Raw genomic sequence first — 63283 nt, forward strand, 5'->3', positions numbered from 1 at the left:
GGGCTCTGCTGAATCCCCGAGCTGGAATTGCTCTGGCAAGTGTTGGGCTGTGTCCGCTCTTGACCATAACCACAATGGACTGAACCCCAGAGCCCTTCTCCAGTCGGAGACACTGGGGCGTTTCCCTGGCTAAGGGCTGTGTGAAATCTGCAGGCCCAACCCTACAGCCTCATGTTACGAGGTGCCCCGTATGGAGACTCTTCTCCTGCGGGGAGGCAGCATTTGCTCCACGGCAGAAAAACGAGGGGTTCCTCCCCCTCAGCCCACCTGGATCCCCGGATCCCGCGTGGATCAGGCCATTGGAAGACTGCAGCTGACTTGATGCAGCGTATAAGTTCTGCCAAGGAGGGAACAGCCCAGGTACCGACGGGCTCTCTATCCTGGAGGGGAAAAGCAGCACATGACACACTCGAGTTAGAAACAAGTCACGGATGTTTGCCAGGCTGGGTGAGTAACCCTGGCACAGCCTGCCAAGGGAAGGGGGCCTTCAAACCCAGCCGGGAGGCCTTGAGGGAAGACGCTTCAGCCAGACAATCGTTACTGGGCACAGGGCAGGGGGAAATGGGTGAACTTTAAGGGCCTGTGATATACAGGAGTTCAGACTCAATGATCTGATGATTCCTTCAGGCCTTAAACTCCACGAGCCTCCGCAAGGCACTGCACACTCGGGCTCGGCCGGGCAGGTCTGTGCTGGATCTTGGGCTCCTATGGCTCCGCTCCAGGCCCCTGACAGGCAGCAGAGGGACACCTCAACCGGCACCTGCCCCCCAGATGCCCTGCTGCAGGGTTGGGGCAAGTCAGGAAAGTCAATGCGGTCTCTGGAGCAGTCTCCAGGGAACAGGTGGGGAGTGATTTTTGCCCAGAGTGGCACCTCCTGCTGCCTATCTTGGGGATTAGCACAGCAAGTCGGTAGCCCCTTTCCTGACGTGCCTTGCCTGCCATCACGTCTGCTCTCGGGTCCACGTCACGCCAAGGACTGGGGTATCCTGTGAGTCACTATCTGTGCTCCCCTGGGGGCCCGGCAGTCAGCTGTCCAGTCACTTCCCCAGGGGTGAGTGGGGGGACTCAGACCCTGAACGTAAGGGTACTGGGGGACCCAGTGGGGCAAGTGAAAGATAAACTAGACATTGCAAAGAGCAGAGGACACCTCGCATACCAGAGGGAAACGTTTAGCGATGATACGCAGGCCCAGGCAGACGTGTGTCTCCTGTTGAGGGAGGCAGAAAGAGAAAGGGATGAGCTACAGATGCAGCTTAGGCAGCTGCAGGGTAGGAGACGCCCAACCCCCCGAGGAATGCAGCCTTGAGCGGGAGGGTGTGTGATGGGGTGTCTACCCCACACAGATGTAAAAGGGGTTAATCCTGCATGTGAGCAGTGGAGTTGGGTCCTCCGATCAGCCTAGAGAGGCTGCGTTGGGCGCAGGCAATCAGGGAAGGGCTGCAGGGAGTGGCCAATCAGAGCCCAGCAGGCTCACATAAAAGAAGCCCCTGGGCCAGAGCTGGTCAGTGGCTGCTGGGAGCTTGAGGAGTCAGGACTGTGTCTCTAGCGGGCGGAGAGCCCTGCGGCACCATGGACAGAGCAGTGCTGGCAGGGACCAGGGGAGCGAGAGGGAACTCCCAGCTGGCTGCTAGGACTGTGGCCCTGAGGTAAGAGTGAAGAAGGTGCTGGGGTCGCAGGGAAATAGCCCAGGAAAATGTGCTGAGCAGTTGGAGGGGGCGAAGCATGTGGCTGTACAGGGTCGCTGGGCTGGGACCAGGAGTAGTGGGTGGGCCTGGGTCTCTCCCTGCCCCACAGGGGAAGCAGCTGGACTGTTAGACTGGGATACTAACCCCCAGAAGGGAGAACACGGACGGTGACACGGCTGAAGGGCTGAGTCACAAAGAGGGTGTTGTGGTTCCTGAGGTGGCGAGGGGGGCTGCAGGCAGATGCAGTGACGCTGTGCAAGCTGCAGATGGGGGGTGGCCTCAAGCTCCACCCCAGCGTGACCAGGAGGAGTTGCCAGTTTGGCGGCGAGCAATGCACCCCCGTGACACGCCCTTCCCAGAGACAGCATCCCTCCAAGGGCTTGTCGCTTTGCACCCTGACACCCTGGTGTGTCGGTAGCTGCGCTGGGCACCCGTAGCCTTGTGCTTCAGTGTCCTGTTCTGGGCGCCTCGCTCCTGCTGAGGTGTTTGCCTCTGACAGGTTGCCAGCCAGCCTCACCCGGGACTGGGACCCTTCCTGGCCCTGCAGGATGGGGTCACTGCAACGTGGAAGCTGGCCCAGTGTTTGCAGGGCTGGCTCGGTGCTGGGAAGCGAATGACGGTGCTTCCCCCAGGGCTGTGGTACTCACCACAAAGTGTCAGCCCAGAGCAACAGGCCGGGGGCACAAAGCCCCACTAAAGGCTGTGGCCACAAACTTCTTTGGAGGAAGAAACTGCACCACAGGATGTTCATTTTACCAGGGTTGGCCCTTTGGCCCGAGCCATTACCTGATGTTTGGGGCCTTCTTTCTATTACTATGAGCAGTTCATGAGACGAATCAAGTCTATCCTTTGTTGCATCTTGCGTATCTCCAAAGAATGCACACACAGTCCTGACAGCAGCAGGCAGCTTCGTTGCCAGAAATCCCCACGCCTGCCTCTCCAGCGGGCTCTCTGCCCAAGAAGCCCAGCAGGTCCTTCCTCTCAGGGCCACGCTCACGACTGCTGCTTCTGGCTTTCTCTGTCTCCAGCATACACACGCTTCAAAACCAATTACCCAGCCCCTGTGTTTGCAACCAGGGAAACCCCTTGTTACAGGAACTGATCAGCTGCCTCCTGACTGGGTTTAAGAGAGGGCACCTGGGCCCTAGGCCAGTCCACTGGAAGCTGCCTGAAGAGGAAAGGAGAGACCCAGGAGAAGCAGGGGAGAGCTGCTAGAGAGAGGAGCAAGAACCCTGAGAGCTTTGGGCATTGAACATGTAGCATTTTCCAGGCAAACCTGATTTCAGTTTCTGCGCTTCCTCCAGCTGTCAGGCCACTCAGAATCCTTCCCACCAATTGCCTCCAGCTGACTACTGTTGTGCACAGTGACGGAGCACAAGTAAGTGTGAAAAAATGTAAGCATTTGTAAGAAGGCAAAGGGAAAAAAGAGGCTGTTCTATTATGTGGATGGTGCTGTGGACTGGTATTCAGGAGAGGTGGCTGCTATTCTTGGCTCTTCTGCGACATCTTGGGCAGGTCACATCCCCTCTCTGAGCCTCAGTTTCCCCATTTGTGAAAGGGGGATGCTCATTACTTTGTGAAGTGCTTTGAAATCGCCTGATGGAAAGTGCACCGTAAACACTAGGGATGACTAATCTTAACTGCAGCACTCAGTCCCAGCTCTCAGGTTGTGAGGAGATGTACTAGACTAGATGACCTGTAATTACAGGCTGCAATGCAATGCTGCAAATACCCAAGGGAATCAGGGTTAAGGTTGTGCAGAGCCCCGTAGCTTTGGCATCCGCTGCCTTGTCAGCGCTCAATCTTAATGCAGTATTATTTTTTTAATGGAATGAATAAAATACATTCCCCATTAGGCCAGTCCTGTGGAATGCTCCCTAGGGATTAGGGCTTGGGTAAAACAAATGGTGCTTGTATCCCGAAAGCTTTGGATTTCATCAGATACGTTGTTCTGTTTCTGGTCTGTCGTTGTCATCAGGGTCAGACAAGGCTCCCATTGTATATCGCATCACTCGTCACGCTTCGCAGCCTTCATTCCCAACACGGGTTGAGCTGCGACAGCCACAATCAGAAAAATGAAGCGACTTCTCAGTGCCTCTGTCTACACACCCTGCCCTTGGCCTGTTTCTAACATCGTTCAATTGGGACAGTTGTTTATTACTCCACAATTATATGACATCATAAATTGGGCCCTACCAAATTCACAGCCATGAACAACATGTCACAGACTGTGAAATCTGGTCTCCCCCGTGAAATCTGGCTATTGTAGGGTGGTCATGATATAACCACCCTTACTTCTGTGCTGCCTTCAGAGCTGGATGGTCAGAGAGCAACAGCTGCTGGCCAGGCACCCAGCTCTGAAGGCAGCGCTGCTGCCAGCAGCAGTGCAGAAGGGTGACATGCTATTGGGGTTAGGGTGACCAGATGTCCCAATTCTTATCGGGACAGTCCTGATATTTGGGGCTTTTTCTTATATAGGCTCCTATTACCCCCCACCCCCCCCCAATCCTCTGTCCCGATTTTTCACACTTGCTGTCTGGTCACCCTAATTGGGGTTCTAACTTGAACTCTGAATTTTAGCAGACACCTTATCCAGGGCAACTTACAAACGTTACAGTTGTACAGTCCAATACTTGTGTATATACTGTATGACCACATCCATAAAACTGGCTATTTATGCTGTGACCAACCCGCAAAAAATGTGTGGTTTCTCTGTGATTTTAAGTAGACCCTAATCATAAGTGAAGCTGTATTGTTACCAGTGTAATGATATGTACCTACAGCATAGGTATGTACCTACAGATATCTCTATGCACTTTATAGAGTTCCAAACAGGATGTGGGTCCTGGTAAACAAAGGTAACAAAGCCGGAATTCACACCAGGTGGAAGCCAATTTGTTTGGCACTAGTTGTGGCTGTTTCTTTCTGTGTATGAATGGTTAGAAGTCTATGGATCACCACCCCCACTAGAAGGAGCTATTGTACTAATTTAGCATAATCCTGCTTTGTGCTACCAATGACACATCCCTGCCCTGGTCTTCCACTTCTGGAGACCCAAGAAAGAAGCTGCAGCTGGGCTGGGTGGGGCGAGCTTAGTCCGTTCCCTCCTTTCTGGACCGTTATTAAAACCCAAGGCGTGGTTCCTGCTGCCTCATTGTCTTGCCAGCCCGTTTCCTCTCTCGCTCTCTTCCAGTCTCTCCACAATACAGCTGCAGCTTGCCACGGCCAGTCACGGAGACGGATCTCTGCACTTTACCTGCTAGAGCAGGCTGGGAAATGCCTCCAAGGACTGCAAGGCACCTACAGGTTCTAGCAGCTGAAGAGCTGTGGAGCAAGTTTCTTAGGCCCACGTCTTCACAGATACGTCAGTGCCCAACTCCCATTGTTTTAATGCGAGTTAGGTGCCTAAATACCTTTGAAGATCTAGGCCTTAGAATATCCTCCATCCATAGGCCTAGGAGCTGCTGGGACCTTTGCTAAGGAGCTCAATGGGGTTTTCTTGGGGCATTTGACTCTCTAGTGTAGTCCCGCTTGCAGCTGATTTTACGTGCAGAAGGGCCTGGGTTCAAGCCCCAGTGGAAGCAGCTGAGCCCTGGCGCCAGAGCGTAGAAGCCAATGCTGCAACCTTCAGGGCTGCTTGTATGTCACTGGGGGAGATGGTTAGTGCCCACCCCTCTTCTCGGCCATCTTGATTCCCAGAGGCTCTTTACCCCCTTGCATTTCACTGGCAATGTTGCCTAGGGGATAGGGCACTTGACTGGGGCTGGAGAGACCTGGGTCTGTGCTATTGGCTTCCTGGCCTGGGGTACGTCACTTCACCTCTTTGTGCCTCAGCTTCCTCGTGGGTATAACAGGGAGAATGATGCTGACCTGCTCTGGAAAGCGTTTTCAGATCTGCTGATGGTCAATACTCTATCAGGACCCCTGGCCTATGCTGCCACCATGTGGCCACTGCCTGTAGCGCTCAGGCCACTGGCACAACAGGGATTCTCATGAATGCAGTGGGGCTACGCATCAGCACGGCCTCCGAGATGGGGCACAGCTACTCCGTGTCCTTCGGGAGGCTCTTCAGCTGCGTGACAGGGAACCCCCTGGCGGGGGCCCACCCTGGAACCATGGATGACCCCTACCTGAAGCGCTGCCTGGCGGGGTTCAGCCAGCACCTGGCTCTAATCAGCAACGGCTGCCAAGTGGAGTACTGCGTCCAGTCTGCGATCTTCACTGGAGGGGCCCTGCCCCCGGTGCGGCTCCCTCCCTACACCCGCCATGACCCTGGTGGGCACTGACACCGTCCTGGTGACCAACGCCGACAGAGAGCGCTCCTGGGTCAAAGACACCCAGACTCAGCTGTGGCGGCTCTACGGTGACCAGACAGCAAATGTGAAAAATGGGGATGGGTGGGGGGGGGGGGGGGAGGCGGCGGGGCGACGACAGCCGGCTCTAACTTTTTTGCTGTCCCAAGCAGCAAAAAAAAGCACCGCCCTGCCGAGCCCCTCCCCGCCGAGTGCTGCGCCCCCCCCGCCAAGCGCCGCGCCGCTGGAACCCCCCCCCCCACCGAGCGCCGCGCCACCAGAGCGCCCCCCCCCGTGGAATGCTGCGCTGCCCCTCGCCACCCCAAGATTGACCGCCCCTTACCAGGTGCCGCCCCAAGCATGTGCTTGGTTGCTGCTGAGCTGGGGGAGAGAGGCCAGTAAGACCCAGACTGGTTGATAGAATATCAGGGTTGGAAGGGACCTCAGGAGGTCATCTGCTGGGCAGAGACGAGATCCCTTCCTCCTTCCCCCCCCCCCCCCCCCCCAGCCTGTAGCTTTGTCCCCACGCCCCCACCGGCCAGCCCCCTGGAGCTAGAGATGTGCGTACACAGGAGTCAGGTCGGGGTAACCCTTGATCCCATCTCAGAGAGACGCTGGAGTGGAGCCAGGTGCTGTCTGTGCTTTGAACCACCCAGCGATTAGAGGCAGAAACAGGGAGGGCAACTCCCTGGCCTTCCCCCAGGGCCGACGCGTGGGGGTGGAATTAACCCGCAGGGTGGTGGGGAACAAGCAGCTCGTGGTTGGGGGTTGGTTGAGATCAGGCTGGGGGTGGCTGTGACCCCGGCACTACCCAATTCAGCGATCACTCTAGATGCTCCCCCTCCCCCAGGCCAGCCCAGAGCTTCCCTGCCCCTTTCCTCTCCACACACACCCCTCTCCCGAATCCCCCTCTGCCAATTCTCCCCAATGAGATATGGGCCTCAATTTCTGACTCAGATTGGCCTGGCATCTACCCCTTTTGAGGTGTCCCTTTAGGCCCGCCAAGCCATGAGCCCCTTCCCAACGCCCAGGAGCAGAGGGAAAAGCATAACCAACCAGGAGAGGAGCCTCGCAACGCTGAGGCATCTGAATAGGGGAGGTCATGGATCTACTGGGAGGCGGCAGAGGGAGGTCAGAGCCCTCTGAGCCCCTAGCCACAGAGACACCCACCCTCCTATGCAGCGATGCCAGGGGGCTGACACCAAGGGACGGGGAAATACGTGCACTCTGTATTTCAGAGCCCCCATCCCCCCCAGGAATCCTGGCTGCAGCCTGCCTCTCTCCCTAATCCCTGGCACCCACTGCCCAGCCACACCGGCTTAACGCCCCTCGTTTCACCTATGCCCACATGACCCCACTGGGGGCGCTGTGTAGTTTGGGGTGTCTCTGGGGTCATCCTTCAACAAGGGGAATCTCCCCCCCACACACACAGCTCTCCTCCCCCTTCTCTCATGCTACAGGCGTCAGACCTCCCTTAGCCCTCCTCTGCACGGAGATCGGTGCCACAGGGCTACTGGATTATAGCAGCAGATTGGCAGAGCGCAGAGCTCCGTTCACAGCTCCGCGGCCCCGCCACTGCCCCACCTCACGTTCCCCAGCTGGAAAGCCAGGCTGATGTTCACCCTGCGGGAGAGGGGGATAGTAATGGATGGACAGACCTCCTCAGCACCCAGGGAGGCAGCGCAAACCCCCATGAAAGCCAACGACCCTGCTCTTGGACAACCATCGTGAGACACGAGGAGAGGAGCGGCCTTTGTCCATCCATAGGACGTTTTTCCAGCGTGCTTCCAGGGGGCACCCATAAAAGCAAGAACAAAAATGGTTCTAGGTTGTGTTCTATTGAAAATGCCCCCAATCCTCCCCCCTTAGCCTTGTCTGAGCGCGCACGGTCGGCTCACGTGCCATTCAGGACAGATGGCCTCCTAGGAACGGGATATAGAAAAGGAATCCAGTATCCGGAGTCAGCCATTACCGTCTCTCCGTAACCTCCGGCAGGTTACTACAAGAGATTAGAAAGATGCAGCTTTTCTCTTTTATTTCAGCCAGCAGTTAATGGCACAGGGGACAATGCATTAAAAAAAGATTGTTTAAAAAAAAATGTACATAGTGTGTTGTAGTCTATGAAATCCAGCATGTGTCTGGGGGGAGGGGGTGGACAGATTCCTAGATCAAGAGAGTTTTTTCAATAGATTGGCCCTGCTCTTCCCTAGGGAAACAGCCCTGGGATTTTTGGGGTCACTCCTAGTATAACCCACCCTGTTCTACCACTTGCGGAGCTCAGTCCTGCATTTAAACAGCTGCCAGGGGGCATTAAAGGGGCTTTGAGGCAGATGGAGGAGGGGAGAAAACCCGAGCATCTTTGGGGTAGAGGGAATTAAACACTCCCGGCTCAGAGGGGACATAGTCTCTGGCAAGTGAGGGGGGCAGGGCCTGCTCGGACAGACCAATGCAAAGAACCGTTTCTACTCAACTCACTGATACGTAAAGATCGTTGGCAGCGTTGTGGCAGCCATGCTGGTCCCAGATTATTAGCGAGAGCAGGTGGGCGAGGGAATCTCTCTTATGTGACCGACTCCTGCTGGTGAATGAGAATCAGACGCCGTAACTCCCTCTTGGCCCTGGGTCGACCGTCCCCCTGGAAAGAAGGGGCTCTCGCATGACCACTTGCCACAAATGGATAACAAAAGACACCCGGACAGGCCCCGGTGACTCAGACAGCAAATGCCCTCCCGCCTGGTGGGAGAGTTCTCCGTTTATTAAATTGGCACATCCAGCCTACACGGGCGGGCAACACACCAGAGAGACGGGCACAGTGCACCGTTCACAAACAGAACACAATATACAGCAGGACACTGCCCCACCCCAGCCGCACACCCCGCATCCAACGCCACGAGGACACACAAAGACAGGGGAGGGATGACCCTTCCCATGGCCCCGCCTCCCTGCCCCACCCAGATCCTTCTGGAGAAAGTATAAAACCACAGTTAGAAATTAAACAAAAGCACAACTGGGGGGGAGGGGAGGGAGATCAATCCCCGCCCCTCCCTGGGAAGAACAATCCCAGGGGCCTGTAGGAGACCCCTTCCAAACCTCTTCCCCTATCCTAGAAACCAAGTCAGACTGGAGGCCGCACCTTGCTAGCAAGGCGGGGTAGAAGGGCACAAGTAGGGGGTGGGTAATGTGTGACGATCTTACTGGCTAGGAGGGGGAATATAGGATTGGGGGGGTAGGCTGAGCACCCAGATATATTGGGAGGGGACAGAATATGGGACTGGGGAGGGAGCTGAGATAGACGGGGGGGGGGGATAGAGGAGGGTGGGGAGGCTAGAGCAGGGAATCTCAAGGCTAGGGGGAGATCTGTGCGATTAACAGGATTTTCAGTTTGCTGGTGGTTCCCCCTCCCAAAAATAATAATTTAGAAACCAAAAAATTTTGGCAACTCAAAGAAAAAAAGGTTATTTCAAGTTTAGAGCATTTTAAACATTTGTAAAAAAAAAAAAAAAAAAAAGAAAGCGATTTTGAAGCAAAAAAGCATTGTTTGCCTTGTAAAAAAAATCAAAATGTTTCATTTGTTAGTGTTTTTTTTCCCCCCCTTTTGCCTAAAACAACCCAGCAAAGTGGACACAAAACATTTTGATTTCTGGATTTTTCACTGAAAAATGTTTTGGATGAAAAATTTCCCCCAGTTCTAGTTTGGGGGTAGGATTACCCCACCCCCCATCATTAGTGAGTGCTTGGGAAATACAGAAAAGGGGGGGGTCTTGGGGCACTGGCACCCTGGGGACAAAAGGGGCTCAGGACAGGATGATCTCAGCCCCTCACGAAGGGAGGGGTTGCTGTGGCAATGAAGGGGGTTTCCAGGCAGTCTGGGACAGGATCAGCTCCTCAGGCATCCCAGCGAGGGGGCTGCTCTGAACTCTACAGGGCAGTGTGAACAGGCCTTGTGAAGCCTCTGGGTTTCCCCTCCTCCTCTGCCTGCTCCAGTGAACCCCATCTGCAGCCAATCGCAACTCCTATCCCTCCCCATTCCTGCCTCACCTGCCCCCACCCAGCCACATCACCTGCCCCCATCTCCTCTGCATCTGCCCCACAGGGACTTCACAAGGGCTGCAAGGGGAAAATCCTCAAGCCAGGAAAGCCCAAGGAGCCAAAGACCTAAGCAACTAGACAGGAGAGGGTCAGATCCCAGTTGGGAGCCACCTCCCCCAGCTCACAACAGGGATGGGACCTGGGGCATAGCCCATGGGACCCACCTCACTCACTAGCTGGAAAGAGGCCACTAGGTGGCAGCACCACAGGGGCCAATCAGGGTTATGGATGCTTTATAGATTTTACTGGGCTCCTGTTTCCCCAACATGGGGGCTAACCCCAGGACAGGCGTGTTTCCAAGGCCTCTCATTGCTGCCAGCCAGAGGAGACTATGGATCTCAGCATGGGACGACTCAGAACTCTTCCCCCCCCCCCCCGAACAGCGCAGAGTCACACTAATGGGAGTGTGTGTATTTGTGCCCTTTCCCCACCTTCCTGAGGGGCGTGCAGTGGCCATTTTGAAATGTGGCCAAGCCTGACTGGGCGCCTCTGTTTCAAGATGGCCACCCAGCTTCCCTCGCCCCCATGCCGTGGTGAATGGCCAGTGGCAGCGGACTTGGCCTCCAGGTCTAACTTAAGTACCATTTCCTTTAAGCGTCCTAGCGCCAACGTCATCTTCAAGCGTGACATGAGAGATATATGTACATATATACGACAAACCCCCAAAACATGAGGTATATAAATTCAGATCAGTATCCGGGGGACTCCCCCATACAAACAGTTCAAAGAACCCATCTTATGGGGGGAGAGGGGGGAGAATTGGACCTCCCCTCATAACTCAACTCACCCCCACCAGGTCTGACCAGACAGAGCCATCCCTGGGGCACGGTTCCTTCACAGGTACAAGGAGATCAGCTCACACAGTTCTGGACGGGGCTGCAGTAAACGACACTCACTGAGACAGGAAGAACCAGACGTGGTTCCGAGCCAGTACTGGAGGATTTCTCTCTCCCACACGCCACTGGACAAGGCTGAGCCAGCTGGACTAGTTCTGACCCAGGTGAGAATGGATTAGGGAGAGTGGGAGGGGACGAGGGACCCGGAGAAGACCGGGCCTGGTTCTGATCCGTCCAGCACGGATTCCCGTCCCCTGCTCTAGTACGTTCACATGGCGGCCGAACTGGTTCTGCTCCAGCCCACCAACCGGTGCCAGGAGACTCGTACCCAGCTAGTTCTGGTCCTGACCCAGTTTGGAACATATCAAGGAGACGGGATTTCCACCTCATTTCCCCCAAGGCTCACATCCGAGCAGGCAGCAGGCCTGGCTCTGACCTGATGTGGGGTGGGATCGGGGAGGCAGGCCTGGGAGGGTGAGGTGGGTTGGGACGGGGGGTACCAGACCTGCAAACAGCACATTTCCAACTCACACTGAGCCCACAACATGAAAGCAGCAGTGACATGACAACACACAACCAACCAGTCTCCTAACCGGGCAAGACTACGACTGGTTTGAATCCTTGGCATTCCCACAGGCCTTTGCAGCGGCGCCCATGCGGTGCCGGAGCTGCCTTATGGGACGGGAGCACTTCCCGCTGGGTAGTGCCCTAAGAGGCAGTTCATTTTCACAGGGTTTAGCGGTTCAATCCCCCCTCCCTTCCCAGTCCAGTGCAACAAGATTAACGTAACCTTGGGTGAGGGGCGGCGCCCATGTTGGGAGACCAGCCCCACAGATATGCCCATTGACGAGGCCTCCTCCTCTGCTCCAACCCCAAGCCACACGTCTCAATGGTGCGACTGGTGCCCTCTGAGCGTCACAGCAGCGGGAGGAGGAGGGTGCAGGCACCGGGGCAGGGAGGAGGAGGTGAGTGTGGGGTGCTGCTCCCACCACAAAGGAATGCCATCTCCTCCCCTCCCCCTGTTCTCAGTCCTTCTCCTGGGCCGTGCTCTCCTCCGTGATGCCCTGCACCGCCAGCTCGGCCAGCACATTGTCCAGGTAGTTGGCGTCGGGGTAGCCGTGGCCCGTGAGGTTAGAGCCAAACTCTGTCTTGTGGTGGATCTCGTTCCAGATCACCGTGTCCGACTCGCCTGTGGTGCTGGAGGTACCGATGGCGAAGATCAGGCGGCGGTCCCAGGCCACCAGCAGCAGCTTCAGCACCTGGGGGAGCGCAGGAGGGAAAGGGTTAATACAGAAGCAGCTGAGAGCCCACCCCAAGACAGGCTGGAGTCTGCACACAGCCTCTCCCAAGAGCGAGTGGCGTGGTTCATCCCATTGTGTTGTTAACTCTGAAACATAATGATGACTGATAACATGATAACGCGGTTAACTGTTTCACAGCTGATCATCCAGCTGATGCGCTTATCCCCAACACCACCAACCTGGCCCCCCAACCAAAACCTCCAGATACCTCACATGACAGATTTTGCAAGGCACTGAGTTTGCCAGACAAAATGCGGCAACATGTTATCAGCAAATTTTGAAGCAGCACAAAACAAATCTGAGTTTATTTCCATATCAAAATTCAATAAAAAAAAAAAACCCTCCATGGTTCGATTTTGGGGGTTGTTTTTAAATGGTCTGCAACTGACTTTCTATCTGGTCTCTTGTGCACAGAGCGCTGCTGGATTTAGCTCGCTGTGGAGTATATGGGGGCTTTGTCTGGCATGAACCCACAGCCTCTGAAAAGGCCTCGATCGTCCATTAGAGAGGTCGCTGAAATGGTGGGCTCCTGGCATCTTAGGTCTTTTGCAGGAGACCAAGTGAAAGGAGGTGGTACATCCCAGGGCTGAAAGCTCATCTCCTAAGAGGAGCTTGTGTCAGGGACGCACATGCCAGGCTATGATCCCCATCATCATCCAAAGACCCCCGGGCTAGTCCAGAAACCCTGCATCTCCTGCAGATTTCCCTCCCTCTTCGGCTCTCCAGCAAGGAGGGGGCAGCCTGTCCTATGGCAGCCCCTTCTCTCAGCCCCACAGGACGATAGCCCCACTCTGCAGGGGTGCTCTGTCCCTGCTCCGGGTCTGGAGAACAGTTTCTATCTGGGATGTTGGGGGGGGGGGGGGTGGCTCTCCCTTCAGCTATTGTCCCTCCCCAAACCAGCTGCTCCCTCGGATAAAACTCACCCCACCCCACGCTGCTCTAATGAACCATCGACTGAAGGCAGAGCCCCCCTCGCCCCCCAGCCCGAATGTCCGGGGTTTGGGGGAGACAGGCCAGGGCCTAAGTTCCCTCTAAGCTGCATGGCCGCACAGCAGCCTATTAAGCACCGTGTGGCACTCAGGGCTGCGGCGGGGAGAGATGCCTCTCCCCCAGCCCTGGACCTGCTGCAGCCCGGGGGGCAGAGGTGCCCCTCCCCTGGCCCCAACCCAGCCCAGCCCTGGGGCTTCCGTGGTGGAGAGAGGCACCTCTCCCCCGCCACCCTCCCAGCCCAGGTGCTGCTGTGGGGAGAAAGAGAAAGAGCTGGGGGAAGTCTTCTCTCCCCGCTGTAGCCCTGGGGCAGCCTGCACCCCAAACCCTTCATCCCTGGCCCCACCCCAGAGCACTCACCCCCACCCCAACCCTCTGCCCCAGCCCTAAGCCCCTTATCCCCAGCCCCACTCCAGAGCCTGCACCCCCAGCCGTCTGCCCCAGCCCGGAGTCCCCTCCCACACTCCGAACCCCTTGGCCCCACACCCACGAATTTTGTTATGTGCATCAATATGAAGGTGATGGGTCACACATCGGCTCCCTATTGACACACGTAACAAAATTCATTCCGCACATGGGTGGGAAAAATTAGAGGGAACACTGGCAGGACACCCCTCACCTTTCGGCCCTTCTCGCTGTCCGGGAGGTAACAGTGTCGAGGGAATCCGCGGGCTGTGAAGCTTTTCCCGGGGTTCGGGTGCTCTGGTCCCTGTGCAGAGGGAGAGAGAGAAATGGCATCCTTTGGGATCTTGAGAGGGTGCATAAGAGCTGTTTAATCTTGAGTCATCACAGCACCCCCAGCTGCAGGGCTACACCACTGCAGGACCCTCCAGTGCCCCCGTCACCCACTGCTGGGTCGGCTACAAGCCCCCTGCGGGGAGAGGAGGGTGCCCAGCAAGGGGGCCGGGGCCCTGCAGAGACATTCCCCCAAGCTCCCCACTCAGCCTTCCCGGCTGGCGGCGCTTCCAAACACGGCTGGTTCTAGCGCACGCGCCATCACCAAGCACAAGACAGCTGCTGCGCCAGCGCAGTCGTCCCCTCCAGGAACCGGGTCACAACCAGAGACATCCCTTGGGGTATGGAGTCATCGCAGAGATCTCGCCATGGCTGCACCAAGGCAGCCGCACGCGTCAATACAGCAACTGCTCTCACGAGAGGCGCCCCCCACACCCATCCGCTGTGATCCAGGGATCTCCTGAGGCCAGTGGGCACAGGGGGTGCATAGGGTTTTATAGGGATCCCCGAGTTGGATAGCTGCATAATAATTCACCAAAGGGTGGCATATGAGGTCTCTACAGAGCGCCAGCAGCCCACTGGTCATCACGATCGCCGTGACACATACGTACAGATACTATTTAAGGGGTTATGTATCTATACTGAAAATGATGTAATCAAGATATGAGAGTTAAGGCGGGTGTGACATTGCACCCCATATTCCTCACAGTGATATGCTGATATAAGAAGGACATAATTATGATGCATTTTGTACAAGGTGCAGCAAGGCGGCCCGGAGCCGTGGCCAGAGGAGCAAGGGGGGGCGCAGCATGGCGGCCGGCAGCCAATGGGGGAGAGAGGGGGGCGCGGCACAGCCGGAGGAGCCAGCCAAGGGGAGACGTGGAGCGGCTGGAGGAGGAGCCAAGGGGGGCGTGGCCAGAGGAGGAGCCGAGGGGGGGTCATTTTTATGTTTGCTCCCCCTGCTCTTAGATCCTGGCTACGCCACTGCTGCCACTTATAACAACTTACAATCTATCTTTTGTCATTAATAAACTTATTTTATGTTTTAATCTAAACTAGTAAGCTTGGAGTGAGTGTTTGGGAATCTTAGCTCAGGGGCTGTTGCATTTCCTCTCCACATTGAGGGAGGGGGGACGCTATGAGCTTACAGTGGAAGATGGTATAATTTCGGGTTTATACTCCTCTGGGGTTGTTCCTAGGCTGGGAAGCTGGTGGTTATTTTGGCTGTAGCCTCTCTATTGTTGGTTCATGCGGTGGCTGGTCAGATAGCCTGCATGTAACTGCAGCTGGGTGTGTCCCTACTTGTGTGAATGCTGGAGGAAGTGTAGGACCGGGAGCGGGTCTGCCGCTTGTCACAGCGGCAGTGTGAGAGGGAGCCCCGGCTGGGGGGTCAGAGGGCTCAGTGGTACCTAAGTTCCAGGTGGCGCCCCGGGGGGAACCCGTCACAGTGGGTAAACAGGTGACGTGCCTCAGACCATTCCAGGCTGGGCTTACCTCCCTGTCTGAGCACTGTCTGTTGTCTGCTTCACAATACAGATCTATTTGCATACATAGCCAAGATGCTAATCAAGTAAGGAAATATTCAAGGGATCCTGTTTACAAGTACCGATGACAGATTGTCAGGGTATATCTGCCGGGGGGGGGGGGGGGGGTGTCAGAGGTACCCCCAGCGTTCTTTACTGAGGACACAAGCGTGACTTGCCTCATGGGAAAAGGATCACAGCCAGGCCTGGCTGAAAAACACTGGCAGGGCTTTGGGGGGGAGCGTTAGCTGACTCAGTCGAGGTTATCGAACACATGTTATGATTTTACTTTAGATGTAACCTTTTGTTTCCAAAATTTCTACTTGCTTTCATTTGAATCTCCGTGCCTATATTGGAATTGGAAAAGGTACAGAAAAGGGCAACAAAAATGATTAGGGGCATGGAACAGTTTCCATATGAGGTGAGATTAACAAGACAGACTTTTCAGCTTGGAAAAGAGACAACTAAGGGGTGATATGATGGAGGTCTATAAAATCATTTCTGGTGTGGAGAAAGGAAGTAAGTGTTATTTACTCCTTCTCATAACACAAGAACTGGGGATCACCCAATGAAATTAATAGGCAGCAGGTTTAAAAACAAACAAAAAGGAAGTATTTCTTCACACAACGCAAAGTCAACCTGTGGAACTCTTTGCTAGAGGATGTTCTGAAGGCCAAGACTATAACAGGGTTCAAAAAAGAACTAGATAAATTCATGGAGGATAGATCTATCAATGGCAATTAGCCAGGATTGGTAGGGATAGTGTCTGTAGCCTCTGTTTGCCAGAAGCTGGGAATGGACGACAGGGGACGGATCACTTGATGATTACCTGTTCTGTTCATTCCCTCTGGGGCACCTGGCATTGGCCACTGTTGGAAGACAGGATACTGGGCTAGATGGACCATTGGTCAGACCCAGGATGACCGTTCTTATGCCTTGTTAAATAAACTTTGGCTTGTTTTCACGACACACTTGTCTCAGTGCTGTGTGTTTCACGGAGCCATGACCGGAGATGTCTGGGGGTTGGTCCTGCTTTGAGCAGGGCGTTGGACTAGATGACCTCCTGAGGTCCCTTCCAACCCTGATATTCTATGATTCTATGATCTGGTAAACTGGGAGCAGCGAATCTGTGAATTTTGTGAGTGTCTAGCGGAGCAGGGGCTGGATGCTTCAGGGAGATGCTCAGAGGGTTCAAGGCTGGAGTGTGCCTATCGCTACGCCATTGAGTGCCGGGGGGGCGGTGAGGCCTAGCAAGGATTGTGTGTGTTGCCTGTGGAGGCAGGGAGCTGACCCCTGGTTGGCACAGACAAGGTTTTCTCACACTAAGGGCAGGTGGTAGCAAAGTGCCTCCCGACCCCAGGTAACTCTGGGAAGCGTCACACACACCCCCTCCCTCCTGTAGGGCTGGGGTCTCACCTGGACCCCCGGCGGGATGTTGTAGATGATCCGAATGGTTTTACAGTCAGGGTGCCCAGGCAGCGAGTGAGGGATGAGGTGATATTCCATCTTCCCTGGGGGCTGAGTCCCAGTCTTCACCCCATATATAGTTTTGCAGGTTGGACACTGCAAGCTCCCATCCTGAGAACAAGAGCAAGGAAGGAAGAAAGGAGAGAAAGAAACCAAATCAAATCCTTCACTTTTACTGTTGTCAGGCTGACATTCCTCCAATCGCCACGCACACCCCTCTACTGAACCACACACACTCCCCCCACATCTTGATTAGGAAGTAGTATATGATCAAAAATGGTTTTTCCCATAAACTGATTGAGAATGAAACGTTCTTTGTTTCTTTCAAAAACGTTTATGGAATTTTTTCAGCCATTTTGAGTAAACAATTTCCTTTTCTCCCCCATTTAATTTAAAACCAAAAAGTTTCGTTCTGAGTTTCATGTTTCTTCCTCACGCCTTTCCCTCCCTTTTCTCAGTGGGGGGACAAAACCCAAAAATGGAAATAAAAATGAAGCAAAAAATTTTTGATTCCCCAGAAAATTTCAAACCAAACAAAAATTTGAATGGTTTGAAAAGCCATTTTTCATCAGAAAAACTTCAACCTTCCCTAGAATACATTGAACGCATCTTCTTCCCAACACGCATTGATCAATGGTCATCTGCGTGAATTGTTTTCAAGGGGAGAGAGAGAGAGAGAGACACCAACCTGCCCCAGTGCCCATTAGGACACTCTTCTGCAATGTGAGAGACCCAACTTCAAATCTTTTTTCGATCAGGCAGTGGGGAGGGAGGGGAATTGAATCCATGTCTCCCACAATCCAGGGGAGGGTCCTAACTCCTGGGGAAAAGCTTTTAAGGGAGGTGGCACCAATGCTTCCTTCTTCAGCCATTTTGTGACTCTAGATCAGTGGTTCTCAACCTTTCCAGACTACTGTACCCCTTTCTGGAGGCTGACTTGTCTTATGTACCCCCAGGTTTCACCTCACTTAAAAAATACTTGCTTACAAAATCAGACATAAAAATACAAAAGTGTCCCAGCACACTATTACTGACAAATTGCTGACTTTCATCTTTACCTTTAATTATACAATAAATCAATTGGGATATAAATACTGTACTTACAATTCAGTGTACAGTATAAGGAGCAGTATAAACAAGTCACTGTATGAAAGTTTAGTTTGTACTGACTTCACTGGTGCTTTTTATGTAGCCTGTTGTAAAACTAGGCAAATCTCTAGATGATTTGATGTACCCCTTGGAAGACCTCTGCAAACCCCCAGGGATACGTGAACCCCTGGTTGAGTACCACAGCTCTAGACCTTTAAAAATGCACAGAAACAAAACGTTTTGGGTTGCTAAAACATTTCATTCAACCCAAAACAAACGGTTTTGATGTGGCAAAAAATTTCAAATTCAGCTTGACCCAAACCATTTTTTTAAATTTTATTTTTCAGAACAGTCAGCAAACCAAAAAAATTTCAATGATTCACCCAGCTCTACTCACAATACCTTCTGTAGTACAGAAGGGGAAACTGAGGAACAGAGCAGGGACCTTATTTGAGTTGAATTTCAGCTGTCTTATGCTCCAATTCTCTTCTATGGGCTGGGCTCCTCAGCTGGACTTCAACTCCCATGATGCATTGTGGCTATACACCAGTCCTGATGCAACCGCCTCCCCTCACCAAGACAAGGAGACCATGATGCAACAGGAGAGACATAGTCCAACCAGGTGGCCTGGCCAGTAGAGGAGAATGCCATCGTAAGGCACCCACGAAGTAACTCCCAGGAGGCACCACAGTTTACTTTCCAAATGGAAATATTTTGATTGTAGCCAAGATATTCTAGCTTTAGATTTTTTTTGCCGAAAACTCAAAAATCCTCCAGCAGGTGAGGGGACATTTTCCAACCATATCTGCACATCAGCGACAGTCTCATGACTCCCCATCTGTATCGCTAACTACTGCCTCACGCCCAGCACATGAAGGGCAGCAAACCAGATAACCTTTGCAGCACGGACATGTGTCTTAATGAAACAGGATAAAATGGTGGGAAAGCTGTGTAAAATTCACTGACGCTTTAAAGGAAGAGAATGAAAGAGGCCTTCTGGGGCAGGGATGGCCAGATATGAGAATGGTTTCTACTCAACTCGCTGATGTTTTCAGAGACAGCCAAGCATTCGGGAAGGGTCAATCAGCGCTCACTGCAAAGTGACTAAGCAAAGCCCTCCTGTCCCACAGAGCCAATGGGAGACACCAGGAGAAATGGCAGAGAGAACCCTGGGCTCTTACAACCTATCAAGCGGAAGGATTCAGCCCCAGGCAAGCAATCTGATTGGCTCAGCATCCAACCCCACGTACAACCTCCGTTCTATGTTAGGACCCAGTCCTCGCTGGGGCCCCCTAGTGGCAGCTGACTAAGCACACGCCCACCTCTCCCAGAGCCCACCACGCACCTTGTTGCCGTTGTTGTACATGGCGACCAGGCAGTGGAGGTGGTAGATATGGCCACACTTGGACAGCTTCCCCACTAGGTCAGGCTTGACAACTGGCTGGGGCCCCTTGTAGCCAGACGGGGTGGAGAGGCGCTCCATGCAGATGGTGCAGTCCTTGGGGGGGCAGAGGAGGAGGAGGCAGAGAGAGGAGAAATCGAGTCAGACAGAGACACGGACCTGGTCTGAATCCAGGCCAGGCTCGGAGTGATTGAGCATGCAGGCCAATGTATATAAGCCAAGTTGGGGGGGAGGGGAGTGCATGTCTCAGCTCAGGCCCCACTGGGCAAGAACAACCACCACGCAGGCTCAGAGGGGAGGCGAGGCTAACCAGGAATCAGAGCCCCGTCACCAGGGTAGGGTCAGGGCCCACTGGCGGGGGAAGCCAGAGCTGGCCTTGCTCTGCGGAAGGACAGGCAGATGTGGGCTCCAGTGATATCAGCCTAGTCCTATTTGCCAGCACGAGGATCCCCTTCCTGAAGACACACCGACAGCCAGAAGCAAGCAGCTACGCAACACCCCGAGTGCAACTCTGCCATGTGCTTACACCCACCCAGACAACGTGCACACAGCATGCAACCCCCTACACCTCACATACAGCGTGAGCAACCTTTCCTCACAACTCACCCAAAAGGGGGTGTTTGCATGGCATGATAACCAACCCGGGACAGCTCCAGCGCGCTGTACGAGCCTGGTGTAGACGTGGCTCTGATCTCGCTGTAGCTGGCGGAGGTCACACTGGGGGGGGCCGTGTGGTGTGGTGTGTGAGAGTGAGAGTGAGTGATCGACTTTGACCAGCTACACTGAGGTCAAATCTACCTGTGCCTTGTCTTCTCCAGGATTGTACAGCCAGATTGCTAATGCACTGCAGAACTACAGAGATTTTGGCAGTGAAGACCTAGCCCAAGACAGACACACCCTACGCCGTGACAGACGGCAACCTGCTCTCACCTCATCCGGAGGATGACGCACCTTCTGCAGGTATTTCTTCAGCACCTCCTCCGGGGTTTTACCTGGGGCAGGGAGGAAGAGAACCGGCACATTGGAGCAAGAGTTACACTGCCCTGAACGCGTCTGTGGAGACATGAGGCACTCTAGGAAAGGGGCGCCGTGGGGCAGGGAAGGATGGGTGGGGACAGAGCCCTGTGGGGAGGGGAAGCTGTGCAGTGAGGCTGGGGTGAATGGCACCAGATGGGAAGGGCTTCCCCTGATGGGGAGATTGGCAGGACATGGGGACAGGAAGGGTCTCCCGCAAGGGACGTGCGGACGCCCAGAGGCTCTGGGTAAGGGCTCGCGCTCACCTTTCTTGGCCTGCTTTTTGGTGGTCTTGCGGCAGGTGTTGGCCACACCCGGGATGGATTTGATCTCGCTCTTGCTGACGGGTGGGGGGTGCAGCACCAGCTTGGGGGGACGGGTGAGGCACACGGGCAGCCCTGCCGCACTCATGAGGATCCCTGTGATCCCTGGCGGAGAGAGATGGGGAAAGGCCCTGAGAAGCCAGCTCCGATGAACCCCAGGCACCCCCCACAAGCCCTTCTGGCCAGCGGCCCGAAGCCTCACTCTGCCTCTAACAGACCCAGACCCACCCCGTGAATCCCCCACACCCCAGCACCCTCATGAAGCAGACACCCCAACCCCACTCGCTCCTAAACAGCGGCCTATGAGACCCCTCTCCTGCTGCCATATGAAGCACATATGCCCACCAATGGTGCTCTCCATCCCCTACCTAGAACAGGGACCCTCCCCACCCACCCCTTACAACCAAGGGGCCAATATCACTCTCTGCCTCCATTCCTCTGGGGTACAGGCTTGTACAGTAGCCCCCCATCCCCTTCTACACAGGTGCTGCCCAAAACCCACAGCCCACACCAGCCCCAGAAGTGTGGGTCTGCCCCCCTGCCCCCAGAGGTCTTTATTGCTCAGTCACGCTAGGCTGGCCCAACCGGTTGGCTCCCTCACCTGCCAGCGCGGGGTTAACAGGGCTTGAGCCGTTGAGGTTCTTCACTGGGACGGTGGGGACCCTGAGGGGAAGGAATTGGGGGGTCAGAATTCACTGTGGGTTCGTGCCCCTGGAGAAAGCCCCTGCCCCACTGATTGGTGCAATGCATGGACCACCGGTTCCCAGAGGCTCCCCTGTCTCAGGCCACCATCCCCCACCACGGGCCAGCGAGGAGCTCACAGGAGCCCTCCAAACAGAGGGAGCAGGAACGTCAATGGACAGCGGAGAACCCCAAAAGCAGGGGACATGGTCTGGGGCTGGGGTAGGCTGAGCGATCCGAGGACCGCCAGCCAGAATGACTCCACACAAGGGGCTCAGCAAACCAGGGAGCAAATGTGGCTGGGCCCCCAAGTTCACAAGACACCCCCCCCCACTGGAGAAGGGGGCTGGCACAGCAAGGGCAGGTGGCACATTCCCTTTCCCAGGATGCCTTGCACCCAGCTCCCACCAGTCGGCCCGCAGCCACCTGTCCTCTCCTCTCCAGGCTGCACCTTGCAGGGGATGGGAACTGTTATTGTTCACGTGACCCAACCAGACCAGCAGGTTTCACCTCCGGCTAACATCCTGCAGTTCACACACCTTGTGAGCCAACCTGGTCTGGCAGGGGCCGGCATGTGCATACGTGAGCCAGGGTGTGCACCCAACCTGGGTAGGAACATAGAGTTGGAGGGGTGGGAGAGACACTCATCACTTGATCTGGAAATAAAGCCACCAGAGACAACGCCAAGCTGAGGGGAATGTGAGACAGAGGCTAGAGATCTCTAGTCCCCACAAGGCCTTGCCCCAAAAATGTCCTTGTCCTGATGACAACTGCACTGACCCTCCAGCATCTTTCTAAGCTCTGTACCTGGCCCTAAAAATCACCTCAGGCCACTGCTCCACCCACCCATGCACTTCAGACGTGTCCGTGGCAGCCTGACAGCAGCAGAAAGCTCCAGTTACACCCAGATGGTGCACAGCCCTGTTTTCCGGGGCTAGCTCTTCCGCCAGGACTGACACAGCAGGAGCACCGTGGTAATCCGGGCAATGGGATTTTGATACGCCCATCTCCTACTCATTCAAGAGATCATTTCTAGGGCTGGCGGGGCTGCCATCTATCAGACCTGGAACCGCAACCAAGCTCTCGGGGCGGCAGTGCTGTTCTGGCCCGGACCTCGGCGCCGGGACTGAATATCACAAGTCCTTGGGCCAACACCGAGCCTAACGACTGCACCACCTGAGAGGGAATGACGGAGAGGAAAAGACGACGCAACAAGACTCGGGGAAATATACCACTGAGGGGTGCTCTGGGCACAAGGCAGAACCCAGGGGGCAGAGGCCCCACTACACCACCCACTCTCGTGTCCAGCGTTTGCTGCCAACCAGGCTGAGACCAGGAAATTACAGACATAGGCACCGTCGCAGACGGCTGGCTGGCCATGTACTGCTCATTGCCAGTGGGGTCAGCTGAGCCCACAACGGGTGTCCCTCTCTCTCCCCTCCACGCCCTGCGCTTCTTGCTAGTGTCCCAGCGAGGCCTGCTTTGCCCACTTTCTCCATCAATGCTTATGCCTCTGAAGGGCTAAGTGGCATTGGAGGGTGAGGAGAAGAAGTGGGGCTTCTAGGGGGCAACGATGGCAAAACAGCCCCCCACATTTTGCACAGGGGGAGGCCCGCGTCCTATTCTGCAGCCTTGGAAGGGACCAACGGCGGCGCAAGGCTGCGGAATGAGAGACAGCTCCCCGGCGAGACACAGGGGTCGGATGGCACAATGCCAGGGCACCGGCGCGCCCGGCCGAGTCAGAATGTGCCATTTCCTGGCTGGACTTTTGACATGGCTTAGGGCGGGGGGAAGCAGGGAGATCGATTTCATTCATGGGGGCGGCATCACAGCAACAGAGGAGGGCGAGCCAGAACCAGGCACCTTCCTAGCCGGACAACAGTTGCCGTAGCGACAGACCAAGGCCTAGCCAGAGAATCCTCTAATCTAGAGACATGCCCTCCCACCCCCCGCGCCCCTCCTCCCCGCGTCCCTTTTCTCTCAGTCTTTAGAAACCCTCCCTGAGTCTTCGAACCATTCATAGCCCCTTTTGTTCCCGTGGCCCTTTCCTCCCGCTCCCTATCATGGGAAAGTTTCCCGGAGGGGTCACAGGCCCGGGCGAACGGCGACAGAAGGCCGATGGCAAAGCCAGACAAAGGGCGAGAACCACGCTAATTAAATGGCCAAGAAAGGGATTTCTGGGGAGGGGGGCGAGATGTTTTCCTCATCAGGCAACAGCATGAAAAGCTTTCTATAGGCCTTTTGATAGCGCCCCCCCTCCCCCTGCAGGGCCGAGTGAAAGAATGTCCCATAGCTTCATTAAGATTCAAAAGGGGATTGTGGGGCCTCCCCCATTTTATGGTTAAAGAGGTCTCTGGTATTTGTCGAGGGGGAAAGAGAGGGGCTGGGATGGGAAGAGGGGGATAGACAAGGGCTGTGGTGTGGGCTACAGTCACAGGGGGCTTTATTTCTTCCTTAGGGACTTTCCACCACCCTGGAGGTTTGTGCTGTACAGTTTTGGAGGTGACAAATAGCCACCACAAAGATTCTGGAGCGATGGCCCATTGAGCCCAGCTGGGGACCTGGCCCACTGACTCCACTGGAACTATAGCTGATTTACACCAGCTGGGATCTGGACCTTGGGGTTTCCTCCACCTACAGCAGTTAAAACACAGACACTGTGGAATACCCAGGCCAGTTGTTAACGAAACTCCCAGGTCTTAATGGCTGAAACGCTGGGACTGGCTGACGTGGTCTAGACCCCAGTCACCCGGCGTAAACACGCCCTGCACACTTGGGCTGGGACTCGCAAGGAAACTGCCAATCTGGATCAGACCCCAGAACCAGCTAGCCCAATCTCCTGTCTCTGACAGTGGTTGGCACCAGATGCTGCAGAAGAAGCTACAAGAGCCTCATAGGAGCAGACATGGTATAATCTCCCCCCACAGTAGGTGTCATCCTGGTCTCTACTAGAGGCTGGCTTAACCCCTACAGTGGGAGGTTTAATATCCCTGCTACCTTTGTTAGCACTGACTGTTATCACTCTGGACATTCTTGTTAATGGTGAAAATGTCCAGTTTCTTTTTGAACCTTGCTAGGTCGATGGCCTCAACAACATCCTGTGGCAGTGAGTTCCACTGGCTAATGACAAAATGTGTGGCAAAGTATTTCCTTTAATCAATTATGAATTCTCCCCCTCTCCATTTCACTGACTCTCCCTTGTTCTTATGTTATGAGACAGGGAGAACAGCAGCTCCCGATCTCCCTTCTCTAGATCACTCAATATTTTACATATTTCCATCACGTCCCCTCTTACACAGCTCCTCTTTAAGGTAACAATCCCAATCTTTTGCAATCTCTCTTCATAGAAGTTTTTTTTTCAGGCCCTAGCCATTCACACCGCCCTTCTCTGAACCCCTCTAATTCTACAACATCCTTCTGGAGACGGGGTGACCTGTGCTGTCAATGGCATCCAGGCAAAGCCACCCCACTGACTGATGTATTGGTACCACAAAAGTCTCTGTGTTATTCTCCATCCCATTCCTTGAGCATCCTAACAGCTTTTTTGCTTTTCTGACCATAGCTGCACACTGAGCAGAGGTCTCCACTGAGCTAACTAGAATGACAACTTATTCCTGAGCTGATGCGATTAATGTACAGTGCACAAGTGGTTTAAATTTTCCCCTCCAGTGTGCATTACACTGCATTTATTGACACAACTTCATTTATCATCATGTTTCCCATTCCGCAGGCTTGTTTGGGTCTCTCTGAAGCTCCTCGGAAAGCCTCTCTGGTCCTAACTAACCTAAATACCTTTGTGTCTTCTGCACATTTTCCTGTCCACCCTCCTTTCCAGATCACTAATAAATATATAAAATACCACAGGATCTAGTATGGAAATTAAATCCCTCTGTTCACCTTCTGCTGGGATGAGAACTGACGATTAGACCCTACTTTTTGCTTTCTGACTCCTACCCAGATTTTGATCTACGACAACACTTGGCCTCCTGTCCCATGCCAGCTTGGTGTCTTGACTGCCGAAGGCCTTTAAAGCAAAACAACAGCAACACCAAAATGAAAGGGGATTGGACTAGATGACCTCCTGAGGTCTCTTCCAACCCTAATGTTCTATGAAAGTACAGACACAGCGCGAGATCGAAGCAGCGGGTGCACGATGCCAGACGGGTACCCATGACAGACAGACCCATGCTATAGTGGCAGCACAGATGCCCACGAACAAGGCCAGGGGTGCAAGGCACCAGAAGCAAACAGCGGGGCCCCAACGCAGGCTCTCCTTTCAATGGATGTTAACTGAACACAGCTGAAAGGGTCAGCGGAGCAGCCCTTGGAGCTCATTCCCAGAGTGGGGACTGAACAGGTTACACCAGGGCAAGTTTCCCCCCACCCCCATGCACAGTCCTGCCAACAACCTCCATAGCCCACTTCACTGACCCTTGGCTAAGAGGCCGATTAGTGCCAGCTATTGGAGGGCAGGGTGATGTGGGTACCCTGGACCCAGGCTGATTAGTAAGAACCCCGGGGGAACTTTGCTCGCTCGCTCACTCACCCGGAGGCAATCAGCACACGGGACTGGGCGATGGCCAGGCGCTGCAAGTGGGTGCGGTTGAGAGTGTTGAGGCTGGCACGTGAGACCTTCCCATTGGCGGCAGGTGGACTTGTGGCAGAGCTGGCCGAGCTCAGGGCCGGCGTGCTGGCCGCCTGCCTCCGGCCCACTTGGGACGCCAGGGTCTTCAGTGGGACACGCGTGGTGGCCATGCCATCCGGGGGCTTGAGCCCAGGTGCTGGAACGGGAGGCTTAGGGCCGCCCGATTGAGCGGAGGCTTTACGCTGCTGCTGCTGGGGGACTGCGGTGCCAGTCCCGCCATTGGCCCCAGCCGTAACCGCCGCCTTGACACTCATGACCAGAAGGCACTGGGGGCAAGTGCAGGGTGGGGTGGGGGGTGAGCTGGAAACGCCGGGGCTGGCCGGCCATGACTGGGACTTGGGCAGGGTGCCGGTGACCAGCGGGTAGACCAGGTCGAGGCGGCGGCGGATGCGGCGCTTGCGTTGGGTCTGCCGGTTGATCTGGCCCATGGTGCTGAAGTCAATGACGTAGCAGAAGCCGATGGAGGTGAGGTCGATCCAGGGGTGCTGCTTCTCGTAGGCGTGCTGGATGGTGATGCCCACCTCCATGTCATAGGGCGTCCACGAGCCGCTGTCGTTCTCCCACTCCCACACCACGCCCTTGCCCGGCGCCGAGGAGGGGTCATAGTAACTGCGCCGCACCGGGCGGATGGTGCCTGGGGAGAGCAGGGAGAAACAGAGAGATGATAAAAGCCTGTGGTAGCCAGGCTACACACATTGCCCATACCCTACTCCCCAAGGACATCCCTGGGAAGGGACAGGTGTTACGAGCCAGGGGCCCACAGCCTCCATGGGAGAGGATGGGGGTACAAGACATAACCAGCCCAAAGCAAGATGCCACAGCCTTAGACCAATGGTTCTCAACCAGAGGTACGTGTACCCCTGGCAGTACGCAGAGGTCTTCCAGGGGGTACATCAACTCATCTAGATATTTGCCTAGTTTTACAACAGGCGACATAAAAAGCACTAGCAAAATCAGTACAAACTAAAATTTCATACCGACAATGATGTGTTTATACTGCTCTATATACTCTACACTGAAATGTAAGTATGATATTTATATTCCAATTGGTTTTTTTTTTATATATGGTAAAAATGAGTACATCAGCAATTTTTCAGTATTAGCGTGCTGTGACACTTTTGTATTTTTATGTCTGATTTTGTAAGCAAGTAGTTTTTAAGTGAGGTGTATGTAGCTTGGGGGTACGCACGAAAAATCAGACTCCTGAAAGGAGTACAAAGTTATCTGGAAAGGTTGAGAGCCACTGCCTTAAACTATAATTGAAATTAATGGAAATTAAGCACCTAAGTACCTTTAGGGATCTGGACTTAAGTTCTTAGGGGCAAAGACTATTTCTTGCACTTCAAACAAAGTCGCATCAGCTTAAGGGGAAAGGCTGATTTTATACCAGTTTATTTATTAGCACAACTGTGCTTGTGGACTCTCGTCCATCAGGCCTCGTCTCCACTAGATTCATAGATTCCAAGACCAGAAAGGATCATTGCGATCATCTTGTCTGACCTCCTGTCTAACAGCCCAGAGACCTGCCCCGAAACAATTCCCAGAGCAGAACTTTTAATGACCAGTGATGGAGAATCCACCATGAGCCTTTCTAAATTGTTCAAACCATTCATTAGCCTCACTGTTACAAAGGAAAGCGTTTGCAGGTATAGCGATCCTGGCAAACCCTCCTACTGGAGACACAGCTGATGCCAGCAAGATTTCCTCTGCTGGTATAATTTGTGTGTGTTCTCTGAACAAAACCAGCAAAAGGACTTTTTTTTTTTTGGCCAGTGTAACTTCATCTACACTGGTGCTTTTACCAGCACCATTATGTTGACTAGAGGTGTGATTCCCCCTCCCCTCCCCACTCCTAATCAACATAGCTATGCCAGCAAATATTTTACGTGTAGACCAGGCCTTAATCCATCTGGTAGTAGTTTGTCCCTCATCAGTAGATTTACAAGCACAAGCTAAACAAATATACCCAGCATTAAGCTGGTACACGAGTCCTCTCAGAAGTTGCACTCGTTTGACTAAACCAATTTATGTGAGACCAATGGAACTTGGGAGCATAGTCAAGCTGAGGGTCTGTGCAGCACCCACCACCATGGGGCCCAATTGGAGCTGGGGCCTTTATGGGCTACAAACAATGATTTTTTTTTAAACTCTGTAAAAGACACAAAATATATACAGTCATGGTTCCACAAACGGCCTTAACTCTGACCCCACCTCCCTACCCACCTCTCTTTGGAATCTGCTGCTGATGTGGAGGTGTATTGTACACCGATACAAGGTGTATTGTAATCAACAGAGTAGAACAGGCAGCCTGAGCTTTCTGTCCCCTTGGTTTTGATTTCCTCCCAAACATAACCATCTCCAAATGCTGTTTGCAGCAATGACATCCGTTGAATTGGACTTGAATGCAGTGTGACACCGTCTAGAGCACTCAGCCCCAGCCCAGCTATGCGAGTCGCAGAGGACTGTATTCAGAGGTGGCTACATTTTGTAGCAGAGCCAAGCCACAGGTATCCAGGGCAGCATTATTTCTGGGCTGTAGGCGGAGGGGTAAGAGCAGAGATGTCTCTCTCTGTTGACAGGTGGCTGAATGGAAGGAGAGTCTATGTGTGAGTTGCTGCTCCATGGAGCGGTGGGAATAGAGGAGTAGAAGTGTATCTACGTTACGGTAGTTGATAGTATTCCCAGCATGAATCAGAACCCAAAATTCATGCGACTCCAGTATTGGGAGAGTCCCAGTGAGCTCTAGTTCTTTGTGTGTGGGCACCCCAGAATTGGGCTGAGCCCCGGCACCTCGTTTCATCCCTGGCACGGTGCAATGGCAAGCTGTATATTTTTGGTAATTCAAGGTTTGCGGTGCAGATTGAGAATGCGGATGCAGGATGGGGTAGAAAGGAGTGGGGGATGGGTAGAGGACAGGCATTGGTAAAAGTGCAGAGTCCAGTTAGTTTGTGGAACCTCATCTAGGCGATTCCTGAATTTCAGATGTTTTGTTGTTAAAATTACTACAAAATTTATCTTCCCGTTTTAAGAACCAACCTCCATTTGTAGCCGTCACACAATTGTGCGTTTGGGAATTTCCTTAGTTTTTAAAAGGAAACGTTTTATGACACTGATGCAAAAAAAACTGTCACAAGGCAATACACATGAGACTACAGCCCCTGCAAAGCCAAGCCATGTTAGGCAATGGAACACAAGAAGACACCACTCAGATCCAGTACTCCGTGGGTGCCGTCTGGATCCTCTCTGACCCAACGCAGCTCAGTTGGTGAATCTCACAAACTCTGACAGTGTCGAGTTTTAAAACCCTGCTGGACTTATTCTGATAGCATGAGATCGAAGGGAGAGATTTCTGTGGCACATAACCACTCTGTTGTGTTTCCCCTCTTGCGCCCACCGCCACCAAAGTCAGCAGCACAATCTCCACTGACTTCGACATGGCAGGACCAAACTCCTCATGAAAAAACTAACCTTTAGCCTTATATGCTACACCTCATCCAGTCACTACTGCGCCAAACAAATGCGCAGCCGCTGGACCTGCACTTTGTGGGATAGGGCGTTCCCCAAAATAAAAAGTTTCTAGAGACTTTAAAAAAACAAACACAGCAGTAGAACCACATTAATCAACACTAATGACAGATTCCCATTAGAAATCCCATCGAGGGTGGACAGTACAAAGGTTAGGGTACCAGCCTGGAATTTAGGACACCGAAGGTCAATTCCCTGCTCTGGCAGTTCTCCTGCAAGTTCTTAGGCAAGACCTTTAGTTTCTTTGGGCCTCAGTTCCACATCAGTAAAGCAGAAACACACACACGGGTGCGTGTGGCTAAATATTAGAGATTGTGAGGCACCCGGACACCGCAATGGTGGAAGTAGACTAGAAAACGCTGAATTTTGCAGCTCAGCATGTGAACAAAGAAAGGATAATCTGGAGTTTAACTTTAATTACATACAGTGCTCCGTAACATGCCCGTAAGCATGCTGTAAAGCACAAGGAAGTCTCAGACCTGGTCCACACACCAGTTTGGTACCACTATCATTATTCTGGTGAGCTTCTACCTTAACGTTTATATCAGTACAACCCCTAGCACGGTTTATACTGGTATAGCTTCTGCCTCTTCCCAAATGGCAACAGCTATCACAGCATAAGCACCGGTGTATAGTTAAAGTGCTACAATTTTGGGGTACAGCCCCAGCACTTCATTAAATCTCCGTGGGAGGTCACGCTAGGATTTTTTAATTGTGCACATTAACACGGCGGGTGAAGGGAGTTCGACCGCTTCCCACCTGATTTTTCGAACTCCGAGCTTGACAGAAATCCTCAGCCAATTAGTCTGAGTTTTCAGTAAAAAATATTTTAACTCTCTCCCATCGAGAAAGGCCACACAATGAGACATGTGGGGGACAAAGGGGGAATTGCCAAGGGAGCTGTGTGTAGGGAGGGGTGGGGAGAGAAACCAAGCCCCGAACAGCATCTGTAATTTATTATAATCCCAGATGAGAAGGGGAAGGAGCCAGTGTTGGCATTCAGCATCTGGCAGGTCCAGTGCCATGCAGCAATCCTGTGGGAAAGTCCCCCCTCCCCTCCCCTAGCCAGAGACGTGCAGCCAGCCTCCCATTCAAGAAAGGAAGAAAAGGGACAATAGCTATTCAAGGCTCAGCTGGGGTCATGACCCACCACATCAGAGCCCCTTAATGACCCAAAATAACAACATTCAGAACAAGCCAGCCAGAGGCAGAACAATTCCCCATTCAGCCCAGCGGCAGGGCTGGGGGGGGACGGGGCCCCCTCTAGCCGCCACCGTCCCACCCCCCTCCCTCCATCGGAGCCCGTTTCACTATTACTCCCCCGCCTTCCTCTCAGCTGGAACCTGGGGAAAGAGGGGGTCCCCACTGGGAGCCCCATGTATGTAGGGGTGCCCCCACTGGAAACTGACTCCCCATCCCACCGAAGCAGATGGGGGGCCCTGCTGTCTGCAGATCTCAGACCTGTACAAAAATGGAGAGCCCCTCCCCTATCACCCCAAGGGAGATCTCAGAGCTGGGGGTAGGGTGGGCTTAACTTTCTGTGCCAGGAGCACCAGCCCCCCAAGGGGCAGTTCACCTGGAGGGCTGTGGCACCCTCCCCAGCCACACAGGAAATGAAAAGGGATCCGAGGACAGGCACAATCACCTTCGGACCACAGCCCCCAGCCACGGACACCTGTAGCTTATGAAGGGGTGTCACGCCAAGAGCAAAACCAGCACCCCATCCGGAAGGGCTGCCCGCACCCTGGGTCACCGCCTCCCTCCCAGGCATCCCCCTGGGGGTCACCGCCTCCCTCCCACTCCTCTGTGCTGGCTCACCCGGTCACCTTTCTGGACAGACTGTGAACAATGGATCCCTGGCCCTTCCATCACTGGTAATGGTGTGTGTGCGTGTGTGTGTGTGGGGGGGAGTGTTATTCCAGACAGTTTCCAGAGGAAAATCTGTCCCCAATGAACCTGGACAGACAACTTGCCTCTGTCTCCATGGTGACTAGCCCACTGAGTGGGGCGATTTTGGAGGAGCCTGAACCGAGCAGACACAGGGCCAGCGGGAAGGATGAGGAGAGGGAGCTGAGCCGTGCCCCATGGGGGAGAGGAACCCATGGGAAGAGCGGAGCCAGATCACGATCCATCCCGCTTGGGAACATCCAGGGCTAGGGGCATGGTGCCCATCTTCCCCAGCATCACGTCGGGCCACGCACATGCCACCACTCATTTCTGGCCAGGGCCACTGATGTCTCCCGTGCTGCCCCCAAAGCCAGCTTATACCCTTGCAACTACAGGGCCGCACATGGCACCAAGCTGAGAGTGCCAGAGGCGCTAGCCGAGGAGCCAACCATCGTGGCCCCATAGTAGCCCCAGCTGGCGCCCCTCCCTATGCCAACAGCCGGATTCTGCGCGGTCCTCTCAAGCGGCACAGCTTCGGCCAAGAGGCAGCACTTTCCCGCTTCATAACAAAGCAGGGAGGGGCTGCCATAAAGCCGGGAGCCCCTGTGCTGTCAGGGGTATCCCCATCCCAGCTGCCTGGGGTCCTCTCCAGCTCTGACTTTCCCCACTGCCAAACCCCTCTGTGCCCCTGGCACTCCCCATGCTGCCACCTCTTTCCCCCACCCCTGCCAGGTCCAGTCCCTTCCCACCCTGGCTCCACTACCCCCTCCCAAGTGCACTGGCCACCCACAGCCCGGTGCCAGGGTGGGCTCGCACTGCTCCACACCCTGCCCCACCTGCAACCTCCTCTCGGGATGCACTGGGGATTCCCCAGCTCCGTGTGAGCTCACAGGCGCCCAGGGATTCCCAGGCAAGCCGCCTTTCCTCGGTATATTCCTGTTCTCGGAAACACCCACGCACCCCCATCCTTCCCGTTGCGAGACCGGGGGCTGCCTCCCTGCGGGGAGCCCAGGTGCAGCTGGGCTGGGAACACCAGCCTCCCCGTCTCGGGGACTGAATAAAACACAGGCACCAACCCTGCCTCGCTTTGGGGAACCCCCCCTCCCAGCTCTACCAGTGCCCCCCAATCCCGATCCCCCCAGCCAGTCCCTGCAATCCCAGCCCTGGACTCCCGCCACAGCTCTGCCAATGCCCCTCAATCCGGACAATACAGCGCGATATGGACCAGGGCAGAAAACAGACAGAACGCCCCGAGACAGGGACGAGACACTCCGGGCCGGGCTCCCCTTCCCCAGGGCGATCCGATCCGGGCCGGGCCCGCCCCACTCCCGGCAGCGCAGGGCGATCCGGGTCACGCTGGGCGCCCCCCACTCACCGGTATCCTGGCGGAACTGGTGCATAGAGTGCAGGTCCAGCAGGTAGGGCGCCAGCCGCCGGTCCGCCTGGCCCAGCACCACGCTGCCCGCCCGCGGCCCGGCCCGGATCACCGCCTCGATGTGGTGGCTGACGGCTGGGCTGTAGGGTCTCCAGCGGCCGTGCTCGTTGAGCCATTCCCAGACCACCACGGCCGAGGCCAGCAGCATGGCTCCGCCGGACGGGGCTCAGCGCCGCATCGGCCCGCGACCTCAACAAATCGGGGGGAGTCTCCGGGCTGCTTTTTTTTGGGGGGGGGATATGCAGCTCGCCCTCACTCCCCCCTCCCTGCAGCGTGCCCCCCCGGAGCTCCCCTGCAGCGCCCAGCCATTGCACCCATCCGCCAAGACCCGGCCACGGGGCGCTGCTCTGCAATGGGGCTCCCGGGAGGGGGATTAGCTCGCGCTGGGTTTCTTGGAGGCGGGGGCTTTAGTTACACCAGTTGCAGCTCCTCCGCCTCCTGCTGCTGCTTCCCTCTGCAACAAGCCCTTCTCGAAATTTCATGCTCTAGTTTTTTTCCTCCCCCCTTCTCCCCCCTTTGCACGGGATGAGCAGCAGCTCCACCTCCCTGTTGCTCTCCTGCCTCCTTGTTTTAAAGGAATCCGGGTGGCCGGGATTTCCCGGACGCAGACAGGGACATGCAAGCCGTCACCCAGCGCGACGTCCCCTTTCCAAAGCCGGGAAGCGGCGCCCCATTGCACGGCTCAGTTGCTTCCTTCCCTCCGGCCTATTGCCCCCTCCCCAAACAACTTCCTTGGCTTTTGCAGCCGGGGAGTCTGAGCCGCAGCGCGAGCTCCCAGGAGCGTAGCGTCTCGAGGGCCCTCGCTGCCCCCTCCCCACTCCCACCACATTACCTCATGCCCGGCCCAGCGCCAGGGCGCCACCTACTGACCACGTAGCTGGAACTGCAGCTGCAGGGTTGGGTTGAACCATCTCACTCCAAAAGAGGGGGATTTCACCTGGGGGGGTTAAACCATTGATCAGCACTTTAGTGTAAAGAGGAGGGCGGGGGGTTCTCCCAGAAAAGGAAACTCCAGGCCCTGGGTGGGCCTGAGGATGTCTGTGAGATTCCCCCCCACAGCTGGGCCAGTGCCCCCCCTCAACCCACAGCCCCCTACTATCCCAGGCCTGCACCCCCAGCTCTGCTCCTGCCCATCAGTCCTAACCTGCAGCCCCCTCACTAGCCCAGCCTTGTGCCCCCAGCTCTGCTGCTGCCCCTCAATCCTAACCCACAGCCCCCTGCTATCCCAGCCCTGCCCCCCAGAGCCTGCCGGTGCTCCTCAACCCCAGCCTGCAGCCCCCCACTATCCCAGCCCTGCCCCCCAGAACTCCTCAATCCAAACCTGCACCCTCCCCATCCCAGCCTTGCACCCCCCCTCTGCTTGTGCCCCTTGATCCTGCCATCCCAGCCTGGGCCTTCCCCACATGGCTCTGCAGTTGTATGCCTAGCTCAATTCTGAAATCAGACCTGTGGCTTTTTTAGCCTGGCAGGATCCCTTTTAGAACCTCCCTTAAGGCGCTCTCAGGGCTTGTTGGCTGCCTCCCAGCCAGCACTCCCCTTCCTAATCATCCTTAGAATTTGTCAACACAATCTGCTTGGTGTTTGCAGACAGAGCCCTGTGCACAGCCAGAACCGGTTTGAACAGCTGCAAACCCTGATTAATAGGCAACTCCTAGCCAGGTGTCTGGGTCTTTATGACCCCAGCATGCCAGTGGTGCAAATCCTTGCAAACTGGATCCTCCCCCAGTCCCTCCTCCTCACATGCCAGGTCCCCCCCACAGCCAGAGCCGTTTGGATTGGCTTTTACTGAGAAGTGACCTGAGTATCAACCCTGTGTGTTGAGTCATTCCGTTGGAGCTGGCTTCCTAGAAACTTGGGCGTAGGCCCAAGGGGAACAGTGACCATTGCTTAGTGACTGGAAAATGGAAGGTTCAACCCACCAGCAACGATCACCCATTTCTGTCCCTGTTGCGCTTCACACCTGGTAACAGCCACAAAGCCAGCATGTCTCACCTATCGCATGCATTGCAGTGACATCCTCGATAGCTCCGCTGCAGGGTTTGAACCCGTGAGTCGCCCTGACTCTGGGCAGCTATAAAGCAGGGGCTTTGATAGCCTGAGCTAAAGGATGGGCTCCTGCAGCTCCGAGGCTGTAGAAATGATAAATCTCTATAAGTGATGTCGCCACTAGAGGCAGACAGAGTGCCGCTAGCCTGGGTTATGCATACAGCGCACTGCTCCACTCCTCTGTGAATGCAATCGCTTTTCCTGACTGGTTACCAACAGCGACTGCAGCCAGCCTGCCCTGAAACCTTGATGCCCCTTTCACACAGCGAGTGTTTCTCCCAGCTGTTCGCTTAGCTTTTGAGTTAAACAGGTGAAAAAAAAAATCCCACTCCTCAGAGGGGAATTGCCTTGGTCAAGAAGATGCATCCTCTCACCAAGACGTAGGCAGTTCCCTGGGGATGCTAGGGTCATAGCATGGCTGGGAAATTGTTCCCTAATTGTCTCAGCTCTTTCCTAAGTGCGACCCTGCTCACTCTTGGCTGTTACCCACCCCCCACACTGATTCCCCCTCCTCCTCTGCCCCACATTTAGCTGAACGAGTCTCCAATCTCTTCCAACCAACAGGGCTGGCTGCCCAGAGAAAGATCTCCCCCAACCATGGGGAGGAGACCCAGCCCCGGTTTCCTCTTTGCCTGCTCAAAAGCCTCCCGCTTCCTACACATGAGAGAGGCCCCCCCACCCCCAGCAGCATGGAGCCCAGCAGCTCCCTAGCACAGCAGCGGTAGGTGCAGCTGGGAGAGCAGGTGCCAGCTGGCTGGGAGCAATCAGCAGCGCTCCAGCTGCCACCCACAGTCATGAGACCCCAAGCCAGGAGCCAAGGGTCCGATAATTTCACAGTAGCAGGGGCTGCCCCAGCCAAGTCAGAACGTTCTGAGTCACGCAGCTGGGGGCTGCTCTCCTACCCCTAGGAAATTCCCACAAACCCCAGCAGGAGCATCTGGTAAGTTTCTTGGATTCGTTATCGTTCACCTAAAAAGGGAAATCATTATTGTGGAGCTAGTGAGGAGCCCTGACAAGTAGGTCAGAGCCAGCTAAGATCTCAGCTTCACCCTTCCTTCACGAACCAGCTAGATCATAGAACCATAGATTAGGGTTGGAAGGGATCTCAGGAGGTCATCTAGTCCAACCTCCTGCTCAAAGCAGGGCCAACACCAACTAAATCATCCCAGCCAGGGCTTTGTCAAACTGGGCCTTAAAAACCTCTAAGGATGGAGATTCCACCACCTCCCTAGGAAACCCATTCCAGTGCTTCACCATCCTCCTAGGTGCCCCCAGAACACCTCGCTCCCTGGTGCCCCCAAACACCTTGCTATGTGACATGAGCGGAGCAAGTGTCGAGCTACAGCGCTGAGGCCTAACATCCTTCCAGTGGGTTTAGTGTCTGGGTTCATTTCCCAGCTCTGCTCTGGACTCTTTCCAAGGCCTTGGGTGACTCAGGCAGCTAAATACCTCTGAGGAGCTGGGCCTGTCATGTACGCCTTGTGCACAGTCGGTGGCAGGGCTGCTCCTAGCAGGTCAGGCTCCTGTACCAGATATGGACTGGCTGCAGAGAAAGCGTTACCAAAGACGTGTTCCCTTAAAGGGACATGAATACACTGCCAGGTACGGCTGGTATATGCTCAGGGAAGGGATGTTACAGATGGTGCCGCCTCATTTAGCATTCCAGTGTAGGGCCTTCTTAGGCCATGTCTACACTACAGCTGCGACAGCGGCCTAGCTAGTACTGCAGCTGTGCCACACGTCATAGCGGCTGTCAGATGAGCTTATTGCTCACCCAAGGGATGGGGCTCCTATCTCTCCCTTCCGCCACAAGCTCCCTGGGCACCACCCACCTATCCCCTGCCTCTCCCCTCAGGCCAGGGGTTCTGGATCCCCCCCAGTTCCTCCTCCTCCCATGCCAGCTCCCCGCCAGATAAGTTCCATAGCTAGGCAGCAGGATTTCACTTTACAGTTACTAGCTCTTCTGGTTGTAAGGAAACTTCTAGAACCATCAGCCTGCTGCACCGTAGTCCTGAGTCTGCAGGCAGGCAAGCATTGTAGCTCTAAGGGGGGAACTAGCCCTTTGCTAACACTCAGGCCTGCGGGTCTCCCCTACTGGGCCTGAGCCAAAGCCCTCTGGAAGCAATGAGAAGACTTAGAGCGAGGACAAAGGCCCTGAGCCTTAAAAACATTTAGGTTCCTAACTCCCACTGGTTTCAAGAGGAGTTAGGCACCTACATACCCTAGAGGTTCTGTGCCAGTGACCATTGTATAGACTCACTGGCTGGTTCCACGTCCGTCTACACTACAGCCATGGTTTTCAGAAGCGATTAGCAAATTCGAGGGCTTCAGTTTCCAGGGGGTGGGGGAGGTGGGTTTGTCAGCTGGAGATACTAACTCACTGGAAGCCAGGCCTTTGTGGGGAGTCTCCCTTTCCAGGCACCCCTGAGATTAAGGCCCCCTCCAAATCGCTAGACACTCAAACTTGGCCTTACAAGCTCCACCCCGTTTTTATAAGCTGTTTGGGACACACTCCTTTGCCCTGGCTCCCAACACAGCCGGGCTGCAGCTGCACAGCAAGGGTTGTCCCATGGCACACCCTGCCCTCAACCACATTTGTGCACCAGTATTGCCCACGCTGTGTTTTGAACCATTGAATTGTGGGGAAAATCTAGGCCATTTTCCCAGGCTGCCTTGCCAGGGGATAGAGTTTGCACAGGACGCAGAGCAGCACTGGCAAGGCAATGCATTCTGGGACACAATAGTGCAAAGACAGCTCAGCCGGCTCGGCGACGGGGGCACAGCTGGGAGACTCCCCTCCCCTCTGTACACCTAAGACAGTATTAGGCCCTGGCTGCAAGAAGCTGATCATGTGCCATGCCATTGTGCTCACGATGAGAAGGGCGGGCACAAACTACGCTCAGAGCCAACCGGCTGGCTACAAACTCAGTTAAAAGTTCTAGTAGGAGACAACCTTAGATTTACTCCTCTGTGCCTGGAGCACCAGCAAAGAGGAAGGGAAGGAAAATGGTTGGTAACGAGCAGAGATCCTGAGGATCCTTCGCTTTGTCAAACCTGTGAGCTTCCAACGGATACAGACAAACCCCGGTTTGTTCTGGCTGGGCAGGCACCAGAAAGCAGTTTCCTGCAGAGATAACAAGGGTGCCTCTGTGCCCTTCCAGCAAGCAAACTGTCAGGGAGCTCGCGCTTAGCCCGCTGCTGCTAGGGCTTTCCAGGCCCAGGCAAAAGGTAACTAGAGGGCAGACCTGTTTAGAAAAAAAATCCCTTCATTTCTCTTCTGTTCCTGATTTAAAACAATTGGGCAGAGGGGTGAATGGAGAGCAGCTGGCAGAGATCAGCACGGGAAAGGCAGCTGGGGCATAGTAAGGACACTGTGGAGTGAAGTGGCAGAGGACCAGAGACCTCACCCCAGATAAGCAGGTGGGCAGAAGCTGAGGAAGCCAGTGGGCAGCGGGAGCCTAAGAAGCCCCTGGCTGCCTGGCCTATCGCTCTGGACTGAGCACAATTACTCACACTGCAGCTGTGTGCAGGGAAGCTGCGGAACACCTGTCAATTGGCTGAGGCAGGGGCGGGGAGCAAGGACAGAGCAGGGAGGGGAGAACTAGCACCGAACTCGGACTCGGAGGGAGGTAACCCTTTGATGTCAGGCTTTTGCCGGGGTTCACGCCAGCTGGGGTTCAAGGGTTAATACCCAGAGCAAAGGTCTTACATTCCCTGAAGGACCCAGACTTATATAACCTACAGGCAGGGGCTGCTTCCCCCAGTGCCAAGATGCAGCCGCCTCTGGGGAAGAGCGTGGCAAACGCATGGTGTTTAGCACAGGAATCAGGAAGGGATCCCGTGGTGATCTGAAGCTGCAGGCATGGGGTTTAAGACCCACTGACTCAATCCCACTGGAGTTTGGCCAGGACTGCAGCGGGTTAGCTTCCCTCCCCTGGCACAGCACTGGGGACCACTCGTGACGAGCTGTCAGGTCTATTTTCGGTTTCGCCACAAAGAATCCGGTCCGGTGCCCAAGTTGAAGAGGACACAAACGAGTCTGGGACCGATGCCCAAGTGCCTTGAAGCTTCAGGAGCGAAGCTGGGATCTCCCCCTTGTGGTCACAGTCTCTCCCTGCACTGCTGGCAAATGGCACAGCCCAGCTCTCAGGGCTGAGCCAACGCCTTCCGTGCAGGGGCAAGGCGCCCAGAGCGACAGCGATTGGACAGAACAGCTGCCCCCGGCCCCCAGGCTGAGAGCGGAGACCTGGCTGGCACACAAGACTAGGGTGATCAGACAGCAAATGTGAAAAATCGGGACAAGGGGTGGGGGGGGGGGGTAATAGGAGCCTATATAAGAAAAAGACCCCAAAATCGGGACTAGGGGACATCTGGTCACTCTAGCCAAGGCCCTTCCTTGGATGCACAGCAGGAGATGGCATCATTGGGCTCTTGCATGGAGATTAAAGTGACTCCATTTCCCTCCTCAAATGAAACCGATACAGTCCTGAGCACGTGGGCTGGGATTTACAAAGGTAGCAAGTTAGCGACCGGCGCTGAGCTCCGTGATGCTCAGGCAGAGACATGTTTGGAGGGATTGCATGGATAAGGAAGACCCATCAGTGTCCTGGCCATTGTGCCAGGGAGCTCCTGGCATTGGCCATCAGTAACACCCAGCACAGCGCTGTGTGTGATTACCAGCCCCTGCAGGGGACTGGTGCAGCCGGGAGATCTCCAGCCAGCGAGGAAGAGGGAAGCGTCAGCGCTGGTAGGCGAGTTTTCACTGGCAAAGTCTTTTCATCCAGAGCTTTGCAGACCTATGACCCAATGGGGATTGGCCTGGGGCACCAGGGTTAGAGTGCCAGGCTCTGTTTTACATCTCCCTGCAGCTGTGTTGCTCTCCAGGCTGGCTGAGTACGGAGAAGAAGAGCACCACCTACTGAAATGACACCGCTTCCTACTGCACAGTGATTTTCTCTGGAGACTTCTTATCCGTGCGCTGAGCTGGCTTGGGTGCTGCTGACTGTAGCGGTCACAGCACAAGGGGATACCAGTGGAGGCTTTTTGGACTCTGCAACGTCTGACAACCCACTGAACTCCACTCCTGACCGCTCCCCGTCCCCAATACACATACTAAATGGTAGAGGTTTCTTACTGGCTTAATACAAATTCAATGAACACATCAACATGAGAGATTTTTAAAAACATTTATTTAAAGATCGACAGGTTGCATAGCTATTTGACACATAAGCACTTAACAGTAAAGATCTCCAGACTGATTCTTGCCTGCATATTTATACCTGCCTCTGGAAATTTCCATTACATGCGTCTGACGAAGTGGGTATTCACCCACGAAAGCTTATGCTCCAATACATGTTAGTCTTAAAGGTGCCACAGGACTCTCTGTTGCTTTTTACAGATCCAGACTAACACGGCTACCCCTCTGATACATGGCACAGCACGTATGTTTATAATTGGCACATGAGCATCAATACACAGATATGAACACATTTTATCCCATTAAGAATTTTTAAGAGACATTTTCAGATTCAACAGCCTTTATTTCCTTTATCTAGTGACTAACTTCATTTTAGAAATTAAAAAAAAAATCACTCATCTAATTTACTTATGACCTTGATGTACTCTTTGTGTAAGTCTCAAACTTGCTCAATGAAACTGACGAGTCAGTTTCACCCTGCAGTTCATATGAGGTAACATAAGGCTGCAACCTCTGGGTTGCCAGCAGTGTAGGGCACTGTTTATTTTTAAATGATTCACAGGAGCAAGAACTAAAAGAGCAGGAAACTCCCCCATCCCCCACTATCCCCCAGGCATTGAGATAAAAAAGGAATCTGTCAGGTTAAACTGAAGAAGGATGTGTCATTCTGTGGCCCAGTTTAAAGATAGGTTTCAGAGTAGCAGCCGTATTAGTCTGTAGCCGTAAAAAGAACAGGAGTACTTGTGGCACCTTAGAGACTAACACATTTATTTGAGCATAAGAATAAGTCTTTAGTTTAAAGACAATATTTCAGTTATAAGTGTGCATGTCGTTCCCTGTATGTAGAGTTTGCTGCACCAATTCAAATTTCATGCAACTACAAGGCAAAAAAATCTCTTCCTCAGCCACACACACAAAACACTGATTGTTTAGATATAAATTTAAATCCAACTATAACCCATCACTTGGGGTTTTGGAAGAAAGAACAAACAGCAAAGAGGAACAGATTTCCTATAAAAACCTCAGAGCATTGGTCCATCTAGTTCAGAATCTCAGTCCAACTGTGGCCAACGCTAGATGCTTAAGCAGAAGGCAAAAAGCCCCCATAATGCACGTTGCCAACTGCGTAGTGTCAAACAAGAGGGAAATTCCTTCTCAGACCCCACCATGGGTGATCATTTCATGCCCTGACGCACAAGGACTGGGACACCTGGATTTTATATATTGCCAGTGAGCTTGTAATGCTAGGGATAAATTACTAGTTATGCTGATGATAGGGTGACCAGATGTCCCGATTTTATAGGGACAGTCCCGATTTTTGGGTCTTTTTCTTATATAGGCTCCTATTACCCCCCCACCCCCTGTCCTGATTTTTCACATTTGCTGTCTGGTCACCCTAGCTGATGATAATGTAGTGTTAGTACGGAAGTGATGCTGCTAATGTCTGTGTGACGCCTTTGAGCGTACTGAGGGTGAACTAGTGATTCCAGAATCCTGAGCAGACTCAGAGTCAGTTAAGTGCTAGTGCAGCTAATAGAAAGTGCAGTGACTTCCTCTCTCCTGACCAGCCTGATTCCTGAGTGCTTATTCCCAGTAGAGATGGAAAGCGAAAAGTCATTAGCCAAATGATAGACTACAAGAGAAAGCAACGTGCAAATACACTCTTATTCCTGAGACCATCACCTGTGAGTACCACAGGCAGAAGGAGAAAGAGTTAAAATGCCAGAGCTATAAAGCCTATAGTGACATGCATCTTTCATCCCTTCCAAACTGCTAAAACACCGTTACCGCTAGGGAGAAACATAATTTAACAGGGACAATGCACAGCACAATGTACAGGAAGAGACACGAAGAACTTTGACTGAAATTACAAGTTTTTTCCTTCCTATTTGCTAAAATCTAATGATCAAGGACAGATTTTAGTTAGACTAGCATGGCTAATATCCTTGGTTTTGCTCCAAAAAAAGTGCTGTAAAAGTGCAGATTGCTTAAAGTTTTGGGTTTTGTTTTACACCTATTTAACTTCAATGACTGATTAACATTTTGGATAAAGGAAGCCTTTGCATAAAGGAAGATTCAACACCCTCACCCTTTCAGTCAAGGAGCAAGAGCTCACAATGAATCTCCATGAGACATAGCAGAGATCGAGACGCACAAAGTAAGAACTTTCAAATATTTTTGCCTCTTGGAGGTATTAGACAGCACAAGCAGTTTTAAAAGTGGTTTGCAGTTCACCTTTCAATCTTGGCAAGTCAAATTAACCACGTCAGGGTAAACTTCTGATGCTGCTGTCCTGGGGTCTTTTCATTCTAAGCAAGTAAAGCAACTGTTTTATTAGTTGCTTCCTCTCAACCCACAAAGTTTATACTCTCCATAAAACTTGTTTGCCAGATGGAAGTTCTGTAAAGACTCAGCTGGTTTTGAGGCCATGAGAAAGTTGCATCAGTAAAATAAAGATAGTAAATATAAAATAGTAAAATAAAGATGGGAAATGAAAGTGATTTAGTTTAACAAGGGCAGAGATCTATGTGAACTAATCAGTTTATTTCACACCTTTAAACTGGTGCAACTTTTTTGTGTAGACAAAACCTCATCATGAAACAAAAAGCCCTGCAGTATGGTTCAATCCCTCCCTGATAGACTATGGATTGGGTTAAGGCTTTCAATATTTTATTTTATAACACTTATTTTCATGATTTAATTTAAAAAATAAGACACGGACAAAATTTAAGAAATCGTACATTTTTGGATTAGACTTCTGGTTTAAAATTTCCCTAATTTGAAACTCTGACCCTGTTGCTTCATTACAAGAAACAAAGGCCTCAGAGTAAGGTTCTTCCTGTGGGAGACAGAACATTGTATTTTAAAAGATTGCTTAAATTACAGAATCCATTTTAACAGTCCACTAATTAGTTGCACCTCTTGGCAGTGAAGATGCATGTTACACAGCCCAAATGATGGAACGAGACCCATGAAGGTATGGGTCTCTTCTTACCACCACCACCACCACCACCTCCCAAGGTGTAAGTGAGCATTCATGTGGAATAAGTGAAGCCAAGTCAGCTGAATGGGGATTTTATGGGTGGGTAAGTCCACAGGTCAATTTTGATGGGAACTGCCAAGCAAAAATAAGTTGAATGACAAAGGTTATGGAACGCAGATGTAACCCTTCTGCCAGGCCAAGTTGATAGCAGCAAGGGCCGGGTTCAGTACATAGGGGTCCCTTCCCAACAGCGTGACACAGAACCAGCTCGAGCCCCCACCCAGTGACCTGGGAAAATCTTACACAAACCCCTAGGCGCCTCGAAGAGGCAATATTTCCCCTCTCGCAAGCACAGAGCCTCGGTGTAGCAGAAAATGTTTAATAACATGAGGTAAACGACATAGCATTAAATTGGGAAAACACCACAACTAGAGTTCATAGACCAAACCATGAGCGAAGATCCACCCCAGGAAATTGGGCCGTGTCCTCTCCCGTTGGTTCTTGAAACCAGCGACCCAAGAATCACCAAAGTCCCAAAAGTCCACCGATCCCAAAGTCTCTTGGGTCCAGCAACCCAAGAATCACAAAAGTCCCAAAAGTCCGCTCACCGACCTGTGAGCCGCTCCGCTCTGCTCCGCTCCGCCCGTCCCTTGGGCCGCTCCCACAAGGCTCTGCTCTGCTCGCTGCTCCTCCAGCCGCTCCGCTCGCCCCCGCTAAGCTAAGTTAGCTTAGCAATATAGCTTCAGGCTCCCCCACTAGTTAACACAGCCTCAGTGATCTCAGCTCTTAAATAGCTTTAGCTCTTTTGTGATTTCAGCTCTCAGTGATTTCAGCTAGTAGTAGGGGAGCCCCAGTGCTGGTGCACTATCGGCCCAGAGTGAATTCAGCTCAGCAGTCCGTAACTAGACTCCTAAGGGAATCAAAGTTAGCTCTGACATTCAACAGTGGAGAGAGGAGGAGGTGCAATTGGTGTTTCAGGCCCACAAAAGGGACCCACACCACCAGGTACCAATACCTGCCCCCAACCTCTCTCAATTCACTGGGTTTTGTAACCCATGCCCCTTGACAAGCAAATGCTACTTAGGTAATGGTGAATGACTCACTCAGTCCTTCTGTCATACACCAGTTCCACTGGCCTTGATTCACAGAATCAGGGTAACAAAACTTTATTCTTCCTGCCCCAATAACAGAGAAACTGGGGATCCCACACCAGCCAAAGTAACCACTTTGAGTTGCTGTTGTTTCCTGCCAGGCGAGTGGGTGTGCCTATGCAAACAAGATCAGCCCCTGGAGTTCTTTTCCACACTCGCCATAATTCACCACCAGATGTCAGGGTAGAGCTCATCCTGACTCTGCTTACACAGAGATAAAATTGTTCCAACAAACCGGCCACTGGGAGATGGCATTGGAAAAGCATCGCAAGGATTCAGGCAAAGGGTCTCGGAGATGGAATTAAATCCGCCACTAAGTCATCATTTTCCAAGTCGCTGTCACTTTCCATTATCACATCATTGGTCTCAGCGCTGAGGGCTCCCTCAGGGTTATTATGGGGAACCTCTGCAGTGTCCTCAGAGCCACCAGAGGGAGCCTCAGTATCTCTCAGATGGCCTTCGAGCACAGACTTATACCACTCTGGATTCTTCTTTTTGATATCAGACAAAATGGCTTTTATCAACTGGCCCCACTCAACAATGCTGTGCTCCTGTTTACAGTAACTGTACAAATAGCCAGCGGTGTGCATGGCGATCAGGCGTCCAGACGCATCAAACACAGGTGAGCCTGAGGAGCCACAGAAGAAACTGGTGTCATAGGTGACTATGGTAGGATTGGTAGTCACTTCCTGGAAGCTCCTTGGAGTGAACATGTGGATGCACTGGGTGGTTCTGCTCTCAGGGATGGTACCACAATTGGTACTGCTGTGGCCTTCCACCTGCCCTTTCTGGAGGCGTTCAATGCATTGCCACCCCCGCTCAAGTGGGGTTACTATAGAACAGCCATCTGTGGACTTCTCCTTTCCATCTGGGTGGCCAATAATATAAATCAGGCCACTATGTGGTGGTGAAGATATATATTTTGCCAACCCATTTGGGAATTTAGAGCTCCTTTTCTTCAATTTCAAGATGACGTAATCAAGAGCCTGGTCTGAGACTTCCAAGCAAGGCTCTACGTCGAACCAATCATCTTCCTTAGGATGTTTGTTTTCATAAGAGAAGGAAACCTTGACAGACTGACTAATTTCTGCCCAGTGCTGCTCCTCAACTCCTGGTCCTGCTACATCGCTCACCACGTGACGACAGGTGAGGATGTACCCGTCACATAACACAAAGCAAGTGGCACAGCCCCTGTTTCCGTTGTAGTCCCATTCTACATACCCTACTGAGTTGCTGAGTCCAGCAAGGAGTTTATGCACCCGAACCGGAGTGGAGTTCTTCGCCTCCTTACTAAAATTTTTTCTATGCAATTCCAGCAGAGCTTTGACATGTTTGCCTGACTCACTAACTTCCTCCTTAAAGAACGCTTTGATCAATTCACTTTGTTTCTCTAAATCAGGGTACTGAGCCCGAACAGCTAGTTTAAACTGATAGAATGCTTCCCCCTGTCGCTCCCGAGGGGCCCCACCACGCTGCTCAGTCCTTGCCTTAACGGCACGCTCAGATTCAACCTGCACCTCAAATGACTGATTGTCTAAGTCATCGACAGAATAGCGACTAGGGAGTAATGTTTCGTTGTTCTCCACTAGATACCACTCCTTTTCCTCCAAGAGGGGCAGAAACCGTCCATCCTTGCACAGAGCATTCTTGATGGTCTCCCCTTTTGGGGCAAAGACGCATATCTTGCAGCGCTCTTTTATAAACTCCTGGCGCATTATTTTTTGAATTTGTGCCCCATCAGGCCCTTTCTTTCCAATGGGTGCAATATAAAATACAACACATTCAGTCCTTGTGCTGTCGAGTTGGCGGTATCCTTGCTCACCACCTTCCTGGTCTCCCTTCACTTTATAAAACTTCATTTCAAAGTGGGACTTCTGAGGCAGGCATTTGAGGGGCATTCCCAAGTTCACAAACCCCTTAATCTCCCTCTTCCCCTGCAGATGCATCTCCTTGCCCTGCTGCTTCTTGATGTGAGTCCGGATATCTTGCAGAGCCATCAGGGCCCTGTAAATACTGTCATTGGCTTTGCCTTTCACCACATACTCCCCTCCATTTTTACCTAAGTTAACAGTGAATTTTCTATCCTCACTGGCATTCGATTCAGGGTCTTGGGTTCCAGGTTTCTCAGTAGAAATCGGCGTATTACCAATGACTTTCAGAGCACTGGCACCAGGGTTGGATCTCATCCTTTTTGGCGTGGGGGGGTTTGAATCCTGCACATTCTCTTGCTGAACAACAAAAAACAGTGTGAATAAACAACAGCTGCAGTTTCCCTTTTGTAGCCCTACATCAGTGCTCTTCACTATTTTTGAAGTAGGGGCCACTTGGGCAAAAAACCTTCAATGTGAGAGCCACATGGGGTGGGGCTGAGGGGTTCAGAGTGTGAGAGGTGGCCCAGGGTAGGGAAGAGGGTGGGGTGCGGGGGTGAGTGCTGTTGGCTGGGGATGAGGGGTTCAGGGTGCAGGACAGGGCTCAGGGCTGGGGCAGAGGGTTGGGATGCGGGGAGGGGGATGAGGGGTCTGGCTGGGGGTGCAGGCTCTGGGGTGTGGCCAGGGATGAGGAGTTTGGGGTGCAGGCAGGCTGTCCTGGGGCTGGGGCTAGAGGACTCCCCCCAGCCTTTTCCCTGCCAGCAGCAGCTAACTCCAGGGAAGGGGTCTCTCTCCCCCCTGCCGGCAGGCAGCACGGAGCTCTGGGGGAAGGGGTCCTCTCTCCCCCCTGCCAGCAGGTGGCACGGGAGCTCCAGGGAGAGGCCCACAGCAGCCCTGCAAGCCTCAACTTGCTCCCCTCCCCAGTTCCCGCCCAGCCCCTACTTCTCTCCTATCCAGGTCCCTGCTTCGTGGCCCTTTAGAGCTGTTGCGTGGCTATTTATAGCCTGCTGCGCACTCGCACAGCTTAGAGAGAATTTAGGAGTCACACTTAGGGTCGATGGGAGCCACCAATGGCTCGCAGGCCTTGCAATGAAGAACACTGCTGTACGTTATGTTAAATCAAAGCACCAAGACTCAGTACTGAGGTACATCACTGCAGGCTTTATTGGTCCTGTCTGCACTGTGTGCATGTTCACACACCACTCCCATAAAGTCCTGTCTCACCAAGTATAAAATCTGGCATAGTTCCTCTGGTTCTGGTCAAGAACCCAGAGGTGATTATCCCAGAATATTGCACCTGTTCCTATTAACCCTAACTCAGCTCCCTTCCTAAAACCCAGAATTTTAATAGTAACATATAAAGAAAAGAAGATTAGAGAACAGCCATGAACACTCCTTCCAAACATGTTCTGATTGGCGAAATTAGCTCTGGTGCTCACTCACGCACCAACTCCCACTAGTCCTTCCCATAGCATTGTGGGATTGCCTGGGAGGACTGACTAATCTAGCTTTGCTGCAAACCCAGTAAATCTGTGTTAACTAAACCATGCCCACGACTACCTTACCTCCAAGCAAAATAAGAGCACTGTTTAGTGGATAGGGCCTGAAAGCAAAATAATACACTCTTCCCCCCTTCCCCACCCCACACACGTCAGGGTCATTTGAGGTGACGAGGACTCTATATTGAAACCAAAGCCAAGACCAGTGCTTCAAGTGTGAAGTTGACAACAGTCAGACAGCTGGTGTGCTCATGCCACTGCCCATCATTCTGATTAATACTGTCTCATTGTTTCCTTGTGTAATGCCCTCTGTTCACACCTATTATATTTTTTCTTATACTTAGCCTGTGAGGCAATGCTCCCTAAACTGTGGAGCGCATCTCCCGAGGGAGGCATGGAGAAACATTCAGGGGGTGCGTGTAGGACCCAGGCCAGCTACCACGAGGTGAGGTGGAGTGGGTAGGGGCAGGAGGGACGGAGCACCACCCAGCTCCATTCTGCCCCTAGCCCAGCTCTGCTCTCATTCCCTCTCTGCCCCCAGGCCAGCTCCACCTCTAGTCCCAGCTCCTCCCTTTTCCCCAGTTCTGCCCCCAGCTCTGCCTTCAGCCCACGCTCCTCTGCTGAGCCAGTTGTGCAGTAGTGGAGTGGGGGTACAGACAGATTCCATTACAGGGGCATGGCAGGAAAAGTTTGAGCACCACTGCTGTAACGGGTTTGGGATAGGAACTCTTATTGTGTGTGCAGACAGCACCTATCACAGTAAGGTCCGGCCCATGATAGGAGCTCCTATGAGCTACCATACTGCTAATAAAATAATAATACATCACATGAGGAAATCTGACGTAGAGTGAATTACCGGAAAGTAATATGGGATGGGATGTTTCTGGGGGGCCCTGGCTGGACTCCTGCCGATGGGCGGTTTCCTGGCACTCATGCTGGCTCAGAAGCGGGAATAAGAAACTGAGGAGTCAAGAGATTTCACTGTTGAAGAGGTTTAAGCTGAGGACTGTAGGTGATGGCCAGCGGAGTTCTGTTGGTTTCTTTTTTGGGCCTGTCTTGTAGCAGGAGGCTTCTGGGTACACGTCTGGCTCTGTCGATTTGTTTCTTTATTTCCTTGTGTGGGTATCGTAGTTTTGAGAATGCTTGGTGAAGATCTTGTAGGTGTTGGTCTCTGTCTGAGGGGTTGGAGCAGATGCGGTTGTACCTCAGCGCTTGGCTGTAGACGATGGATCGTGTGGGTCCATCACAGGACCTAACCAGATCAGCTACAACATCACCTCTTCAACACATCATCAGTGATCTACAACCCATCCTGGACAATGATCCCTCACTCTCACAGACCTTGAGAGGCAGGCCAGTCCTCACCCACAGACAACCCGCCAACCTTAAGCATATTCTCACCAGCAACCACGCACCGCACCATAACAACTCTAACTCAGGAACCAACCCATGCAACAAACCTCGATGCCAACTCTGCCCACATATCTACACCAGCAACACCATTACAGGACCTAACCAGATCAGCTACAACATCACCGGCTCATTCACCTGTACGTCCCCCAATGTTATATATGCCATCATGTGCCAGCAATGCCTCTTTGCTATGTACATTGGCCAAACTGGACAGTCACTACGCAAGAGGATAAATGGACACAAGTCAGATATCAGGAATGGCAATATACAAAAACCTGTAGGAGAACACTTCAACCTCCCTGGCCACACAATAGCAGATGTAAAGGTAGCCATCTTACAGCAAAAAAACTTCAGGACCAGACTCCAAAGAGAAACTGCTGAGCTCCAGTTCATTTGCAAATTTGACACCATCAGATCAGGATTAAACAAAGACTGTGAATGGCTATCCAACTACAGAAGCAGTTTCTCCTCCCTTGGTGTTCACACCTCAGCTGCTAGCAGAGAACCTCACCCTCCCTGATTGAACTAACCTCGTTATCTCCATACTGATTTATACCTGCCTCTGGAAATTTCCATTACTTGCGTCTGATGAAGTGGGCATTCACTCACGAAAGCTTATGCTCCAATACTTCTGTTAGTCTTAAAGGTGCCACAAGACCCTCTGTTGCTTTTTCCTTAATTTCAAGGGATTCATGTCAATATTATGCATTTTTCCCAGCATCTCTCTCAGATTCTAGGTACTTTTAATTTTCCATGCATGTAGTTGGCTTTACTTAAAGGGTGAAGCTAAATACTTGTAAAAATTTATATCCATCACTCCAGATCCAAGCCTTGTCCTTCCCTCCCCCCCCCCCCCCCCCGGGCTACCTTGTCTGTTATCTTTTTTTTTTATTATTATTATTATTATTAATAAAGAAAGAATGCATGGTTTCAAAGCAATAGTTACTTTATTTCGAAGGGGGGAGGGTGGTTGGCTTACAGGGAATTAAAATCAACTAAGGGTCGGGTTTGCATCAAGGAGAAACACACACAACTGTCACACCAAAGCCTGGACAGTCATTAAACTGGTTTTCAAAGTCTCTGATGCTACCCTTGATAACAGAACGTCAATGATTGCATTGGCTACTTGGATCACAGCAGTCCCCACAGTAGACTTGTCCACAACAGCAGCGGTGACGGTGAGCTGAGCAGGCTCCATGCTTGGTATGGCGTCTGCACGGGTAACCCAGGAAAAAAGACGCGAAACGATTGTCTGACGTTGCTTTCACGGAGGGAGGGGCGACTGACGACATGTACCTAAAACCACCCGCGACACTGTTTTTGCCCCATCAGGCATTGGGAGCTTAACCCAGAATTCCAATAGGCAGCGGAGACTGCGGGAACTGTGGGATACCTACCCACAGTGCACCGCTACGTAAGTTGATGCTAGCCACGGTAGTGAGGACGCACTCCGCCAACTTAATGTGCTTAGTGGGGATATACGCAATCGACTGTATAAAATTGATTTCTAAAAATCGACTTCTATAAAATTGACCTAATTTTGTAGTGTAGACATACCCATAGAGAGATGAAGTGACATGCCCAAGGCCACTTTGGAAGTATATGGCATTGCTGGGAATTGAACCCAGATCTTCTGGCTTTCTGTATATTTCAAGGGTACCAGATCACTTGCATATTTCAAGCAGAGTGCAATTAATAGTGGCAACTGTGCAGAACTTACAACAACTCCCAGTGGTTTCAGTAGAAGTGTTTCTCTCACTTCCACCCAGCCCCGCTTTTTAAAGAGAGAGAGAACTTGGAAATTAAATGTAAAAAGGCCACATTAATGCAATAATGAAGTTAAAAATCAGTCAGACAAGGCAAAAAGTGAAGGCTTCTCCAATAGTGTTACCTCTGCCATACTGCATATATGTAGTATTTTCTTTTCCCTCTTTTCTTCAAAGGCCCATTCCCATTAACTTCAAAGAGAAGCAGGCCCTCTGTGGCCACTGTTTAATGTAATCCTTATATGTTCAATGCATAACAAAATACACAGATTGCACAAGGGGCAGGGGTGCAAGTTAATGTTGTGGAATCCTTTGACCATTTTCAAACAGTGCTAATTTAATGTGGCATTAAAGTAGCTTTTGTATTTTTTAAAACCGGTATAGAATATTTGTATTTCTTCCATATTTATATTATTTATATAATTTGTCTTTATTACGTTTATATTTATAACCATTATATTTTAAGAATGGTTGATAATTATTTGTAGAGCCACTCCTCCCTCTAGCTCAGCCTTTAAAAGTCCAAGGATTATGCATTTCTTATGAAAGAATCCCACACTCAAGGTACTGACCCCATCATACTAACCACCCTTCATTAAAAATAAAAAAAGTTATTTCAAGGTTTGTCACCAGCCATTTCAATGAGAACAATGAAAGCAGAGAGGGGTATAACTAGATTGCAGCTGGTAGGAAATCACCAATCAAAGAAAGTTCATGTCAGGAACAATGGAGACTTCAAAGCATGGAGATCAACATGAAGGGTGAAATGCACTGAGTGTGTTGGGGAGGCTCTCGAAGTCGGAGATTTTATTCCAAGGTTTCCATTTCTATGTCGTTGGTGTAAGCACTGGGGAAATCCTCATGCTCACCAGGACAAGACCTAGCATCTTCCCCAAGGGAGGGGAGCTCAAACTCATACCAGGCTTTATACTTCCTTTTAATTGCTGCAAGGATGGCCACCATGGAAAAGCCAAACTCAACAATGCTGTGCAGCTGCTTATTCTTTTCATATTGATAACCAGCGGTGTGCATGGCCACCAGCTGGCCATCTGCATTGAACACCGGTGAGCCAGAAGACCCAGAGAAGAAGCTGGTGTCATAGGTGACTACATTGGGATTGTTGATCACATCCTGGAAACTTCTTTGGGTGAACATGTGAATGCACCTCCTGTCCTCTGGGCCACATCTGACACTGTTGCACACCTTCTTCTGACCACGCTGGATACGAGAATGGCACTCCCGGTTCCGCTCAAATACAGAGACCACAGTACAGCCATCTGCAGATTTCGCTTGCCCATCCGGGTGGCCAATTATATAGATTAGACCATTAAATGGCAATGGGTGAAGAAATTGCACTAGACCTGCTGGGAACGAGCTTCTACCTCCTTTCAGTTTCAGGACAGCAAAATCAAGATCCTTGTCAGATATTTCAAACCAAGGAGCTAGCGAAAACCAGCTGTTTTCCTTTGGGTATTTATCTTCATAAGAGAAAGTCACACGGGCAGAGTGACTGATTATCGACGCCCAGTCCTTCTCCTCCACTCCTTCACCAACAATATGCCCTACCACATGATGACAGGTGAGTATGTACTTATCATGCAAGACAAAGCAAGTGGCAGAGCCATCATTTCCATTGTTGGCCCACTCTATAAACCCCACAGAGTCACTGAGAACACCAAGGCGTTTGTGCACCTTAATAAGAGTGGAGTTCTTAGTCTTCTTCCCAAAGTTCTCCCTGTACAGTTTGAACACAGCACGCTTCGATTTCCCTTCCGCCAAGGCTTTTGCAAAGGCTTTTGCGAAGAGCTCGTCAATCAATGTACTTTGTTTCTTCAAGTCAGGATACAGGTCCAGGATACTACTTTTAAAGTAATGGTAAATCTTCCCCTGCCCCTCCTCGGAGGCCATGCAGGATTGGTCATTCCTTGAACAATCCCCTGCCTTGGAAGGTTGCTTAGTTTTAACCACCACCTCAAATGACCTGTTGGCTAGATTATCAACATAGTGATCACTAGTTCTACACTTTCCATTTTCCACTCTTTTTTGTCCAGGCAAGAATGAAACCGGCCATCTTTGCATAAGGCATCCTTGATGGTCTCCCCTTCTGGAGCAAAGACACACAACTTGATCAGATCTTTAACAAGCTGCTGGCACCAAAGAATTCTGTATCGAGCATTGTTCTCCAATCTACTGCCAACAGAGGAGATGTAAAATATTATGCATTTCTTTCCCTTGCTCTCAAACTGACGGTATCCCACCATGCCTTCTTATTGGATTCCTATTCACTTTGTAAAAATTCATTTCAAAGTGGGAATTCTCAGGAATGTACTTGAGAGGCATCCCCAAGTTAACATACTCCTCAATCCCTTTTTTCCCCAGTAGGTGCATCTCTTTGCCCTTCTCTTTGTCCAACCGAGCATGGATGTCTGCTTGTGCTGTCAGGGCTTTATAGATGCTGTCATGGATTTTGCCTGTCACCACATGATCCTTGCCACCATCACCCAAGTTGACGGTGAATTCTTGCTCCTCTTCAGTGGATTTCTTACTGATTAAGGGGATTTCTCGTCTGTCTCTTACTGATGTCACCCAGAGGAGGTGTGCTGTTCACAGATCTCTTCCTTTTGGGAGGTGGGTTTTTCAAGGGAGAGTTTTGCTTATTCTTCTCATTGGGCTAAACAAAACAGAGCAAAAATAACTGAAATAGCACCTTTTTGTGGGTATACCCGGTAAGGGCTTCATCCCAAAACTGCCCAAAACTCCATCCCACCCCCCCAAATCTCCCTCCCTACCCAACCCCCTCACCAATCCAGCCCCCCATATCCCAGCCCTCCCACTGCCCCCACATACCCCTCCCTGCATCTCACCTATACCTCGCCCCATATCCCAACCCTTTCCCCCTGAACCCACCCCTACTGCCCCTCACCGCACATCCCAGCCACCCCCAAATCCCCTTCCCTACCCAACCCTTCACCAATCCAGCCCCCCACATCCCAGCCCTCCCACTGCCCCCACATACCCCATCCCTGCATCTCACCTGTCCATCCCTCATATCCCCGCTCCTTCCCCCCGCACCCCACTCCCACTGCCCCTCACTGCACATCCCAGCAACTCCCCCACTCACCCCCCAAATCCCCCTCACTAGCCAACCCCTCATGAAGCCAGCCCTCCCACTACCCCCACATACCCCATCCCTGCTTCTCACCTGCCCCTCCCCCCATATCCCAGCCCCTTCCTCTGGACCCCCCCCCCACTGCCCCTCACTGCACATCCCAGCCACTCCCCCACCCCCCACATCCTACTCCTCACTCCAAACCCCCCTCCCTAACCAACCCCTCACCAATCCAGCCCACCACATCCCAGCCCTCCCACTGCCCCCACATACCCATCCCCGCATCTCACCTGTCCCTCCCCCATATCCCCACCCCTTCCCCCCCGCACCCCACCCCCACTGCCCCTCACTGCACATCCCAGCGACTCCCCCACTCACCCCCCAAATCCCCCTCACTAGCCAACCCCTCACCAATCCAGCCCTCCACTGCCCCCACATACCCCATCCCTGCATCTCACCTATCACTTGCCCCATATCCCAGCCCCTTCCCCCTCCCATCAGTTCCTACTAGCTGTTATGATTGTAGGGGTTAAAAAACACCCTCAAGAAGGTGACCTGTGTGTAATGGATGCAGAGAGGAGTCTGCAGAGAGCCTGAGGCAACAACTCTGAGAGATGTGAACAGCCCCATCCACCCTAGTTAGCTCAGATGCCCAGCGATGGTCATTTAAATGCCAATATTAGTAACTATTTCATTGTGTTGTGAAGTGATTTTGGAGCCACCAGGATGTCATGTTTGGGAGATGCCACCATATATTATTTTCCCCCAAACAAGTAGCCAACCTCAAGGAGCCCAGCAGAGACCATCCCCCTATCCAAGCCCCACCGAGGGGGTGCCAACCTCAAGGAGCCCAGCAGAGCTCAGAGAGAGACACAGTGCTGCTATCTGCTGTGAGCAGCATCTCATTCTGGCAACTCACAGGGGCGGAGCATATTGGAAGAGGCACTGCTGTAGTCCCTTGAAAACTAAAAATTACAAGCTGTCACTTTAAATTTCAAGATCTTTCCTGATCCTGCTTCCAGGGTAGGGGACTCTGTAGGGGAAAGTGTGATCTGTGTCTGTAGTAGTCAGTCTGCAGACCAAGAAGGTGGTGTGAGCCATGCCCTTTCACGGAGCAGCCTGTTTTGTTTCTCTCTGGTTTGTGGTTCTGGTGAGTTATTGCTCTGAATTCTAAGAAATAAAGGTGTGTTACCTTGCAACCTTCCAACAAGAATATTATGTTCTTTATCTAACTTCTCTGTGTATATGCCATGAGCATAACAATCACCACCTTGTTTTTCCCAATCTGATTCCTGCACTGTGCAAACGTACCCAGCTTCAGCTCAGCTATCTCAGTACACATCAGTCCTAATTCACAACTCCCACAGCTATGTCAGCTGGCTGGAACCCCTCACAGCTCTGTTGATGTCCCTCAGGCCTGGCCCAATGCAGGGAGTGGGGAGGATACGGCCCTAATGTGGTCACTAAACTTCTACCTAGTAAAGTTACTGGTGCATCTGCTGTCATTCAGTGGGAGAACAAAAATCTCTTGGGTGCTGCAGCCTGCCCAGGGTTCAGCTGCACTCAACCTGAGTTGCTCGCACACTTGCAGTGGTTGTGCACCACACAACTGGTCACCCATGTTACATGAAAAGTCTAATTACAACGCTGTCAGAGCCAGATTAACAGTTACTGCCACTTTTCCTAGAGCTGTTGTCCCAGGTTGGCTGCAGACTCAGGCAGACAGAACTGTGTCGGTTAGATGCCCATCACCTTTGGAAGATTTTCCTTGTAGCCATAAGGGCTCGAGGCAGCCGTGTTTCTTCACTGAAAACTTGCAGTGTGTGTCCCCTGAATCCCAGATTAATACCTTGTGTGGGCATAGGGTGACCAGATGTCCCAATTTTATAGGAACAGTCCTGATTTTTGGGTCTTTCTTATATACGCTCCTATTACCCCTACCCCCACCCCCGTCCCGATTTTTCACATTTGCTGTCTGGTCACCCTATGTGGGCAGGTGCAGAGCTCAGGGCTTGAAGGCATCTGGTCTAATGGTCTGAGCCAGCACAGAACTAGGATCCTCGATCTCCTGTGTTCAAAGCAGGACTCTGACAATGACTCCCCGGGTGACCTTAGGCAAGTCACGTCCCTGTTGTGTGCCTCAGTTTCCCCCCAAACGGGGCTCTATTTACCTGTTCCACAGGGCTGCAGGGATGGATGGGGATGAAGCTTTGGAAGGTGGCACGTGCTGAGGACGGTTACACTTTTGCAGCTCTTTAATCCTGTATCCTCTGGCAGGGCCATGATCCATCCCCGCAGCTGAACCGGTGGCCATGGTCTCCTCTTCCTCCTCCCCCCAGCCGCCGCTGCATTGCTGTCAATAGGGCCAGCTGCAGGCAGGCTGATGTCACCTGCTCCGATCTGCAGCTGGCAGCCCTTGGGCAGCAGCCGCTGCTGCGGCAGGGGGTCCGGGACTGCCAGAGCCGGAGGGAGCGGGCTAGAGAGTGATGTGGCAGCCCAGGGACTCTGGGAGGAAGCGGCTCCGGGCTGGCTGGGGGGGGGGCGCGGGCAGGCAGTGATGTGGGGTGCAGCGGAGCGAGGCGGCGGAGCCCGCGGTTGCACAGGAAGCCTGCAGAGGTAGGTGCTAACGTGGCTGTGAGCGGCCCATCCCCTCGCCAGGAGCAATAGTGTAAAAAAAAGTGGGGCACTGCTTTTTGGCGCCCACAAATCTTGGCACACTAGGCGGCCACCTAGTTCGCCTAGTGGTTACACCAGCACTGCATCTAGTCCAACCCCCTGCTCAAAGCAGGGCCAATCCCCAACTAAATGAGGGGCAATAAAGCAGGAAGGAGAAGGGGACTGCTGGGAAAATTGCAGACCTGGTGATCCAGCTGATGGAGAGAGATGACTACTTGTAAGCAGGCTGCACAGACCCAGAACCGGCCCATAGAGGTCCCCTCAGGCAGAGAGTTAAGGATGGGTGGTTCAGTCTGTGTGACCTACCCTAGATCTGTTCACTGGCTGGGATTCTACCTCTGTGATCTGATCCCTCTTTCACAACAGATGTTTCAATGCTCTCTGGTCTAAAAAAATTGGCTCCAGCAACTCTACACACAACCCCCCCATCCCCCCCCCAGTGTTTACAGCCCCAGTGCCAAAGAGAGAGACCCTACAATAACATACCAGTGTGCAGGGCCCCAGTACTCCTATCTCAATGAACCTGGACTAACAAACCAGTGTCTACAGCCCCAGTGCTCAAGAAAAACCCTGTAATAGCATACCAGTTGTGGTAAGATGAGGCCCTGAAACATAAACCCTTGTATCAGAGGCCTGGTATGAGACCTAAGGCCTGAACTAAAATAATGGTCAAGACTTTGCTAACATAAAACAAAGTTAAGCTGAGGCAGGCCCTGTTCACAGAAGCTGGCAAGAAGAAGGCTGATGTTGCAAATATACACATACCTAAAAGGTACTAAGCACTAGTAATATAAACATATGCCAGGATGGTACTAGCACATTCCACATGATAACAAGGAACATGCTGACCCATCCTAAAGACAGGAGCAGGAGGGTAATATGAGTTGGTTTGAGTTGGATAGAGTTGTTTTGTTTGAACCAACATGTACAAGGTGAGAGGCGGCACCCTAATACATAGAAGGGTTGCACCTTTATACGTCGGGAGTGATGTGTAACTTGTTTGTACTGGTGTATAAAAGTGTACCCCTGAAGGGTTGTCTTTGTCCGGCCGAGGGGGCAGTGGAGAATTCCGCCAATGACTGAGCCGGTCCATTGTCCAGGGCACATATTCGTAGTATGTCCTGTAGAGACTGCGGGGAACTATCACTGTGCTTCGTTTGACAATAAACTTAGCCGGGGGCCTTCATACCTTATCAGAGTCTGTGGTCATTGGGGGTTCTCTCGGGGTTTGCTGTGCTAGCGATCTGCAGAGCCGGGGCAGCACACAGAGGGAACATGCACGCAGCCGACTGTTATCATCATTGAACAGAGCAGACACCACACCGGTTACGTCTGACGACCAGGGCTGGATTAACTTTTGTGGGCCACCCTGGGAATGACTGTAAAAGGGGCTGGGGGGAAAAGCTCAGTGGGGCAGGAGCTAGGGTTGGTCCCTGGAGCAAGGGAGGGGCCAGGGGTAAACTGCAAGCGCAGCAGGGCTGGGGAGGAGGTAAACAGGATCCCCCCCGCCCCTGCCCACATGGAGCAGGTACCTACCTGGTTCTAGCCCATTCTCTTCATCTCTCTCTGCACTGACCTGCCCCTCCTCCCACAGCAGCAGGACAGGTTCTCTTCCAGCCCTCTGGGGTGGGTGTTGGGAGTGGGAGGAGCAGAGGCTAAGGTGCTTACTCCTACAACCAGACTTTTAGTTTCCAGTCAGCACTGCTAACCGGACACTCAGGTCCTGTTTTCTACTGGAGTTTCCAGTCTAAAACTGGATACCTGGGAACAGGGGTGCCAGAAAAGCCTGGGGGGGGGGGGGGAGGAAGAAGCAAGTGGTGGGTGTGCTAGGGAGTGGAGAGGCGCTGGTGGGCAGGGCCATGTCTGCTGTCCTGCCCAGGTAGGTTGGAGACTGTGCGGATCAGCTGACAGGTGACGTGACAGCCAGTGGTGGATTTAGAGTTAGTGGGGCCCCCGGCCCTGTGCTCAGCTTCATTTTTGAGGTCCCTCCTTGGGACCCAGCCAAGAAAAAGACCCTTCTCTCTTATCCTCCCCGCCCCCATTTTTCATTCTTTTTTTCTTCTTCATCCTCCTCCTATAATAGCAAGTAAATGAAAATAAAGTGAGGTACATTGATTGTTCTTGTAGTCTAACTTATTTTTCCACAGACCACTTGAAAATCACGGAGGGTCTTGACGGACCACTTCATGATCTTTCCAAATATTGTAAAAAAACATTGGGGTGCGGGGTCTGGCCAGGAGCTGGGGTGAGGGAGGGGTCTCAGGGTTGGGGCAGGAGGTTGGGGTGTGGATTGCTTACCTGGGGCAGCTCCTGTTTGGTGCGAGGAGTGCAGGTGGGAATGGGGGTGGGGGTGCAGGAGCTCCCATTTGGTGCTCAAGATGGGGGTGGGGATGCAGGAGTCAGGGCATGGGGTGGGGGGCTGAGGATGTGGGGGGGGTGCAGGAGTAAGGGCAAGGGGCTGGGGAGGTGTGAGAGGTGCAGGGGAGGTGTGGGGGTGCAAGGGGCAGCGTGGGCAGAGGGCTAGGGGAATGGGGGTGCTCACAGCAGGGGCCCGCCTCTTCTCCTCCTCCTCCCTGGAGTGGGGAGCACACCGAGGCTCTGCTCTTCCCCCTCCCTCCTGCCGGAAAACAGCTGATTGGCAGCAGGGAGAGGGGAAGGGGCGGGAATGGAGCACGCTCAGGGAAGAGGCAGGGGAGGAGCCTGGCTGCCGGCGGAGGTTGCCCTGCTGCAGCGGGAGCCGGTAACATCAAGCTTCTGCCCCCACAGGAGAGAACAAGGGCCGGGGGTGGAGAAGAGCGGGCTGGGCCCCCTCTGGACCATGGGCCTGGCGCCAATTGTGCCATGGTAAATCCGGTACTGCTGACGACAGACACCAGTGTGTCCGGCCCAAGAACAAGCGAGTGACCTTCACAAGCCACTACGTGCAACCCCAGCACTCACAAGAGACCCTATGATAACAAACCAGTATAAATAACTCAGTGATTTGGGGAGCAGGGTGAAACCTGGACGAAGGCTCCCACTGAGATGGGGAAGCTCTCGGCAGCAATGGGATTTGTGTGTAGGGACAGGACACCCTTGGAGCGCTGACAAAGATGGGGAGCAGCCTAGGGGGTGAAAAGTGGGGTTAGGATGTTCCCCTGGGCTCTGATAGGTCTGCGGAGACCCCCACTCATCCTGGGAAAGGGGAAACTGTCAGATCAGGAAACGTAACAACTCAACCACCACCGCAAAGGGACTAGGAACCTGGACTAAATAACCTGGCCCTGCCCACTGCTAGGAGAACCTGAGGGCGGGGCCAAGAGCAATGGATGCTGGGAGACCCTGGGAAGGCTCAGGGGCCAGTTCTGTGGTGTTTAGTGAACATTTAGGTGCAGATCCTCAGAGGAATTTAGGCCCTTAACTCCTGCTGAAATCAATGGGAGTTAAGCACCTAAATACCTTTGAGGATCTGGGCCTCAGTGCTTAAGGGGCTTGCCAGAGCTCTGCTTCCCGCTGTGTCCCATTCCAGCTGGCTGTGTAACAAAAGCTTCCCAGCACCTTGCCCAGGTGTTCTGTCTGGGAAGGCACAGTCCCCCATAACACAGGTTCTAAGTCTCTTTGGTCCACAAGGGATCGGGGCAGGGGGTGTCACACCAGGGCCTCCCAGGAAATCCCACACCCTCCAGCTGTAGTAGAGAGAGAGAGCCTGGTGCAAGACCTGAGATCTGAACCAAAGTCAGCAAAAGCCAGGCTATGAGCAAAAGTTCGGCCCTGTCATCAAGCAGAGGCTTGCTTACAAGTTTGCTGTCCGGCACATGAACTTGGCAAAGGCACGGTGAGTGTTGCTAAAACACAGGCACTCCCAAGAAGTACTAGGCACTGGGTAGGGTTGGTAACATGTTGGTAACATGCCAGGAGCGTAATACGCAATTTGTTTGTCTCAATGTATAAAAGAGAAATCATAGGAGGGGCACCTTTGTCTGGCTTAGGGGGCAGCAGACAAGCCCGCTGCTGACTGAGCCGAGTCCATTGTCCTGGGCATATACGTAAAGTCTATCGGGCACTAATACCGCGCTTCATTGGCAATAAACCTGGCCAAGTGCCTTCGTCACCGAACGGAGTCTGTGGTCTTTCTGGGTAGTACTACCGAGGACTGCTAAACCAGCTCTCTGCAGGGTTAGTACAGCGTACGGAGAGAGTACACATGCACACCAGCTGGCAACAGCCAAAGCAGAGAGCAGCTTTCACAGCTGCACAAGTGGCTTTGTGGGGAGCTCCCCACCAGCCCTCCCCACTCCATCCATCCTCACTGAAGGCGAGAGGTCTATGATCTAGACTGTGCAGAAAAGCCACGGCGGGGGGCTGATGTGCTTTCTGCTCTGGGGACTACCCTCTTGGCAGACCAGCAATTCCCACATGCACACGTCTCTGAATCAAAGCGGGGTGAGTTTGTGATGCAGCTGGATGAAAACAGACAATAGCCTGGTTGTTCAGCGGGCCGTGGGAAGCCCTTGAAAAGTAGCAAGAAGGTCAGGGGCTGTGCTGGAGAGAATGAGGGAGGCCACCGGACAGAAGGGAGGGTGAGCAATTTCCTGTGGTGGGGGCCTCGGAGCAGATCTGAGTTAATGACGCCACCTTCCCACCCTGACCAACCCCAGGCCACATTCAGGCTCTGGCTGCACTGGGACGCTGAAAGGACTTTCACCCGCCACCCTAAAACAAAACTGTTGTTCTGGGGGAGCAATTGTACATTTATAAAAGAGATCCCCAGCTGGTGTGAATCAGCCGTAGCTCCATTGGAGTCAATGGGCCAGATCCCAGCTGGTGTCAACTGGCCAGAGCTCCGCTGGAGTCAATGGGCCAGATCCCAGCTGGCGTCAATGAGCCAGATCGTGTCAACCAACAAAGCCTGAGCTGCAGTGGAACGATGTTGATTTTTCACTAGTGAGGATCTGGTGCTGAGTCTTACTTTTCTGTTGGAAGCTTCATTTTAGACCCCCCCCCCCCCCGCCCCCTTCACAACTACGCACACATAAATCTCCAGTTAAATCCCCTTTCGCCTTCAAATGTCTTTTAACCAAAGCTGAGCGGGGTCGGGTGCAGTGATGTGAAAAGCACACGCCATAGTTGCTCATCAGTGTTTGGACAATTCTTGTACCACAGCTGGGCCACATCTTATCCACAAAGCCACTTAGCCTGCAGAGGATGTTGCTGACCTGAGGCTCTCAGAAGGACTTTCCCCCTCAGGACTCAGTGCTGCACTCACCATCTTTCCTCAACTTTTGTCAGTTCCAGCCAATGGGACTCTCTCGGCAGCAGGAGCCAGACCAGCGTTGACAAAGTGTAAGAACAAGGCTACGCTCCTGTTGACGTCACCAGGCATCACCATCACCCTAGGTAACTCGGGAAGGGTGGAAAATCAGAAGTGTCAATGAAGCCTTCCTGCACCAGGCCTAAAATGAACTAAACTCCTTCCATGTTTAAACTCTAATCGACCTCAAAAGCCAGCTGCAAGTGGAATGTGTATGCAACCTGCTATCAGTGGTAACCCCCTCCCTTACAAGTACCAAGCGGTAATAATGAGGCCTGCATGTTTCTGGCTGAAGGGAAAAAGGACAAGATAACGGTTTAAAGAAGTTACTAACAAGCTAGGCTTATAGCTGCCAAGAATGACTTAACTGCTTAAATGTAATTGCTATTTGCCTAGTAATTGTTACCAGGGACGGGAGGGGTAGAGAGAGAGGAATGGGGGGGGAGGAAGGGAGGGGTAGTGGGGGAATGGAGGGGGGGGGGAGAAGATGAGGCTTGACTGCAAAGTGTATAAAAGAAGAAAAGCTGTTTCTGTTAGTGTGCTTGATTTGAGACGTGCCAGTCTCCTTGCACCGCTTTGAGATCTCAAATAAACTTTGTTTGCTCCTCCACCCCGGTGTGTTTATTGGCGCGAAGCACACCGGGCCACGAACCTCGCTGTTGCTATCCTCGGGCACCTTGTGCTGGCAACAGTTTTGGCATCCCTGGGTGGGCTCGAGGCTGAAATTTAGCCTTGCCTGGATCCCTCCTGGCGGCCGACGGACTACGGCGACGACCGACGCCCAGAGCTCACCGGTGACTTCATCGGGGGCCTCAGCGGAGACGTGGTTTTGGTCGACCCGAGGGCACAACAGTGCAACGCGCGCGAGTAGTGGAGAAGCAGCTGCGGGCGACGGTGGGGAACCGGTCCCGTGGATAGGGCGACGGTGCAGAACCGGACCCTTGGATAAGGTAGGAACAGTCCAGTGGGGACTTTATCTGTCTTGACCTGGGGACGCCCAGTGTCTCCCTAATATGGGGCAGGGGCAGAGTGGGTGGCAGGCAGGGTAAGGTGTACACCCTTGGAATGCATTCTGGTGAACTGGAAAGTGTTTGGATCGGATCCGTTGATTAAAAGTAAACTGAAAAGATACTGTACAGTAGACTGGCCTCGATATCAGCTAGAGGACCAGGAAAGGTGGCCACCGGAGGGATCACTTAATTATAATACGATCCTTCAATTGCTTTTGTTTTTGTCAGCGTACGGGTAAATGGAATGAACGTATGTATGTACAGTTGTTTATGTTGTTAAGAGATAGCTCAGATCTGTTGCAAAGGTGTAATTTGACTCCGACAGGTTCAGTAGTAACTATTGTTAGTCCTCAGAACCC

General features: G+C 52.7%; 3 protein-coding genes and 1 long non-coding RNA gene across 10 annotated transcripts in view; 1 reads left to right on the top strand and 3 right to left on the bottom strand.

Moving 5' to 3' along the window:
• Positions 1-8683: 8683 nt before the first annotated feature.
• DTX4 (deltex E3 ubiquitin ligase 4) lies at positions 8684-34515 on the bottom strand. Of its 7 annotated transcripts, none has more exons than XM_065591284.1 (11): positions 34363-34515; positions 33787-33853; positions 25971-26703; positions 21964-22080; positions 21345-21406; positions 20687-20848; positions 20337-20398; positions 19350-19502; positions 16865-17026; positions 13810-13899; positions 8684-12161 (listed from the first exon to the last, which is right to left on the bottom strand). In XM_065591284.1, the coding sequence occupies exons 3-11, from the start codon at positions 26594-26596 to the stop codon at positions 11928-11930; spliced, it is 1668 nt and encodes a 555-aa protein (XP_065447356.1). In that variant the 5' UTR covers positions 26597-26703; positions 33787-33853; positions 34363-34515; the 3' UTR covers positions 8684-11927. The 7 variants fall into 7 exon arrangements, with proteins under 7 accessions (XP_065447356.1, XP_065447355.1, XP_065447357.1 ...); XM_065591283.1 differs by having other exon boundaries at positions 33749-33853; XM_065591285.1 differs by lacking the exon at positions 34363-34515 and having other exon boundaries at positions 33787-33951.
• Positions 34516-44503: 9988 nt separating this feature from the next.
• Positions 44504-46520, bottom strand: LOC101931483 (FAM111 trypsin like peptidase A). The gene has a single exon (XM_005295038.4). The coding sequence runs from the start codon at positions 46477-46479 to the stop codon at positions 44569-44571; it is 1911 nt and encodes a 636-aa protein (XP_005295095.3). The 5' UTR covers positions 46480-46520; the 3' UTR covers positions 44504-44568.
• A 3497-nt stretch (positions 46521-50017) lies between these two features.
• Positions 50018-54225, bottom strand: LOC101931203 (serine protease FAM111B-like). The gene is given in 4 exon segments (XM_065591008.1): positions 50018-52834; positions 52837-53089; positions 53091-53439; positions 54222-54225. Coding segments are annotated over 4 exon segments (1794 nt in total). The 3' UTR covers positions 50018-51646.
• Positions 54226-62410: 8185 nt separating this feature from the next.
• The window catches only part of LOC135982880 (uncharacterized), a 5851-nt gene continuing 4978 nt past the window's right edge, over positions 62411-63283 (top strand). Inside the window, exon 1 of the long non-coding RNA XR_010600358.1 lies at positions 62411-62864. This is a non-coding gene — a long non-coding RNA (uncharacterized LOC135982880). The remainder of the gene's footprint in view (positions 62865-63283) is intronic.

Source organism: Chrysemys picta, chromosome 4 (genome assembly GCF_011386835.1).
Source record: "Chrysemys picta bellii isolate R12L10 chromosome 4, ASM1138683v2, whole genome shotgun sequence".
NCBI lineage: Eukaryota > Metazoa > Chordata > Testudines > Emydidae > Chrysemys > Chrysemys picta.

What these genes read in the sequence shown, in the direction of transcription:
- LOC101931483 (XM_005295038.4), bottom strand. Translation starts at nt 46,479, where the DNA reads ATGAGATCCAACCCTGGTGCCAGTGCTCTGAAAGTCATTGGTAATACG.
- DTX4 (XM_065591280.1), bottom strand. Translation starts at nt 33,064, where the DNA reads ATGCTGCTGGCCTCGGCCGTGGTGGTCTGGGAATGGCTCAACGAGCAC. An exon ending in TGCGTCATCCTCCGGATGAG is followed by an intron (nt 19,503 to 20,336) that starts GTGAGAGCAGGT and finishes TGCCCCCCCAAG; the next exon opens with GACTGCACCATCTGCATGGA. An exon ending in ACAGCGAGAAGGGCCGAAAG is followed by an intron (nt 12,162 to 13,809) that starts GTGAGGGGTGTC and finishes GCGCTCCCCCAG; the next exon opens with GTGCTGAAGCTGCTGCTGGT.